Below are 72089 nucleotides of genomic sequence, written 5' to 3' on the forward strand. Positions count from 1 at the left end.
TAGATGGTGGAGGGGTAGATGAATAGTAGCCCGTGGAGGGGTGGTTGAACAGGAGCTCGTGGAGAGGGCTGGTTGAACAGTAGCCGGTGGAGTAGCGCGCGATGGAGGCTGGATGAACAGGAGCCCGTGGATGAACAGTCGCAGGTGGAGGTTGGAGGAGGTCGACGGTGGAGATGAACAGTATCCCGTGGAGTCCCGTTTTGTGGTACGCCACACCCTCCCGATGAACAGGACCCCTGTTTCAACTGTAGCGCTCCAGCACAAGTCCGTTTCCTCTGTTTTGCGGTGCACCACACTGCTCCCGATCAACAGGACCCCATTTCGACCATAGGAGGTCCAATACAAGTCCTTTTCCTCCATTTTGCGGTACGCAGACCCCTCCCGATGAACAGGATCCCGTTTTGAACGTGGCCGGTCGAACACAAGGCCGTTTCCTCCATTCTGTGGTACGCCAGGCCTCATTTCCATGGCTGTTCCGTCCAAGCCGGTTGGCTCCCACACTTTCGTTGCCTCCCGATTAACACGACCAATTCCGTTGCCTCTCGATGAACACGACGCATTCCGTTGCCTCCCCATGAACACGACGACGACGCAGTTTCTCCGTTCCAACCCAACCGTGTACACGAGCCATGGCCGTACGTATGCGCGAGTAGGCGTTTGAGACCCCGCCCGTATGTACGTACATGGTCGTATTTTATTTCTTGCACACTGGCCGCTGTACCTACGTGTACATGATACGTGCGCGCCTCTACTACGACACGTGTGCACCTCTACTACGACACGTGCGCGCCTCTACATCGACCAGTATGTACGTATACGTTCGCGACCAGAATGACAACACTACGTACGCTTCGACCAGGTGGGTCCCGACTGTCAGGCACTTCTTTGCGTGCGAAGATGTAGATGGTGGGTCCCAGCAGCCAGGGGGGTGAATCATGTTTTTTTTGCCCGGACGCACTTCCTTGCGTACGAAGATGTAGCTGGTGGGTCCTAGCAGTCAGGGGGAAATGTTTTTTTCGCGAAATACGGTGGCCCGTCCGATGGGTCCCTACTGTCAGGTGGAGGAATAATTATTTTTGCGCGTAATAAGGAGGCACTTCCTTGCGGCCGCCGTGGACCCAGCTGTCAGCCTCTCCACATACAGTACTCTTCCGATGAAAGCCATTCCTTGACCACGTTGACCACGCCGCGCCGAGATCACTAGGGCGATGGACGACGGTGAGGCCTAGGAAGGGGACGACGCGGAGCCGGGGAAGATGCGGTAGTGGAAGCCCGCGCAGAGAGGAGTATGAGGGTTCACTGGTTCAGCTGCAGTGTGAGGCTGTCGTCGCCGCAGGGCCTGGCCAGCGGTGGGAATAGTAGGGGGCGGTGAGGCCTCCGCGGCAGCATAGCCGGCCACGAGAGGCGGGAGCATGCAGCACGACCTGTGCTGCTTTGGGCGGCTGGAGCAAGAAGACCAGAGATTTTGCGGGGGACAGAGATGATAGAAAATCCACGTCAGGTTACATATTCACTCTCGCAGGGGGAGCTATTTCGTCGAAAAGCTCCAAACAGTCGATAGTTGCATCATCCACGATGTATGCAGAATTTATAGTATGCTTCGAGGCCACGAGGCAGACGATATGGCTAAAGAAATTTATACCCGACTTGAAAGTGGTAGATTGTATTCACAAACCACTAAAGACGTTCTGTGACAACCAGCCCGCAGTATTCTATGCTCACAACAACAAGTTGAGTAATGCCGCCAAAACAATAGAGATAAAGTATTATTTTGTGAAAGATAAAAATCCAGGATCACACTATAAGTCTAGAGCAATAAGGACAAAGGGTATGCTTGCGGATCCCCTTACGAAAGGCTTACCACCCAATGTGTTCAAGGAACACTTAGCCGGCATGGGTTTAAGGGAAAACCTTATGATTCCTGGATCATAAGAGGCCAAAAGGGAACAAAATTTGTTTCTAAACAAAACGTATGTCATAACTGTATTATTCTATCAGCGATTAAGATGTGAACATGAAACATGCTCTATGTATCAATATGTGATGAAACAAATAAACTAAAAAGTATAAGGTTAAAAGTAAAGTTGAGATCAAGAGGGAGAATGTTAGATTGATCTCCTCCCATTCGAACCCAACGGGTCAAATGGGCCGCTGACAGGTGCCCTGATCGGGACTAGAAGCGATGAAAACGTGATATAAAGTAAAAAAAGGCCCCAAGAGCTTCTCATGCATTTTCTCCGGTGCTCTCTTCCTGACATCAGTCCTTATGACACAAGTGTCCTCTCTCGCCAGTTAACACCAAAACCATGCACGTACGTAGTGGACAACACAAAACAACACTATTAACAACGCAGGGAGACGAAGACGAGGAGAAGCTTCACATTATGTTTATTATGTCTTCGTCTCGTCTTTGTCTCCATGCATCACTATTAACAACAGGGAGACGAAGACTAGGAGTTTCTTTAGACCCATTTTAGCATCCTTTCCTTGGACTGCATCACCAAGCAATTTGTACTTTTCAATCATAGAACCCTGATGGCACAAGTAATTTGACACACGTTGTCTAGCTAATATCATTGGGCGTCACTGATTACACTTGATAGCTTTTCTAATCACTCAACCATGCTAAACATCCGACCCCTCTGTTCCTCACCTACCCTCAGTATGTTCGGAGACTCATGTTATTCTCGAAAATATTTAGTATTCACACATATGTTAGAATTAACCGCAATATGTACACGGAGCCGATGTCTGAGTTGTGTATATTTTTTTACGCTATGGTTTATAAGGGAAGAAACTTCGTTAACCTGAACACTTTGTCAAAAAAATTAATCTATTTCTAGAATTGCAGGGAAAATTTGATCATGTATAATTCAAAGATAACTTCACATCGCAGCCCTGCTGCCAGTTTGTTTATGTTCTCACGTACGTATATTTGTCAATGGTAAACTGCCTCTTGGAATCATTATGTTTAAATGGGGTTTGGTTTCGTTTGCACTGAAGATTTCAAATTGTCACATGCCTACTTTAGTTTCCTTTGAATTGATTTACTACATTGCCAGATTTGTCGGCAAAAGTCCAAATTACAAGCCGGTACATTAATTGTCCAGCTGAAGGTGACATTAGCAGGTAACCATGTAATTCATGAATGATTAATTCATGCTCTGCCTTTTTTACAGCCCTATGCTTCCAAGTTGACAGAAATAGTTTCCTATGAACTAAGAGATTAAATGAACTACAAGGAGCAGCAATAGAGTGACAAATGGAGGTGATGCCTGTCTTGTCCAGTTCTTGGGGTCAATTTTTTCTCTGCCAACTAGTCAACATTGTATCCTAGAAGGAAAAATCCGCAAGCAATGGGAGGATTTGTTTCATCTAGCCGCGTGATAATCTTAGTTGGTGTTCATTGCTTTGCAAGGAGAGGTGACCGAGACTGTATATCCTGCTGTACACCAACCGCTGCCAAAAATTTATTGAGTGAATTAAGAGACGTATGTGTTTGGTCATGTAGTCTACGTTGTAACTACTAACTAGGAGCAGAAGCCAGAGGTGGGTGCACACCATTATAACATTGTCCATGGTCCATACGTGTACAATCATATCAAAGACATGTGAGCATATGACACAGTAAAGATATAAATCTACCGTAAAATGCAAGATAGCGAATCAAAGTGGTGCATGTGGTAAATTTGGAGATGACTGCAGTTGCACAATCTGATATATACATCACGGTGCGCTGCCAAAGCACCTTCACATAAGCAATTCCTAAAGGATGAACATAGTTCATTCCAAGCCTCTTAGTGATATACCTCTAGTGGCCATATATTCAAGAATTAGTGATCACATATGACCTAATGAGTTGGGTAGGCCTGAGAGGCATCAGGGATTAAGGCTAGTTTGGTGGGTGTCCTCATGCCATCCGGCCAGTCCTGCAGCGTGCTTTGAAATTTCCAGCGACTCGTTTGGTTACAGTTTAACCCAACACGAGCCTCTACCAAAGTGGCACAACAGCAGACCCAGGTTACATATGGAACTTGTGCAGGTTGGACTGAGTAGGGTTGTACGTGATTAATTGCGGCATGGGTTGGATTGGCATGTTGCCTAGTCCGTACGTGGAGTGAATGGAGTACACACTACTAGGGAAAAATCTAGCAGTAACACGGGTTTTGGGTGTATCAACAGCGCGGGCACCCCCGCTACTGATACGGCGCCATAGCTAACTTGTAGCAGTAGCGCGTGTATAATCCTCGCTACTGCTACTTCTAATAGTAGTAGCGTGGTTGACGCCCGCGCTACTTTAGGTGTAGCACGGGTCAAGGCCCCGCGCTACTACTAACTAATTGGAAATTAAAAAAAATAAATTCCATCCATGGTTGCTCCTGCTGGGCGTCGTCGTCCTCTCCAACCATGGTTGTTGCTGGTCCTGGAGGGGATGAAGTTGTCATGGTGATGGTGGCTCCCGACCCAACTCGTTCCCGCACCTCTCATCTACTGCTGCTACAAAAAAGAGAAAATTATTTGAATGAGGAAGTGAGAGATAGAGAGGAGTAGGAGGAGGAACTCACTGGTGGCCGCCGAAGTTGGAGCCAACGCTCAAAACCTAGATGAAGCTGCTCGTGCTCATTCTCCTCCTGCTGCTACTTCTTCTACCGCATCGCGTGGTGGGAGATGAGTCGGCGGCGTGCGTCGCTGGAAGCAGAGCTCTCACCGCCACCGTCCTTGGCCAGCTCCGCGGAGCCCTGTTGGCCGCCCTCCATGCCGGACCCGGCAGCCCCGGCAGCGGCAGCCTCCTCCTCCTGGACTTGGCCGTCGTCCGCATCGGGAGACGCCGAGGGAGAGGAGGTCACCGAATTTGGGGATGGGTTGGAGAAGGGGAATGGGAGATAGGGGGGAGAGTGAGGGAGAGAGGAGGGATTCGGTCGAGGATATGGGAAGTTCACCTACCTCGTACTTAGTAGTAGCGAGGGGTATAAAACCACGCTACCACTATCAACTTAGTAGTAGCGCGGGTTTATACCCCTCGCTACTACTATGGCAGTCCGGGGGGAAGGGGGGCACGGTAGAGACCGCTTAGTAGTAACGAGCGGTAAAAACCCGCGCTACTACTATCAACTTAGTAGTAGCAAGGGATAAAAACACACGCTACTAGTAAGTAGCAGTAGCGAGGGGTATAAACCCTCGCTATTAGACCACCCTAGGATGGTTAAGGGAAGCAACACCAATCGGTGGTCTGAGGCATGCAGGTAGCACAAAGCGGCTAGCCAATTCGTCGCTACCCGATAGATAATTGCATGGAGGGAGTGAAATATGATGCTTTGTCGGTTGCCGGTTGCCGCTACCCTGAGCCCCGTTTCCATGGCCTGTCTCGAGCTAGGCCTACAAAATGGAAGGCCAGGATAAAGCGCATGCACAGTCACCTTCGTAATCGTCCATTTATTCGCCGCACTGTTACAATCCGAATACCCTGCAAACTATTTTATAAGCTTCCCATGCAGGCACGAAACCAAACTACGTGCTCTCAAACTTTGTTAGGCAGAAATTAATGACTGCTCCGACCACTGTCAGGCAAACATGTGAAGTCACCAACGAAACAACCCCAACTTTTTTAGGTCACCATCTAAATTTCCCACCACCAAAACCGAAGTAGACACCAAGTGGACCCACGTAGATATAAATTACTGAGGATAAAGGAGGGAAATACTCAATGGTTACTGGGGACATCTGTCCCCGGAATCTCATCGGTCATCCGCACCTGCCTATTAGTATAAGGGAAACGTTTGGGGCCGGGGCACCGGCCGAAGCTTCGGCCGGTCCAGTCCACGCGCGCAGGCCGCGACCCAGTCGCGAGCAACCATGTGGCGCTGCGGATCTCGCGAATCTCGCCTCATTTCTGTCTTGCAGCTCCGCGGATATCGCCCCCATCCTCATCTCCTGTAGTGCGCGCGCACATATCTCGCCGTCGGCCATGGAAGGTCGAATCCCTCGCGCGTCCATGGATGTAGATCTCACCCCGCCATGCTTTACAGCCCGTTTCGCCATTGGATGCAGCCTGTTGACCAATCCCCATCCCCAGCGGTTGCAACTCCCACACGTCTCGTGCTTCTGCCTCGCCGCCGACGAGCCGGACGGCGATGGTCGACACCGGAGGCTTCTGCAGAATCGTCGCACCCCCTCATGTTGCAACCGTTTAAAAAAAGCTTCATCCCCTAGATGAAAAGCTTCAACCGGATGTAGAGAAAGCTACAAGCGGTCAGCGCCATCGCCGGAAAACTACAACCGTTGACATGAAATGCTACATCCTTCGATTAAAAAAGCTTCAACCGAAATGACACAAAAAGCCTTGACCAAGTGTTGCTAAAAAAAATAGCTACAACTTTTGGTAAAAAAGCTTCAACGGTTGTTGGAAAAAGCTCCAACCATTGAGAGAGAAAGCTACAACTAGACACTATAAAAATAAGAAAGCTTCAACCAGCGACGGCTGGAGGTGGAAGAAGATGATAAAATGCTGCAATTTTGCTACATGCTTCAACCGGCATAGATTTTTGCTACAACTGGCATAGCATTTTGCTACAACTAGCGTCACGTTTTGCTACAAAACACATCCGACGTCGCGGTTTTGCTACAACTAGCATCGTTTTTTGCTACAACCGGCATAATGTTTTGCTACATTCATCACGGCCGAGCTGTGACCCAACACGGGTTTCCGTGAATTCTGGCGGCGAGATCCAGCACGGGGGGCAGGGGCGGATGCTGCAACCGGTCGCCGGCGAGCTGCTACGGGCTCGCGGCGAGCTGCAACCTCGACCGGCCGTAACGGAGCTCGAGCCCAAATCCATGGCGGTAAGGAGGTCATGACGTATATAAGACATGATTAAAGCAATCCCAAGGCGACTTGATAGGTGGGGGAGCCCCTCGTCGACGTGATTCGGCCGCGGGGAACGAATAACAGGCGGATCTAGCCGCCGCCGCGGATTGGGGACGGGCAGTCACGGGGGGATCCAGCTCGCCTGTTTTCCTTGCTGTGGTTGTTCGTACACGGTCGCAACAAAACTGTTCTTTTTTGCTGCAACGGTTGCTTCAGTCCGTGTATGCGCGCAGATCTAGCGGTCCATGCAAACCGCATCGGATGGCTGGGCCTCGACCGGCCCAACTGTTGGGCCGGTGCGCCGGCGCAGATCGCTGCCCTTAGTATAATTATGTCTTCTCGTTTGGTATTGCAACGTTCTCTACAGCTGCCGTTCAGGTATTTGATTCCTCCAGATCTGTTGCACACCCTGTCCCACACTCATCTACCCATTTACTTCCTCCCCAACTGTCCCTGACGTTGCGTGCAGTGCAAAAAGCTACTGTCCATCTTTGTCTACTGTTGCTTTATCACAAAGGTTTGTCTGTACTGCTAATTAGGTCAATGGCCATCACGCAGATTAGGTACTTACTCTTCTCGCGAAGTTTAGTCGGCGACTCGGGGGATTTGATTAAGCAGTGATGTTTTATCTGGTTCATGTGCTGCTTTAGCCGACTCTACCACATCTACTACATCCTGAGAGTTTATTCGAAGCAGTTAGTGAAGAAAGCGAACTACAGTTCTACTCCTGTATACTTGCGAAATGAGAAAGATTGATGTTTCTTACCTTAGATGCAGACAGATCCGCCATTGCAGCCACCACCTTGAGTTGTCTTCCTCGCCCTGAGACAGAGGGCGGCGGCTGTTTGCTTGACTTTGGAGGGACGACCCTGTAGAGCTTATGGGATGGACTGCCACCGTGCTGTAGCTTACCCTCCACAATGCCAGTGACGCTTCAATTAAAGGATGGCCAACCAACAACCACAGAATTAACTGCACTCCACTTGTTTTACTGCGAGCGAACTAAACACTTGGCGATTATCTTAGACTAAAGTCTTAGTGATTACACTGCATGAAAACAGGACTAATGTCTGTTTTTACTACCATGAATGTCCCAGGAACGTTGCTGTTATAAATATATAATTTAAGTTATTTGCATTCCGATAGTGTAGGAAACATTACAAAAAAACATTCTGGTCTCTTATATAATTACATTTTCCTCCATGCTAACACAACATAATCACATCTCCTTTCCATAAGTCCGTGCCGATATGTTTTTTCACTTGCTTCATAATGTGATTATATTTCTTTCGAAGTTATTTGTACTGACTTTTAGTTAGTATCTTTTTGTCTACAAATAAATATATCTGATCGACGAATTACCTAATCATAAACCCAGGAAGAAGTCAGTCGTCTCTTTTAACAAAGTTGTGATATCTATCTACTCTGACAAGCGCATCGGGCGTGCAAAAAGGTCCTATCAGACCAATAGTATACCGTTGGATGGAAACTTGTACGGTCGTTGGATTTGCATGGTGATGGTGGCGTAGTGCGCACTTTTCGTGGACAGTTTCCAAACTTGAAACCAGAGGAAACGGATTACGTGGGATTTTATAATAACTACTCCAGACATTTTGGAAACTACCGCTACTTTTTCACATGTTCAGGAAACTAATTTCGGATGATAAAGAGAGTAATAAATCTTTTTTTTGCATGGAAGAGAGTAATAAATCTGGAAAATGAACCACAATTTACTGCCCCACCACCCCACCACCTAGCCACTGTTAGCCAACTGGTTATTTTATCACGACACACTACAGAAAACATTTCTCTTACTGTTCCCTCAACGGGTGGACACAACCGGATTGCGATTTTGTCCGTTTCTTTTTCAAACACGACACACACGCCTACTTGACATTCTGGTTCGGCGCATGCCCACAATGCTGTCCCGAAATTATTTAACTGCGCGACATGAATAAGTATATAACACTTTAGCACGCGTCTAAACAACGTCCGGTTCCGCACATCCGACAAAAGTGCCCTAACCTACCGCCCCCTCAACGCCCCCGCGATACGATCCGGCCCCATGTGCGATTTATGCGCCCTATGTGTCGTTTTGGTACCGTCGAGGGATTGTTTGGTCTAGGTGTAACTCCGCGGAGTTGCAATATCATATAGACGCGATGCCTTCGCTGGCCATCCGGCACCTCCGCAGACTCCCGGAGAACGCACGAAACATAACATAGGGGGTCTTAGAACTTCGACTTGCGTCTAAAGTTGCGATATAAGGCCACTATCTGCCATCGCTAGGGTTAATATGGAATCCCTGCCCCGGGGAGTGAAGATTTCCGAATATGGAGGGTGGCTATCTAACAGTATGTGAGGGTGGCCTTCGCGCCAACGTATCAAATACGATAACTTGGGCCGAAAATGTTTTGCCGATAAGGGAATCATTCGGCCTGTTCTACTAACTCCTCGTTAGTCCGCGTGTAACGAAACCGACGACTGTGGGTGTTATTTTTGGTCTCTCCGTTGTACTTATTCTAATAATATCATATGCGCTCCCTTCAATTCATTCACTGCTAGAAGATAAGCAACGTTCTGACATTTAACTAATAAAAACATGTACAAATAATTGACAAAACTATCATTTGTAAGGAACGTTAGCTATTTTTTATGCTGTAACTAGATAACAAACTAGATTAGATAGTACATTCTTTTGTACCACTTCAAGCCAGTCATTAAACTTATTTTAATAATCTATAATGCTGTACGTTGCACAAAAGGAACACAAGTGTATTTCCCCTCAATCCATTATTTTATCAGTGACATGTTTAAGATTTTTTATGCACAAACATATACTCATTTCCATTCTCCAAACAAACGTTGCAAGAGTTGGCGATTTTACTTAATTACTTCCACAAGCTGTTACATATTAATCGCGCAGTGAGAAAGAAATTTTCACGAAAGCACTCTGACAGAAAACTCTTTTTGGCAAACAGCAGGTGCCGTGTTGCAGCTGTACTGCATTTATTCATCATCGATACAAGAAGCTTCGTCTGTTCAAAAAGATCCTGTCCGAACCTGTTCCAATACTAGTACAGCACTATTCCTGTCATGTATACTGCACTTTACCAGTTTCCCATCGAAACGTATATGAGGCAGCACTACATTACCTGTCAATCGCGAGGCAGGAACTGACGCATTAGATAACGGGGACACATGTCCCCATAGACCAAACGTCCGCGCCCGGATAAAGGACCACTAGTTCTCCTAGAGAATGCTTGGCAGCCCAGACCTACCAACGATTCATGGCGGTGGCTTCTTGCTTCGAGCTAGTTCTAGGTGATTCTTAGACTGCTCGGAGACCTCCTCAACACGTCTCCCGTGTCACTCCCCCGGTGGGCGACCCGGGAGCCTAGCCCGCCGCCGGCCAAGGGCCGCTCCTCCCGCCCCTCCTGCCTCGCTGCCGCCGGTGGGCATTGGCGGCAGGAGGGTCGTTTTCTCCTCCGTGGCAGGGGTGGTGCGGCGTGGGGCTCGCCCTCCTTGCCATGGCGCGGTGTGGCTCTCCTTCCGTGGCTTCGAACTTCTCTCCGACATTTGGGGGGTCTCTCCTGCCGCAGCCTCACTCCTGTCGCACGATGGCTCGCCGCTATGAGGCGGGGTGTGTAGTCGGTGGATCTGCGGTTCACTTCCCAGATCCAGTCGATGGTGGTTGGTGGCATCTTGGGGGCTGGCCGGCGGCGCTAGAGGGTGGTGGTGGTGGTGGCGCGTCGGGGATGGGTGTCCTTGGGTTGCGTTTGGTCGAGTGCCGGTAGCGTGCAGACATGGCTCCGGCCTTCTGGTAGTGCGGGGGTGGCATGCAGGGAGAAATCCCGATGGGGTATTGGACACCTCCGCTGATCTCTGGTAGAATCCACTAGGATCCTGCCCCTTGGTCGACGGCGGGTGGCTCAGGGGGATAGCAGCAACCTGCTAGGTTGCAGCAACGATGAAGTGGCAGTCCAGAGTGGTGGTGCCGGGGTCGTTCATGGCAGCAGCGGAATAAGCTCCAGCGTCTGACTGTTGGCGAGCTGCTTGTGTCGATGCCCCTGGGTCCACTTGCGGTGGCAGGTTGTGGAAATTCCAGCACCTCTCAACGTCGGGCGCGTGTCCGGTACCTACCAGATGCAGATATAGGCCGGGAGCCGAGGTTGGGCGTTGCAAGGGCGATGTTGGGAGAGGTGGCGGTGATATGGTCGGGCCGCCCGTCACCGGCAGTGGTCCGCTCTCGCTTCACCTCTTCTCGACTTGCTGGCTCCCCAATAGATCTGGTCTTTTCGGTCGCTGTGGCCTTGTTGGCGGTTGGAGGATGCCGCTCGATGCATCGCTTGCAGCCGTGGAGGGCTTATGGTGTGTCTTGTTCCTTGGGAGGCGTCCGAGTTATGAGAGCTGCGGCTCTCCTGATTAAGAAATTTTAGTTTAAGAAATCTACTTTATATTGTATTAGTTCTTGATAAACTTGATGACCTGTATTGTAGCGGGTCCCATGATGTGGGGGCAGATTGTTATAGCAAAAGGGAAAAATAGATTCATGTCACAGAAGTTCATTTTCTTATGTATAGTGCGTAACGAAGAAACTGGAAATTGTTCCATTACAAGTCCAAACACCTAATTAAAGTTGTGTAGAGAAGAACACTCATAATTACTTATACTGTAGTGTTTCACCTTAAAATATATTCTTGAATAGGCAATCACTATCTTACTATTTTTGCTCGCACTTACATTTAGCGACAGAATAATATTATTTTTTTATGGACACCATTGCAGAGCTTTGCTTCAACCTTGCAAACTTAGCATTTGTTTGCGTGCTTCAGTCTACAATGATTCTCGTCGGTTTTTTAATCGTAATGATTAACTGGTGCATGCTTCTCCTTGTTTGTTCTGTTATTTCTGGACAGTAACAGACTATATGATTCAACTATAGATAAAATGTAGCTGACAGAAATTCATTGTTGCTATTTCCTTGATTGTAGATGGTTAATAAAACTCTGCCATACGTTCCTTGCATATTTCAATACACTGGAAATGTAGCATTGCTTGATCATACCTCCCCACTTGCGGACCAACTTATAGTTATTCTACTGTGATTCCTCTTTCTGCCATGAACTAGACTTAATCCATGGGGAGGGGGCGTTTCTAAAGGACATAAAAAGAACACTATCACTTGAAACTGAATGTCTACAAGGATCTAGGAATATAGGACCATAGATTGTGCCGAATTCTACAAACTGAGCTGCATTATGGTAGACTACAAGCTAACTATCGGAGTACAAGAACTGGCCACATATTGCAATTCATCCAGACGTCTGTGGCCGAAGCCTAAGAGATTCGGGTAAGGCAAAAAACCACCACCGGCTGTGCAGATGTCGACCTCCTTTTCATTTTGGAGGGTTCGGTCAAAGGTGCAATAAAGGATCACCTAACTCTATTTGAGTTTGCATGTGTTAGAGAGATTTAGTTGATAAACTTATTTTCTTATGTTTGGTTGATGTAAAACCAAGCAAGCAGTTTATCACAACGTGGGATTTTGTATCCATCTGGCACGGATTTATGGTTGGTTGAAATTGTTTTAACTTCTATTCTAAATTTTGATGAATACACATCAATTCTATTTTTTGATGATTTTTCAGCAAATTTCAAAGGAGCGCAAGCTAGGACCAAAGACTGTGGATTGTGTTTTCCTGGGATATACTTCTCATAGCATTGGTTATAGATTTTTGGTTGTAAAATCTGAGATACCTTACATGCATGTCGGGACGATCATGAAGTCGAATGGTGCGACTTTCTTTGAAGATATCTTGCCCATGAAGGATATGTCTACCTCATCTAACCAGAAGATGCCTAGCTCATCGAAACAGGAACCAGTTATAATTATTTAACCTGTCATTTCGATGGAACACTTTGAAAATCCCGTGGAGGACAACAATGAAGTTCCTACTAGGAGCAAGAGACAGAGGACTGCAAAGTCCTTTGGTGATGATTTTCTTGTCTATCTAATAGATGACACTCTCAGTTCTATTTCAGAGGCCTATGCATGTGAAGATGCTAACTACTGAAAGGAAGCGGTCCGTAGTGAGATGGATTCCATCTTGGCAAATGAAACTTGGGAGATAACTGATCGTCCTTATGGGTGCAAACCTATAGGGTGCAAATGGGTATTCAAGAAGAAAATTAAGCCTAATGGTACTATTGAGAAGTACAAGGCACGGCTCGTGGCTAAGGGTTATACCCAAAAAGGACGGTGTAGACTTCTTTGATACTTACTCACATGTGGCTCGACTGACCACTATTCGAGTTCTACTTTCACTAGCTGCCTCACATGGTCTTCTCGTTTATCAAATGGATATTAAGACTGCTTTTCTAAATGGATAGTTGGACGAGGAAATTTACATGGAACAACTAGATGGGTTTGTAGTAGATGGTCGGGAAGGGAAAGTGTGCATGTTGCTGAAGTCTTTGTATGGACTTAAGCAAGCACCCAAGCAGTGGACTGAGAAGTTTGAAAGAACTTTAACGGCTTCAGGCTTTGTTGTAAATGAAGCTGATAAATGTGTGTACTATCATCATGGTGGGAGCGAGGGAGTTATCCTTTGCTTGTATGTTGATGACATACTGATTTTCGGAACAAATCTGAATGTTATTAAGAAGGTCAAGGATTTCCTATCTCGTTGTTTTGATATAAGGATTTAGGAGTGGTTGATGTCATTTCTGAATATCAAGTTTTTGAGAGACGATGATGGTGGGATTATTGCTTCAATCTCACTATGAAGAAACGATCTTGAGTCGCTTTGGTTATAGTGAATGCTAGCCCTCTCCAACACCATATGATGCCTGCGTAATTCTTTGAAAGAATCGAAGAATTGCTAGAGATCAATTGAAATATTCTCAGATTATTGGCTCGCTTATGTACCTAGCCAGTTCTACAAGACCTGGCATCTTTTTTGTTGTTAGCAAATTGAGCCGGTTTGTCTCAAAACCAGGAGATATGCATTGGAAAGCTCTATAGAGAGTTTTGCGTTATTTGAAAGGCACTGCGAATTATGGAATTCACTACACTGGGCACCCAAAGGTGCTTGAAGGGTATAGTGACTCAAACTGGATCTGAGATGCTGATGAGATAAAGGCCACGAGCGGATATGTATTCACTCATGAAGGTGGCGCTGTTTCTTGGAAGCCTTGCAAGCAGACTATCTTAACGAGGTCAACAGTCGAAGCAGAACTAACAGCACTAGATACAACTATGGTTGAAGCAGATTGGCTTCACCGGCTCTTGAATGGCTTGCCAGTTGTTGAGAAACCTGTACCGGGTATCCTTATGAACTGCGGCAACCAAATGGTGATCACGAAAGTTAGCAGCTCAAAGGATAACACGAAGTCATTAAGACACGTTCAGAGAAGGTTAAAGTCTGTCAGAAAAATGAAAAACTCCGGAGTTTTTGCATTGGATTACATCCAAACGTCTGAAAATCTGGCAGATCTTTTTACTAAGGGTCTATCACGTAATGTGATAGATAATGCATCGAAGGAGATGTGTATGAGACCCACAATATGAGTTGTTCACTGTGGTAACCTAGTCTATGTGATCGAAGATCATATTAATTAGATGTGGAAGACAAGCTGTTGGTCAACTGAGAGGAGAGTATCCTTACTATAAACAATATATTACTCCATGAAGAAGCAATACTCTCGTAATCTGCATGCAGGGCCGGTCCTGAGACTTCGGGAGCCCGGGGCGGAACTAAATCTTGGGGCCCTTAGAAATTTTCTTCTAGCATTTGACAATGCACAATCATTTACACATTGTCCTGCTGGTTATGCGACGGTGAACTTATATGTTGCGCTGAGCTGCGCAAGCAAGCAACACAACAAAGCTGCAGTGGTAGCGGTCTCAAGGAGATTCAGACAATGGAAGCATTGGTTGTCACAGGAAGCGCTTTTGATGGCGATTGCTCGTTCGTGAAGCGAAAATCGCTAGAGCTGTATCTACATTTTCAATACCCTCAATAATGGTTCATGGTGTCATTATTGGGAGACCTTGGAGGATATTATGGCGGCAAACAACGAGTTCGAAGATATCCTTTTTCTTTGCGAGAGAAAACCTTCTAACTAAGATGCACACATCTTAGCGCGCCGAGAGATGAAATTGGTCGTCGTGTGTGATTTACAGTTCCGCGTAGTGTCCTTTGTATCACACACTATTACTTAAATAAAGAGGACATGATTCTCACAAAATCATGTCTATCTCATCCAACTTTTTCAAATAAGATGATACAAAACCGAAGTATGTATATGCAAGTCAATTTTAGTAAGTACTCTTCCTGTATTTCTTTACAGTGGGAGTACTAGATATTAGTAGTACTATAATTTTGCCATCCGTGATCGAGTGATCACCAACTCTTTCCCTAGCATGAATTTATGAGATACATAAATAGAATCACATATCAGACCACATATGAGACCGAACGGATACGTAACTGTACCATGCATACACACCTGAAGATGATTATATGTTTCTTGAGATGTTGATTGTGAGGCCCTTGACTACCATAATCCTAATAATAATATTTGCCTGTTCAAAGTTTCAAATTATAGTGAGACCCTTGACTCCCATGAATTAACTGAAAACGCAATAAATTATCGACATCTAGACGGAAACAAGCATGCATGGATCAATCTCCGCAATGTCTGGATTACAACCTGCTTGACAGCACGGACGAATCGGTCCTAGAGCTCAACAGTACACCGGAGGCAGGGCATGGGGTCGATGGTTAGGGGCATGGGGTCGATGGTCAGGACGACCTGGACGAGGCGCGGAATCGCTGGCTTGCGATTCACGATCGGGGCGAAAAGGAATCTGTCGAAATCATGGCGAACCAGATCCGGAAGAAAACATGACGACGTGGCCATGGGCTACGTGCGTCCGTGTCCTTTTTCTCATTGGGCCTGGGCTATGCGCTAGCTGTGTACGTGGGAGAGGGCCCCATGGATTCGGGGGCCCGGAGCGGCTGCCCCTGCTGCCCCCCCTTAGGGCCGACGCTGTCTGCATGCCAGGTTGATGTATTTCTTAATGTGTTCTAAATGGCTCATTGAAGCAGAAATTTTGTCCTGCAGAACATATTTTGAAGAACGCATCTATATGAGTCTGATTGTTAAACATCACAGTCTATGAGAGTAAGGCGCTCTCTAATAAACTCATGAAAGGTCTCGGATGACGCATAAGCTCCACCCGCGAGGAAGACCTACAGTATCCATGTATCTGTCAAGGCTTTGTGTGAAGCTAGATTCGCAGAAAACTTGCAGTTCAAGGACTAATCCACTATTCAAGTTGCTTACTAGTGTAGCATAGAGTTCTAGGTGGAAGTTTAAGGCTTTGTGTGAAGCTAGATTCGCAGAAAACTTGCAGTTCAAGGACTAGTCCACTATTCAAGCTGCTTACTAGTGTAGCATAGAGTTCTAGGTGGAAGTTCAACTAAACAGTCTCCACTATAGTAACGAAATATGAAACAGTGTTTTGAAACTAAATGCAAATTCTATGTGCCTCTAGGATCTGGTGGGGGATTGCTGGAATTTATTTTATTTCTGGGCCAGCCCAATAACAATTTCAGCAATTCCTAATAAATCCTAGAGGCCCACTCAGCCCATTTGTGCAAGGCAAGAGGTGGAACCAAAGTTTAATTCCACGTTGCTAGTTTGGTGGGAGTTGGATCTCCTTATAAGGGAGGATGTTTCCTCACATGTATGAGCATGAGAACAAGAGAGAAATTCACACGCGCTCCTCCTTCGCCGTCCGCCTCGCCACCCCACGCTTCATCACAACGTGTCACGGGTTGCGGGAATGAGCCAATCATAGGTCTAAATTTTTGCCACGCATGACGGGTATACGAACGGACACACGGGAGTTGAAACATTTTTGCTATAGTGGAGATTGAATCCAAACGGCGCACCTCTTCGCCTGCTGCCTGTTCGCTTCGTCTCCCCCTGTTGCTTCACCTCCTGTCGCAACATGTTCGCCTCTTTCTCGTGTGCCTATATAAGAGAGGTCGCTCCTCTTAAGAGACACATAAGAAAGACCATCTCCTTCTCGCCACCAAGTTTCTAAGCACTGTGATGCTGCTACATTCTTCGTCATCCTGGCTTGCGACATGCACCGCAGGTCGGCAAAGTAGGCCTCAGAAACCACACCTCTTTGAGTCCTGTAAGGGAGAAGGGTGATAAGGTTTTTGGGGAACGCTCTACGCGACTACCGACCGATTCGTCACGGACACCGACGACCACTTCCCCAACGACGACTTCTTCCCCGATGTCGACAACCTCTTCGACGACATGGCTGGCGAGGATGTCGACCCCAAGTCCAGTGCTTCTGCTCCTGCTGTTGTGCCGTAAGTGTTCTTACTTTTTCTGTTATGGGTCCTGCTGCTGTCCAGTGCTTCCTCATCCCGGCTTCTGCTCCTGCTGCTGCTGTCCCGTAAGTGTTCTTCCTCATCCCGGCTTGCGGCATGCACCGCAGGTCGGCATAGTAGGCCTCAGAAACCACACCTCTTTGAGTCATGTAAGGGAGAAGGGTAATAAGGTTTTTGGGGAGCGCTCTACGCGACTACCGACCGATTCGTCACGGACACCGACGACCACTTCCCCAACGACGACTTCTTCCCCGTCGTCGACAACCTCTTCGACGACATGGCTGGCGAGGATGTCGACCCCCAGTCCAGTGCTTCTGCTCCTGCTGCTGTCCCGTAAGTGTTCTTACTTTTTCTGTTATAGGTCCTGCCACAGTTCCTTGTTCTAGTGTTTGCCCTAGATATATTTGGTTAGAATTCATATATGCAAATGCTATTTACCTTCTCTCTGTTAGTTCGCATGACTTGTTTTATCTCTGCTATATTAGTCATGCTTTATCAAGTATTTATGTTAATAAACTCATTCAGTAAATTGCTCATATTTCCAACATCTTCTCGTCCTTGTCCTTGCGATCCGCTATCATCTCCAGGTACGGCTCCAGCTGCGTTTGTACCAGATTAGAGTTAGTCCCATGAATGGCGTGGCAATTATTAACTGCATCTTGCAGCTTTGCAAAGGGAGGTACCATGTTGGGTGTGTTAGTTAAGCATAATTAAGATAAATCCCATGTTGCCGTGTTGGCTTTAGTTAATCATCAAGCTTAACTAAGCCTGGTTCGTTGGTTGGTTAACGAAAGAAAGGAAGCAAGAAAGAAAAGAGCGGCACCTTGTGCAGGAATGCTTCGTGGGCGCCGATCTTGTAGAAGACACCGATGACGGCGGCCTTGCCCTGGGCGCTCTTGTGGAACATGTGGAGCTTCATGTCGTACCGGCGGCCGTTCACGCTGTGCTCGGTGGGCGAGTGCCAGTGCAGCTGCCGGAGGTATTAGGGCGTGTCATCGATGGAGATGCTGTCGGCGTCGCCCTCAAACGTGAGCATGATGTCGTGGCCGCGGTTGACGATGCTGGCGTTGGCGGGGGCGTAGGAGCGGTTGAGTTAGCCGAGGCCGCTCACCAGCAAGACGTGTCGGCTGGCGAGATTGATGGGCGACTGCATGTTGCCCTTGCCGCACGAGGACCACTCCCCCTTGATGTCGCCCCAGTGCGCCGGCCCGTTCTCCACTCCTCCTTAACGGGCTGCTTAGCATTGATTGGGTGAGATTTCGCTTAATGAGGCGGGTCCACCCAATGAAAATCGGGGGTGGGGGGAAATTAGTGGAGGGCACGCGGGGGGTCCGTAAAAGTCGGTTGTTTCGTTCCCTGCGTGTAGTATTATCGCGTCGCCGCCCTACAATGATTTCACTGGCGACGAGGACGACTACGGCGACCCGTGAGGAGACGGCGACGGGCACGGCATCGACGGGCACGGCAGCAGCGCGTGGGTGGCACTTTTCTTTTGTTTTTATGTTAATTATGTTTATTTAATAACTGTGGAACGGGGCCGTTCTAGGGCCGTGAAGATTTTTTATATGTTTTTATGTTTTTACGTTTGCGTTTATTTTAATGTTTTTGACATTTTTTTGAGTTTTTGCGATTTTTTATATCACGTCCATCCCGGACATGATATGATGTGCGGCTGCGCGTTGGGCGCACCGACACGGCAACCGCCCCAAGCGGACATGGGCGAACCAATTGTCGCCCCAAACGGACGAAATCAGGTTAAAACGGACGTCCGTTTGGGGTCGTGCGCTGGAGTTGGCCTGAGAGAATAAGGCTGCAACTAAATTTATCGACTAAGAATTGTTGATGTCAAGGTGGCCGGGCAGCTTCATTACATTTATTGGCATGTATGGATGTACGCATCTATTGTTGATGTGAAGGTGGTTCGGCGGCTCACACTACTAGAAAAGGGGGCAAAGGTCCAGCCGGGTCAGCCCATTAGTCCCGGTTAAGTCCAGAACCGGGACTCATGGGGGCATTGGACCCAGTTCGTGAGCCCTGGGGGCCGGCCGGGCCACGTGGGCCATTGGTCCCGGTTCGTCTGGACCTTTTGGTGCCGGTTGGTGGGACGAACCGGGACCAATGGGCCTCGCTCCTGGCCCACCACCATTGGTCTCGGTTGGTGACTTGACCCGGGACCAAAGGTTGCCCTTTAGTCCCGGTTCATGCCACCAACCGGGACCAATGAGGTGCCTATATATACCCCCTCGCGTAAGAGCATAGCACACTGCTCTATTTTTTCTGGCCGCCGAGGGGGAGCACTACTAGGAAAAGGCCTACTAGTGGCGCACCGGTTTTGCCTACTAATGGCGCACTATTGGTGCGCCACTAGTACCACGCCACTAGTATTTTTTACTAATGGCGCACCACTGGTCAAACTTCCCGAAAGATCACCCATCTTCACACTACTCCAGCCCGAGCACGCTTAACTTCAGAATTCTATCCAACCACAACACTAGCTCACTTCACAGGCACTTGTTGATATATCTAGCATATCAATCCTATTACCCCTTGTTGATGTTTAGGACTTTGTTCATGTTCATGAGTGTGATGAAATTTTGAAAAATTATTTCAAACTTCCGTTCAGATTACGTATCTTATTTTGGTAAAAAATTCCCGAAAAAAATTCAAAACTATTTTTTTTCCTGTTACTAGTGGCGCACCTATCAAACGGTGCGCCACTAGTAAGTTTGAAAATTTTTGAATTTTTTTGCCTCTAGATCTTGAAAGCCCCGTAACTTTTTTCTGTTAGGTTTTTGAGGATTTTGAAAAATTTAACGGGGTTCCCCAAGTAAAATTTGGATGTAACTTTTCGAGTAGATGATTTTTCATATAAAAAACTTTTTCATCCGAGTTAGTATGCAAAAGTTATGCCCATTTTACAAATTCTAAAGAGATTTTGCAAATAAAGTCAAAATTCATATTTGTAAATTTTCCCAAGAACTAGACCACATATCACATGGAAAATTTATTTTCTTTTATTTTTTTGACATTTCCATCATTTTCTTTTATTTTTTTAAAAACTGAAAAGGCGGTCCACAGGGGGTGTGCATTCGGGGGAATTTTGGGTCAAAATTAGTAATGGTGCACCATGGGTGTGGTGCACCGTTACTAGTTAAACTAGTAATGGCGCACCATACCCACGATGCGCCATTACTAACTTTGAAAAAAATAAAGAAAATAAAGAAAAATAAAAATAAAATTGCTAGTAATGGTGCAATATGGGTGTGGTGCGCCATTACTAGTTTTAACTACTAATGGCGCACCGCGCACCGGACCCACGGTGCGCCATTACTAACTTTGAAAAAAAATAAAAAAAGTTTGAAAAAAATTACTAGTGACGCACTGTGGATGTGGTGCGCCATTACTAGTTTAACTAGTAATGACGCACTATCCCCTAGTGCGCCATTACTAGTTTTGAAAAAAAAATGTTACTAATGGCGCACCGTGGATGTGGTGCGCCATTAGTATTTGGACACTAGTGGCGTACCAACACATGGTGCGCCATTAGTATATACTAATGGCGCACCACATGTCTGGTGCGCCATTAGTGTCCATATCATCTATAGCCCTTTTCCTAGTAGTGGAGAGGGTTTGGTGGTGCTTTAGTTCACCTCTTATGCACACAAGGTGTTCGATGGAATGCCCGAGCCACACTACTTAAGCTTTCTCCTCTCCAAGCTCCATTTTCCTCAATATTTATCTAGGTTTAGTGGTCCGTCACGCCTCGTCCGCATCTTCACCGCCATCGATCACCCGTGCCGATCTCATCGCCGGCATCACCGTGGTGAGCCTCTTGTTCTTATCTTCTTTCTGAAAGGAAAAATATTCTTACTTGTATGTTTAGATAGATACTTGTATTATTTTCTTACATTTATTATTGCATCTTATATAGTGCGATGGTTTTGGTATCCGCCCCCGTCGGCCCTCGTCACGTCTATAATTTGGATGTGGTATATATTACTCCCTCCTTCCATCTATATAAGGCCTAATGCGTTTTTCGAGGCTAACTTTGACCAAATATTAGAGCAATAATATATGACATGCAACTTACACAAAGCATACCGTTAAATTCGTGTGTGAAAGGAGCTTTCAATGATATAATTTTTACATTATGCATGTCATGTACTATTAATCTTGTCAATAGTCAAAGGCGGTCTTAAAAAACGAATTAGGCCCTATATAGATGGAAGGAGGGAGTATTTTTTCATAACTATTGGTTCATTTATTGTTTATGAAAATTATGCTGACCAACGTGACATAGATTTTATTTATCTAGGAGGTTGTTGAACCGGAAATTCCAACCGACCCTATTGTCGAGAGGTTAAATTTAGTTGAAGAAGAAAACAATTTCTTGAAGGAAAAATAAGAAAAATTGAGGAGGAGAAGATGATATTGGAGTTGCTTGTTGTGGATGTCGTCGATGATCACAAGATCAAGATGGATGCAATGCGCTTGAAGATTAGAAAGATTAGAAAATATTCCATTCATACCGAGGCTTGGTATCATTATGTCGTTGGATCAGTTGTTACCTTGGTTGCGATTATGATCGCATTTGTTTTTGCATTGAAATGTTTTACATAGTTTCAATGTATGCTTTAATTAATTTAGATGCTCTGCAGAGCTTTATGTTGTTCTGTAATGATTTTCGCTTGAAGATGAGAACTATGTATGTACTTTGGTTTTAATGTGATGATGAATATCTATTAATTTGGTCACTTAATTATCTATTCATGATGTTATGTAATGATTTTTGACACACTTAATTATATATAATGCATGCAGATGAACCGGCAATGGATGTACGGTGACAGACACACCTCCGAGTACATTAAGGGCGTGCATGATTTTCTCGAAGTGGCTGAGGCAAACAAGCAGAATGATTTTATGTGTTGTCCATGCCCTATATGTGGGAATACGAAGTCTTACTCTGACCAGAAAATCCTTCACACCAAACTGCTTTACAAGGGTTTCATGCCACACTATAATGTTTGGACCAGGCACGGAGAAATAGGGGTTATGATGGAAGACGGTGAAGAAGAATAGTACGATGACAACTATGTGCCCCCTGAATACGGTGATGCTACTGAACATCAAGAGGAACCAGACGATGTGCATGATGGTGTTACAACGGGCAAAGCTGCTGAAGATCAAGAGCAACCAGACGATGTGCCCAATGATGATGATCTCCGCCGGGTCATTGTCAATGCAAGGACGCAATGCGAAAGTCAAAAGGAGAAGCTGAAGTTCGATCACATGTTAGAGGATCACGAAAAAGGGTTGTACCCCAATCGCGAAGATGGCAACACAAAGCTCGGTACCGTACTGGACTTGCTGCAGTGGAAGGCAGAGAATAATGTGCCTGACAAAGGATTTGAGAAGCTATTGAAAATATTGAAGAAGAAGCTTTCAAAGGATAACGAATTGCCCGACAGTACATACGCAACAAAGAAGGTCATATGCCCTCTAGGATTGGAGGTGCAGAAGATACATGCATGCCCTAATGACTGCATCCTCTACCCGGTGCATACAAGGATCTGAACGCATGCCCGATATATGGTTCATTACGGTATAAGATCAGACGAGATGACCCTGGTGATGTTGATGGCGAGCCCCCCCAGGAAGAGGGTTCCTGCGAAGGTGATGTGGTATGCTCCTATAATACCACGGTTGAAACGTCTGTTCAGAAACAGAGAGCATGCCAAGTTGATGCGATGGCACAGTGAGGACCGTAAGAAAGATGGGAAGTTGAGAGAACCCGCTGACGGGTCGCAGTGGAGAAAAATCGAGAGAAAGTACTGGGATGAGTTTACAAGTGACCCAAGGAACGTATGGTTTGCTTTAAGCACGGATGGCATTAATCCTTTCCGGGAGCAGAGCAGCAATCACAGCACCTGGCCCGTGACTCTATGTATGTATAACCTTCCTCCTTGGATGTGCATGAAGCGAAAGTTCATTATGATGCCAGTTCTCATCCAAGGCCCTAAGCAACCCGGTAACGACATTGATGTGTACTAAGGCCATTAGTTGAAGAACTTTTACAGTTGTGGAATGGAAACGGTGTATGTACGTGGGGTGAGCACAAACAGGAGGAATTTGACCTAAAGGCATTGCTGTTCGTGACCATCAATGATTTGCCCGCGCTGAGTAACCTTTCAGGACAGACAAACAAGGGATACCACGCGTGCACGCACTGTTTACTTGACACCGATAGTATATACCTGGGAAGCTGCAGGAAAAATGTGTACCTGGGCCATCGTCGTTTTCTTCCGACCAACCATCAATGTCGAAAGAAAGGCAAGCATTTCAAAGGCGAGGAAGATCACCGGAAGAAGCCTGCCATGCGTACCGGTGATCACGTACTTGCTATGGTCAATGATTTACACGTAATCTTTGGAAAGGGTCCCGGTGCACTAGCTGTTCTGAATGACGCTGAGGGACATGCACCCATGTGGAAGAAGAAATCTATATTTTGGGACCTACCCTACTGAAAATACCTAGAGGTCCGCTCTTCAATCGACGTGATGCACGTGACGAAGAACCTTTGCATGAACCTGCTAGGCTTCTTGGGCGTATATGGAAAGACAAAAGATACACCTTAGGCATGGGAGGACCTGCAATGTTTGCACGAAAAAGACGGCATGCCTCCGAAGTAGTATGAAGGTCCTGCCAGCTACGCTCTTACGAAAGAAGAGAAATAAATCTTCTTTGAATGCCTGCTCAGTATGAAGGTCCCGACTGGCTTCTCGTCGAATATAAAGGGAATAATAAATATGCCAGAGAAAAAGTTCCAGAACCTAAAGTCTCATGACTGCCACGTGATTATGACGCAACTACTTCCGGTTGCATTGAGGGGGCTTCTACCAGAAAATGTCCGATTAGCCATTGTGAAGCTATGTGCATTCCTCAATGCAATCTCTCATAAGGTGATCGATCCAAAAATTGTACCAAGGCTAAGGAGTGATGTGGCGCAATGTCTTGTCAGTTTCGAGCTGGTGTTCACGCCATCCTTCTTCAATATCATGACGCACGTCCTAGTTCATCTAGTCGACGAGATTGTCATTCTGGGGCCCATATTTCTACATAATATGTTCCCCTTTGAGAGGTTCATGGGAGTCCTAAAGAAATATGTCCGTAACCGCGCTAGGCTAGAAGGAAGCATCTCCATGGGCCATCAAACAGAGGATGTCATCGGGTTTTGTGTTGACTTCATTCCTGGCCTTAAGAAGATAGGTCTCCCTAAATCACGGTATGAGGGGAGACTGACTGGAAAAGGCATGCTTGGAAGGGACTCAATAATATGCAGGGACGGATATTTTTGGTCTCAAGCACACTACATAGTTCTACAGAACTCTACCTTGATGACCCCGTATGTCGATGAACACAAGAACAGTCTGTGCTCCAAACACCCGGAGCAGTGCGACGACTAGATTACATGTGAACACATCAGGACTTTCAACAGTTGGTTGGAAACACGTCTCAGAGGTGACAACACTGTTTGTGATGAGCTGTAGTTGTTGTCCAGGGGACCATCTTCGACTGTTACGATTTGGAAAGGATAAGAGATAAATGGGAATACATTTTACACGATTGACCAAGATCAAAAGAGCACCAACCAAAACAGCGGTGTCCGCTTTGATGCAACAATCGAGAGGGGAAAGGACACATATTATGGTTACATAGTGGACATATGGGAACTTGACTACGGACATGATTTTAAGGTCCCTTTGTTTAAGTGCAAATGGGTCAATCTGTCAGGAGGCGTGGTACAGGTAGACCCACAGTACAGAATGACAACAGTGGATCTGAAAAATCTTGGGTACACTGATGAACCGTTCTTCCTAGCCAATGATGTGGCACAGGTTATCTATGTGAAGGACATGTCTACCAGACTGAGAAAAAGAAAAGATAAGGAAGCGAATACATCATACGATGAGCCAAAGTGCCACATAGTTCTTTCAGGAAAAAGGGACATCGTGGGAGTGGAGGGCAAGACAGACATGTTTGAAGATTATGAAAAGTTTCATGAAATTCCTCCCTTCAAAGTCAAGGCTGACCCAAGCATCCTGATAAACGGTGAAGATTATCCATGTTACGGTGCAATAAGCAAATGACACAAGCGAAGAAAAAAGTGAAGACTTTATCCCGCAACTATTATGATGATACCATGCCAACTTTGTAACAGACGAGTATGATACAATTGTCCGTTTTGTACATGCACATGCTATGTGGGTGAAATTATGATACCATGCCAACTTTCAACTTTTTCAGAGTTCATTTGAATGCTTTAATGTCTTATGGTTCGGTCCTCGTAATACCATTAATCCTGGTTCACTCCTTGTCAACTATGTTCTCACCAAGAACACTCTCAAGAGGGCAGCCACGTGGGCCATTGGTCCCGGTTCGTCTGGACCTTTTGGTCCCGGTTCCACGCACGAACCGGGACCAATGCGCCTCGCCCCTGGCCCATGACCATTAGTCCCGGTTTGTGCCACAAACCGGGACTAAAGGGTTGGTCCTGGTTGCGCTCAGAATTTAGTCCCACCTCGCCAACCGAAGGGCGCTCACACCGGTATATAAGCCCATCCCTCTCTGCCTTGTTGAGCTCCTCTCAAAGTGAAAATAGATGCCCCTATACAAGGAATTTGACCTAAATTCATAGTGAATTTCTCTGGAATTCATAGAAATTTATTATGAATTTAGGTTGAATTTTCTCTATAGGCGCATATATGTTCATTTTTTTAGTAAAGTTAATCACAAACTTGTGATTCACGCAAATTTCAAAGAATTCAAATTTAACTATTCAAATTTGAAAATTATGGCACTAATAGAAAGTTTATAATTTTTCTAAAACTAATGGCACTAACAAAAAGTTCATAATTTTGCTGACCTAAAAGCAAAAAAAAAGCAAAAAACAAAATAAAATAAATAATGCAGAAAACAAAACAAAAAACTGGAAACAAAATAAAAATAGCAACAATAAGTATTTTGTTGTAAGTAGAAACAAAATAAAATAAATAAAGCAACAAAAAAAACAAAAAAAACAAAAAAAGTGTTTTCAAATTTGAAAACTAATGGCACTAACACAAAGTTTATTATTTTTCCAAAACTAAAAGCAAAAAAGAATTAAAAAATAAAGCAAATAACAAAAGAAAATAAATAATGCAGAAAACAAAATAAAAAAACTGGAAAAAAATAAAAATAACAACAATAAGTATTTTGTTGTAAGAAGAAATAAAATAAAATAAATAGAGCAAGAAAGAAAACAAAAAAGTGTTTTCAAATTTGAAAACTAATGGCACTAACAGAAAGTTTATAATTTTTCTAAAACTAAAAGCAAAAAGAAGTAAAAAAATAAAGCAAAAAACAAAAGAAAATAAATAATGCAGAAAGCAAAACAAAAAATCTGAAAAAAAAAATAAAGCAACAATAAGTAAAGAAAACAAAAAAAACAAAAAAAGTGCCTCCTACTCGGCCCCCACGGCCTGAATACGACTAGAAACGCAACAATGGGCCAGGATTCAGGCCCGTAGTAAGCCCAGTAGGCCCACAGGCACACAGAGACAGATTAGGTCCGAAAGCCGGCTTTAGAGAGGAGCTTGAGAGGGTTGGCGCATCGCACCTGATAAACAGGTGCGGCTCTCTCTCAGCTAGCGAGTTGGGACTAAACTCCCACCACCACGCCGTTGTGCAAGGCCCATTGGTCCCGGTTGGTGGTACCAACCGGGACTAAAGGGGTGCGTTGGTCCCGGTTGGTGCTACGAACAGGGACCAATGCCCCCCCTTTAGTCCCGGTTGGTGGCACCAACCGGGACTAAAGGGTGCATTAGTCCGGGTTGGTTTCACGAACCGGGACCAATGGCTTTGCTATATAAGCAAAGACTTAGCGTTTTTCATTTCATCTCTGAAGTTTCACGCGCCGATGACGCCGCCAGGCTGCCCGATTCACACCCCGCCGACGCCGTCGCCGCCCCTGTCGCCGCCTGCGCCCCGCGCCGTCACCACCCCGCGCCGTCCCGACGCCGTCGCCGAGCGCCACCCCGCGCCGTTGCGGTCACCTCCCCGCGCTACCCCAACGATGTCGCCGCCACTCCACGCGCCCCTGCTCGTCCCGACGTCGCCCGCCGCTCGCCCCTGCCCGCCCGGACGCCGCCGCCCTTATGAGCATCGCGCGCCCCTGCCAGCCCCCCCGCCGCCGCCGTTGTTTTAAGTTATATATATATATGCTATTTTTTACATGTTTTTATATTTTCATATATGTATGTATGTATTTTGTTTAGATATATGTATTTCTTATGTATGTTCATATATGTATGTATGTATTTTTTTACATGTTTTTTATATGAATGTATGTATTTTGTCAATTGTAATATGCATGGTGTTTTAAAAATACATTAATTTTAGTACATTAATGTTCTCTGATTTAGTACATTAATTTTAGGTTAGTTTCATTTTTAGAAAAGTTTTATATATTTAGGAAGAAGGAAGAGAAGGAAGAAGGAAGAAGAAGAAAAAGTTTTATATATGCAAAAGTTATATTTTTAGAAAAGTTTTATATATCTAGCTAGAAAGAAGGAAGAAGAAGAAAAAGAAGGAGAGGAAAAAGGAAACTAAGAAGAGGAAGAAAGGAGAGGAGAGGAAGAAAGGAGAGGAGAGGAAGAAAGGAGAGGAGAGGAAGAAGAGGAGAAATAAATAAGAAGAGGAAAAAAGAAGAAAAAGAAGAAGAGAAGAAGAAAGGAGAAGAGGAGAAGAAGAAAAAATAGAAAATATTATATTTTTTCTTCTTCTCCTCTATTTCTTTCTTCTTCTCCTTTTTTTTCTTCTTTTTTTTCTTCGATCTTCTCCTCTGTCGTCGTCGATATACCCCTCCTGATAACTTCAACACGAAGGGGGGGTCGATATACCCCCTCCCCGATAATATTATTTTCCCATGTACGTATGTCGTGTCGATATAAACTCCCGATAACTTCAATACGTGTGGGGGGGGTCGATATACCCCCTCCCCCATAATATTATTTTTCCATGTACGTATGTCGTTGTTGTCGATATAAACCCCTCCCGATAACTTCAACATGTGGGGGGTCGATATACCCCCTCCCCATAACTTCAACACGTGGGGGTGGGTTGATATACCCTCTCCCCGATAACATTATTTTCCCGTGTATGTATCTCGTCGTTGTCGATATTACCCCCTTGAAGCGTTGTCGAGGCCACCCCAAACCCTAGAGAAGCAGCGTCGAGGCCACTAATTAATATGATTCCTTACTGTGATTAGCTAGCTAGTTCTATGTTTGCCACTAATATATCCATATCTGTCGTGTTTGAATAATAATTTCCATGTTGTAAATATTTGTAGAAACTATGGACACCCCCCGAGACGAAGCAACAGAAGCGATGTTGGGGGAGATAATCACAGAAGGAAGTGATGTCGTCTTATCGTTTCTAAACGACACCGTTGGTCTGGAAGGACAGCCTGAAGAAGCAGGCTATGAATATGATGGCTCCTTTAACCCAATGCTGGTGCAAGAAGGAGACCATGAGGACGGCTCTGGTGACCCAATGACGGTGCAGGAAGGAGACCGTGATGACGACTCCGGTGACCGAACCGAGTCTAGCCAGGTATATATATTAGTTAAGCCTGTGCTGACTAGCTAATTGATGCATTCATTGTTTTGGTATATGTACACATATTAATTAACTCTCGTCTTTCTTCTTTTTTCTATCCCTCCGGATCGAGCACAACTTCGGTAAGGAGACGAGGCCCGAAGAAAAAGTTGAGCTCGGATGAAAGGTTTGAGATCACAGCAATCGCGCACGACGGCGAACCGATTGAACCCATCCGGACAAAGAACGCATTTGCTGCTCGGTGTTGGGTTCTTGTTAGGGACAAGATCCCGATCAGCATCCACCAATGGTATAAGCCTAAGGAGGAAGACCCTGAGGTGTCTTATATCAATGATATGCAGAAAGATGATCTTTGGACTGAGCTGAAGGCAAATTTCACCCTACCGCCAGAGGAGGATCCGAAGAAGCCAGTTAAAGAGCAATTAATCAAGTATTGTGCTCTTAAGAAGATGGCAGGCCTATTCAGGAGGTGGAGGAAAGAGCTGAACAAGTTTGTCGACAAAGAAGAGACACCATAATTCATTGGCAAATATGAGAAGATCGGAGATCACTGGCCCGCATTTGTGGCCTACAAGACATCGAAAAAGAGTAAGAAGATGTCGGCGACAAACAAGCAAAATGCTGCGAAGAAGAAGTTTCACCATCACACGGGGTCAGGTGGCTACCTTAAAGCCCGGCCTAAGTGGTCCAAGGCTAAGAATGATCTGTTTGATAAAGGGATCAAACCAGAGACAATGAACTGGCCAAACCGTTGCCGGACTTGGTTCTTCGGGGCTGGCGGAACCTTGGACCCTGTATCAGGGAAGTGCCGTTGGACGGACGAGCAACTGAAAATACCAGTCAACAGGCTTCGGCACAATATCGATGCAGCGCAGCAAGGGACGTTCGTTCCACGCAGGGAGAAGGATGAGGTCACAATGGCCCTCGGGAATCCTGAGCACCCTGGACGGACACGAGGCACGCCAGGCTCCATTCCATGGAAGGTTGGTTTTCTGGACGCAGGGGGTTACAAAACCCTGGGGAGGAGGAAGAAACTGGAGCAGAGCCAATTGCAGGCGCTGCATGAAAGGGTACAAGGGCTAGAGGAACGAGAAGCAAATCGCAGCAAACGACCTGCCGAAGCTTCCCCCGAAGCTACCCCGCCATCTCAGCGGAGAAGCAGCGTGGCTTCCACCGAGCTGCTTCAGCTGGAGCATGTCTTGACGGCTCCTGCTAGCTACCCCGTGGATTTTATCACGGAGGCTCAAAATTGCCACCTTATGACGCAATGGCAGAACTTAAAAGTCAAGGCGGCTGTCGGCCAAGTTCGAACTTCTAAACCCGGCGCAACTTTTCACTGTCGTCCGATTCCAGAAGGATATGCTAGGGTGACGGTGGATGAAATAACGGAGGGATTTGAGGACCTCCAGCTTGACCACCCTACCGGTGAAGGGGAGACTCGGCTGGGTTCTGCTCTGAAGACTCCATGCCTATGGCAGAAGGAGTTCATCAAGCTTCCGAACTGGACGCCTCCTCCTCCTCCTCCGGTGAGTCAGGGCACTCCGCCTCCTCCACTGCCTCCTCCACCGGTGAGTGACGATCAGGGCATTCGGCCTCCTTCTCCGGCGCGTCGTAGTCCTTCTCGTCCGCCTCGTAAGCAAGCACGAAAGAAGACAGATGCCGCAGTCGCTCCGTCTGCTCCGGCGTCTAGCAGTACAGCCAGTAGAGGCGGGAGGCAATACAGATATGGTCCTTCTCTCAAGCCTCTAGAGAAGTTACCGTGTGAGAGGACCGAGGAGGAAAACGCGAAGATCGTGCAGATCGAAGTGAACGACTTCTTTGAAGGGGTGAAAGCAAAGAGACATCCACCTCCGGAGGAGAAGGTAGATCCGGTGAAAGCAAAACGCACTATCGATGCCCTGAGGAAACCACCAAAGTCTCCGCCGAAAAACAACTATGAGTGCATTACTGCAAAGACATATCTCGAAGCTAACCGGTTAAAAGAACAAGCAGCTGGGAAAAAAATTGCCCATCTCGGCGAACAAGCAAAGCAATCACGCCCCCCGCTCAATGTGTCTAGTGACATCGTCGCTAATGCTCCGGGGACGGTGCCCGTTTATAAAAATCTTGGAGATCACCTGCCTGATGATGTACATTTTGATTTCTTGGAGGTGGATGAACACAGATACGAGTACGGGAAGCCTCTCGTCAAAGATGAAAAATCTCTAACAACGATGATGCGAAGATTTCATAATTGGTACACGAAAACCTGCAGAGAGTCTGGGGGGACGAATACTTTGTATCTGAGTATTAAAGAGTAGCAAGACCTCGTTGGAACTGATCTGTTGACTGTTCCATTTGACGAGTTCTTCGAGTTCTTCAATCAAAAGGCCCTCGATAAATTAACGGTCTTTTGCTACTGTCTGTAAGTACTATTTCTGTCATTAAGTCTCTATATATAGCTTGGCTCTTTCATTGCATGTATTTATAATTAATTATCCTCACTATATTATGCAGATTGAAGATCGTCGAGTGCAAAAAACAAGAAATTTATGATATTGGGTTCATTAACACAAATATCATAGATGAAATTCAGGTTAAAAAGCACGCCGAAGAGGCCGAGGCCAACTTGCTACAATCGTTGATCAAAAAACAAAACAAAGATTTAATACTTTTTCCCTTATTACTCGAGCGAGGTTATAGTAATGTAATTGATGAGTTATGCATGCTTGCGCAGCTTTCACTATGTTCTTCTGGAGATTAAGCTTGAGCGGAGAGTAGTAACCGTCTTAGACTCGAGACGAAAAGATCCCGAAACCTATGCGGACATGACTAAATTGCTCAACAAGTAAGTTCAATAATTATTATCGCACCATATCGGTAACTTTTTGTTCATTTCCTGATATGTCAAGTAATTATAATTATTTTCTTTGTCTTGCAGGGTTTGCAAACATTTCACCGCAGAAGTTCTGGGACTGCCGAAGGAGCTGCGATATACATACCCAAAAGTAAGTACTACTAGCTAGCTAGTTGCGCGCATCTCCCATTGATTCTATAGCTGTACTTTCATCAATGCCATTTATAATGCTTCATTATCAGTTTGATTGACCTCTATTTCTCGTAAAATGCTTGTGGCAGGAAAAAGGGAATAATTTCTGTGGATACTACGTGTGTGAGTTCATCTACAACGCAACTTTCAAAAATAAGCGGGGCTACTCTAAAAGACAATATGAAGTGTGTAACCAATAATATTCATAATTTCATTTTATTACACCATCATTTCTGTTGAGTTTCATTCATATATGTATTAACCCCCTTCTTCAAATTAGACGTGGTAGATGCGGAATGAACTCCTATAACAAGATCGCATGAAAGCAATTCAAGAGAAATTGGCAGGATTCTTTCTTGACCACGTCATCAATAAAGCCGGAGAATATCATGTGGAAGTTGATTTCAATTGCTAGGGGATTGTAAGAGATCTTACATATTGTATATGTATGTAGCCAGTAGCGTCGGATAGATAATACAAAAACTTGTTGTTCGATCAATCTCTCGGAGAAGGAGAGGTCGATCGATCTCTTCTCTCGGTATGCATGACGACCTTCTGTACTTAATGGTTCCCTTCATTTTCTTACTAGCTAGCGTGTCGAGGGCCTCCCTATGTACAGTACGTAGCGTCGACCAAGCACGGACATAAGAGAGAACACTTCTCTTTATTAATTAGCTAGCTAACACAATATATGAAACACCTAAATTAAACCCCAAAAACCCCAACCCCCCCCCCCCCCCCCCCAAAAAAAAAACCCCGACCACTGAAATGTTGACGCGTGGATGCCTTTTGGTCCCGGTTGGTGCCACCAACCGGGACCAAAGGCCCTCCTGCCTGGGCTCGGCGCACCGGCCACATGGAGGCTCATCTGTCACGATTCGTGTTAGAACCGGGACTAAAGGGGGAGGCATTAGTAACGACCCTTTAGTCCCGGTTCAAGAACCGGGACAAAAGGCCCTCACCAACCGGGACAAATACCATGTTTTCTACTAGTGTCACTTCATTGAATTTACACTTATATGACTGCACACATCTATTGTGTATTTTTTTCAGCACTGAATTTAGGGCTTATATGATTGCACACATCTATTGTTGATTTGAATGTACTCCGGTAACTCACTGCATTGTATTTATCGGCTTGTATGACTGCATGTGTCTCCAGTTTTAGCACAGAAGATACTTCTTTAGTCTTCGATCAACAAGACTCGCATGCCATGGCTGCGACCTCAATTCTCTTTGTGGTCACACCGTTACTCTCGGCGCTGGCCATGGCGATACCTTTGATTCCATTCCTCTCCGGGGCATGGTCTTGCAGAAAACATAACTTTTTCCGCATTGTCTGCCTTACAAGACTGCTTGTGTATATAAACTGGAAAAATGCTGGTCGAACCAACAAGAATGGTTAGCGAGTAAAGCTACACGTCCGGGGGATTTACAGGGCTTTTACGTGTTCATTGAACGTGGCACTTTTTGACTGGTTTTAGTTGGGGAATCGCCCCACACCCCCTCAGACTAGCCACAATGGGTAGTAATATAGACTAGTAACATGCACATGTAACTAGTCTATGTTACTACCTCTATAATGGGGAGTAACATATGTGTGGTAACATGTACACTTTATTTATTAGGCTATAGACTCATTTTGCCTTAATATGTGTGATATTACTCATACTACTAGTAACTAGCTATGTTACCACTTTCCTCCATTTCTTCATTTATTGCCTGCTACATTATCTATTTTATCTAGATATGTGTGATGTTACTACCTATGTTACTCGCACTGTGGTAGTCTCAAGGGGGTCAGGGTTATTAGTTTGGAAGGAGCCATAGAAGCCTATAGAATCCTGTAGGTCTAGCATATTTTTATAGTTTGCGGTCAACAGCAAAGGCAAGCACATAGTAGTCGGACAAGACACAATCATTACAACTACTATGCTCCAAGGATTGTGATGCTTCTGGTGAATCGGTGGTGTGAAAGCTGTGTGGTCCAACATTTGACAAGGTGTGAATCTGTTTGGATGGCAGTTGGGTCCATGTGTTTGTATTGCGCGCATTGGCTGTGTGTGGACTATGGACACGTATCTTAGTCGGTTTGACTTTTTTGTCAGTTCGAGGTGGATAGCTAGGGCCGACGAGAGGTGTCTAGCGGCTCGTCCTCATCGCATTCATCAGTGCTGCTCCGCAAGGCCTCGGGCGTTCGCCCTCGGCTTCCCTGTGACTCAGGCATCTGGCACACCGGCCGAGCCGTTAAGGAGGCAAGCGGCGGTGGCGACTCAAGGAGGCGAGACGGACCAAGTCCACGCCACAGCGAAGGATTCCATGGAGGAAGATGCATGGGAGGACGATGCTGAGGCCCTGGTGACACAGATCGGCTTCGTCTTCGTGATCTTCGCCTGGCTCTCCGGCGGCGGCTACGGCATTCGGCATGTGGTGTCGCTGCCAGGGGTGAATCTTCTGCATGTGGCGTTCTTTGTTTCCTTTTACTGCTGGGTGGCGATGACTTTCTTTTCCTCTTCCAATTTGGGTTAGGCGAGTACCGACGCTGGTTCCCTTTCAGAGAAAGCAAGTGGGGTGTTGTTTCCTGCTCTCAGAAGGTATGGTGTCATCGATCTCTTCAGCGGGCGGGGAGTGCGGTGCTCTTCGGCTGCGTGCTTCGGTGCCTGCTTGGCCGCTTCTTTGTCAGGGTCGGACCTTCTGCTGCCGATTTCTTCTTTGTCTACATCGATTTCTTCGGAGGGAGGCTGTGAGCTGCGTCGGCTGGTGGGTTTTTGCATCCTTTTCGTCCTTCAGCCTGCTAAGAGGTTTTTGATTGATTTGAAGCTTCCCTCGTATGAATCAACCAAGCTAGCATATACTACAATTTCAGTATGCACACAAGAGTTCACATGTTTTTGTTTTTATTTGAGTAGTTAAATAGTTAAAACATTCCCCTCTAGATCGATAGTTTGTTACTCCTGAGTGGTTGAGTCTTTTCATAAATTACCACAAAATTTTAATAAGCGAAATCAGGGTGTCTTTCTTTATATAGTTTGGTGGCGAGTTTATTCATAAAATTTGTACAAGTGTTGAATTTTACAGACGGTACCTCAGCCCAGCCTAAGAAGATTGAATATACAAGAGATGATTGCCGACAAGAGCTTGACAGCATCGCTGGTTAAAAATACAACTGGCATCTTAAGTCTGTTTCAATTGGTATGAAACTATGAATACATGGGTAAGCAGATTTATTTATTATCCTACTTGCTCAACCATAATAATTTTATTTCCAGGTATATCAGTCTGCAGTTTATGTAATACAAGCATATGGGGTTCCATGCGGACATAAGGAATTCACGACGGTTCTCACTGATTTAACATCATTTAGTGGATAGGCCACCAGTCAAGATAATGCTGAATTTATGAGTTAGAAGTGATACTGAAGAAATTAAGCCACTCATGCTACCATCGGTCCAGTGTCCTTTTGAGCAACACATGTTGTCTTCTAATGTAGGACACCTAAATGGTAGTGTAATATCTCTCCAGCATAGAAGTTACTTTTAATCGATCATCTATTTGTTTGGAGTGGTTTCTTTGCCATTTGGTAATGTCAAACATATCCTGCATCACCACTTAAAACACAAAATATGCATTACAGAGCCGTGTCCACAGTCAATGGCTAGCTTTTTCTGTATTTTTTCTCATCCAGTCCTTGAGTCATTAAAGAAGTGATTTTAATGGTTATAGCACGCTCATGAATGTTTTTTTGAAGGTCATAAAACTTACTCATTGGTTATGGTTGTCTATTATATATATATTTAGCTTAATTATAAGTGAAATGGTGATAATTGCCCTCTGTCTAAACAAAAGGATGATTTAAAGCTGCAGAGTGGTTTCCTTTTTGGCTAATTCAGTTTTGGCTCTGTACATGATGCTTCTGACGACCATGTTGAACTGTTTCCAAAATCATATAATTGATTCTGATGTCGCCCCATTGAGAGCAGCAGATGTGTGATGCCGCCAAAGGCTGATCTCCAAGTCTCCACCAAATGGATGGATGGTAACCTGACGATACGAGGCCAGAGCTACTAACATGATGTCATGCTACAGTTTGCAGTTTGCTTTATGTTCCTTTTGTTCAACTAAGTGACATTGAAAAAACTGATTCCACCGTATCTCTTTATGATGGCATGTTGTCCTTTTGCTTTCACTTCCTGTAATTCCTGTAAGGTCAGTTTAAAGAGACGGAGGATTCTGTTCACTTTTAAAAAGAACAAACAATTGTTAAAGAGTTCCCGTTACTACTGATTCTAATATCTAGAGGGATGACATTTGTTCATTTGATTGTTAAAGTCGACATCTAAACAGTGAAGGACATAACTAATGGGTCATCACAACAACTCCCGGTGCAGCAAAGTGCGCATGATCAACTAGTACTATCAATGGCATGACGGAGACGAGAAAAGTTGGTAACTTCCCGGTATATTTACCTTGGTTGTTCACACTCATTTTAACTCACTTTTCATGCAGGGGATACACCCGGTTTCACCTAACCTTTTGTACTTTTCAATCATAGACGCCTAAACCTCCATGTACGAGTAATTTGACGCACATTGTGTTGCCTGAGTAAAGCCATTCAACGTCACTGATGATTACCCCACCCTAGGCAGGCCTGTCAATCAGAATCACCATTGGTCGCTCACCAACCCCATAACCCCATTATTCTCCAAAAATGGTCAGTATTCACATACAGTTTTCAGATCGCCTGCTTCTGAAAAGGGCCAGCAATAATTACATTGGATGCTCATGTTCTTTGTCAAGAGATTGAAGTGTTGAGCAAGTTGCCAAGTCTGATCTCGCATCATCATCGTACCAGTGATATGATTCCACTAGTGTAGCGAGGTCGACCGCCCTCCTGATTGTTTTATGAGCCACGCTCAACTTGACCGGATACTTAGAAAAACAATAGCCAAATGGATTCAGGAATAAAAATCTTGTTGGTAACATTCAGGAATATTCGAATTTAGCCTTAATTTCTTGAGCTAAACTATTCCTGGCATAATTCTTCGAGGAGACAACACCAGATGGCTAGCAGCAGCTGGATGGTCCTAGATATATTTCGGCCCCGGTACTCAACCATAATCAAAATCCTTGCCGGCTCTTTCATTTTTAATAGCAGTGGTAGCTGGATGAGTTATGGGTAGTACCCAACAACAATCATGTTCACGATATATATCTAAATCAGAACATCAACACACATGCATGGACGTGAACGGGACGTACTCCTTTATTATTCAGTGGCCGGATACAAGGCATTTAATATGAGTAGAAAGAATTACAAAAAAAGGTACAACCATGTACATAAACGATAGCTGTAACAGCAAACTAATTAAGAGGATAATCGACCCTAGCGAATAATCAATGTCTATTCTGCTCAAAAGGCCGGAACATGCTGATATCTCTGTTGTTCACCTCCTGACGGGGCCTCGCGTTCTTCTCCATGTCCTGCATGTAGGGTTGAAGGAAAATCAGTCCAAAAAACGTCTAGTCCACAGTTGGAGATCGACCAAATTAAAGGCGACTTTCATGTCGCTGTGGAATTTCTAGATGTCCATGGTTAAGGTCTACCGCCTGACACGAGTCTAAAGACTGTAAAGTGCTGAAAGACAAGAGTTGAATGCACGTGGAAAATACCAAGATTTGGAGAGGATTAGAGAAATGTAAGAGGAAAAAAGAACTTACGTCGTGGACGGCCTCCCGGAGAAGCTCCAGCTGGTGCCTCGACACGGTGCGGACCTGCAAAATTGAACGAGATAGAAAACAAGAGATAAGATTCAGAAAATTTATATATCAATTCCCACACCATTCACCAACCATGCACATGGTATAATAGGACTTGTGCATGCTGGCGTGCGTTCCACTGATCTAAATTCCGATCAAACAAAAGTACAGGAAAGACGAAATGGGTGGGAAGATTCTTCACGAACAACAAATGAAAGGATCTGTACATAGATTGAACTGGCAGCTCCATGCCAACTGCTAAGTTCCAGAAATGGATTCTTTTATTTCACAGTTGCATGTTGTGTGTCATGTGATGGTCCAGAAATGAAATATTTTACTGATAGTTGTTAGTTGGTAGTTGTGTATGATGCAAGGTGAGGTGAGTGAATGAGACGGGACGTACCCTCTTGACGATGGTCCAGATGACCCCTTCCGAGCAGGGTGGGGTGGTGAGCGAGCCCACGTAGCGGTAGTACACGCTGGCCTTTCGCCGGGCGCCCCTCGGGTCCATCATCCCCATCTTCTCCTCCCTGTCCTTCCGATCCGCTATCATCTCCAGATATGGCTCCAGCTGCGTTCGTACAAGATTAGAGTTAGCCCCATGCATGGCGTTCCAATTATTAATTGCATCTTGCAGCTTTGCATGTTGCCGTTAGTTAAGCTTAATTAAGCTTAAATCATCAAAGCCTAACCAAGCCTCGTTCGTTGGTTGGTTAACTAAAGAAAGGAAGCAAGAAAGAAAAGAGCAGCACCTTGTGCAGGAAGGCGTCGTGGGCGCCGATCTCGTAGAAGACGCCGATGACGGCGGCCTTGCCCTGGGCGCTCTCGTGGAACATGTGGAGCTCCATGTCGTACCGACGGCCGTTGACGCTGTGCTCGGTGGGCGAGTGCCAGTGCAGCTGCCGGAGGAAGTAGGGCGTGCCGCCGATGGAGACGCTCCCGGCGTCGCCCTCGAACTTGAGCATGATGTCGTGGCCGCGGTTGACGATGGTGGCGTTGGCGGGGGCGTAGGTGTGGTTGAGGTAGCCGAGGCCGCGCACCAGCGAGACGCGTGGGCTGGCGAGATCGATGGGGGACTGCATGTTGCCTTTGCCGCACGCTGACCACTCCTCCTTGATCTCGCCCCAGTTCGCCGGCCCGTTCTCCGCGTCCAGCGAGTAGCTGAACTCTTCCTCCTCCTCGGTCTCCTGCTGGGCTCTGGCTGCCGGGAGGAGGACGGAGGCCGAGAAGAGGAGGAGCACGGCCAGCCGGAGGTCCCGAGATGGACGCATGTTGGCTTGGTCGCTGGTCTTATGCCCGGCGTGCGTTGGTGCTTGGGAGTCGGCTCCTCTGCTTGTGGAGCTGGTGAGTTCCTCTTGTGTGTGTTGGACCGGAGACAGAGCTGGTGGGTTATATATAGTGGAGAGCCAGAGAGAATGAGATGGGTCTGGCCGTCTGCTACGGCCGAGTTAATTAGGTTGGAACGTTTCAAACCTGTGTCTAACTTGCTACGGCACGGTACGGTAGTGAGAGCATCTCCAGCCGTTCGCCCCTCAGGGGCTAGAAAAAGGCGCCGCTTGGGGGCGAAACGGCGATATTTTTTGTGTGGGGGCCATGGATTCCGAGTCGCCGCCCCAGGAGGCCCCTAGACGTACTTTTGTAAAAAAAAATCAAAGACATAATCGGCCAAAATTCGGCAAACACGACATAGATTCGGAAATATTTAGGCGTTCCACAGTTTTTTTTTGCATATTGAAAATGTAAATCTACTAAAAGGAAGGAAATAACTGTTGCTGCCGCACCTACAGGCCGAAGAGCTTGCTGAAGGCCTCGAAGTCGCTGTCGTCGTTGTCCTCCTTCTTCTTCACACCGCGGCCATCCCTGTTGGACCCCTGCCCGGGGTCGCCCTGGTGGACTGTTTTGGCTGGTGGCGGCGCGTTGTCATTGTTGTCCTTGAGGACGATGACTCCTCCCTCGTCACGGCCACGGCGGCGAGCGGCGATCACCACCAGGGGGCTGCGCTGGCGCTCCATCTCTAGCCGGGCCTAATCCTCCCGCGCCCACTACATGGCGGCCTCGACGTCGAGCGCGTCATCATGCTCGCTCTTCATGGCGGCGAGCCCCGGCTCCGTCTTCGGCTTAACGAGGCGGGAGTTAGGAGCCGAGGAGTAGGCACCGCCACCCTCGTTGATGACGAGGGCGGCGCCGCGGGTGCGCCGGCCGAGCGGCGTTTCCACGGGCTCGGCCTTGACGCTGACGAGCGCCGGTGACCCGGAGGAGTGGGAGGAGAAACGGGAAGATGAGGAGGAGGAGGACGAACCGCCCAGCATGCGCCTCGGCAACCACAAGTTGCCACTCCGGTGGGGGGCCGGGGCCGGGGTAGCCTGGTACTAGAACGGCGGATCATTGCCGCCCTCGAGGTACTCGAGGACGGCGTGGAGAGTGCGGCCGGGGGCGCTCCACCACAGGCGGCGGTCGTCGCTGTTGTTGCGCCCCCTTACCACCGGCACGTTGTTGGTGTAGGCGAGCCGCTCCTCCTGCCAGCGTTGGAAGTACGCCACCCAGTGCGCGTGGTCATCTGGGGCGTACTCCGGGAGGTCCCGCTCCTCCTCCGTCAGCGAGGCCCGAACCCGGCGCTGAGCCTTCAACGCCCCGGCACGCGCATGTCGGGCGGCGCGGGGTAGTTCGCCTCGTGGAGGAGGTTGGCTTCCCACTCGTGTAGGTGGCGGCGGCCGAAGCCGTTAGCCGCCGCTCCATCGCCGGGCAACTGCTCTCCCATCGGAGGGGCTTGCGCGCGGTGGCTAGACGGGGAGAGACGGGAAGAGGGAGCGTCGGCGGCGAGAGAGAGGGGCTGCGGGGGCGAGTGCGTCCACCGGCGAGGGAGGGGCGACTCTTATAGCGGCCGGGGGCGGCAAACGTGTGTACGCGTGGCGGCAGAGGGCACGTCGCCGCACTATGCCGCCCATGAGGAACCAATGAAAGGCCGACCGGCGGCAGCCTTGGTATTGATTCCTCGCAGAAACCGAGGCGATGTGGAGGACAATGCGCGGGGGTCGCTGACTCGGCAGGCCCGCCGTTCTTTCGCGCAAAAAATGATTCTCCGGCGCCCACGGGCACCCCAAGCATGCCATGTTCGGTCTGGGTCCGCCGGCGCCAGTTTTCGCCCAAACTGACAAAAATTGGGATCCTAGGATGCAACTGAGCCGTTTTTTCAGCGCACGCGCTAAAAAATGGCTTGGGGGCTGTTGGGAGCGCGGCTGAAGATGCTCCGATGCACACAACACAATCAAAGTAAACTTCGCCGGCGTCGTCCCATTCCGTTACGTTGCACGAAAAGGGAGCCTGTATGGTGCAGACCCCGTGGGATAGACAGGGACGCTCGCTCTCAAAAAGTCGGGGTTTGGTGGGAAGCGGCACAGCCGGTTATTTCCCCCCTTCGTTTTCATTGTAAACAAAACAACACTGGCCGGACCATTTGCCAAATTGGAACGCTTTATTGTTGGACTTGGATGGGACCCCAACGGAGAATGGAGAAAACGCACGAGTCCCACGGCCGACCATCATCGTGAATCTGCTTCTTCCACAACGATCCTCCTCTATAGTATTAACCTGCTTCCACCATCGTGGTTGGTAGCACAAGCAAAATTAGTGGAAACGTTTGAGACCCCTTCGTGTCACCGACGCATATGGAAGCTTTCTGGTCATTTTCTCCAGTTGCTCACAGTAGCTTTTTTTTAGAACGAAAGCTCAAGAAGAGCCCTGCTTTGAATTAACAAAGCCATCAACCAACCAGGATTACAAAAACAACCGCTTACAACGAAAAGCAAAGAAAAACAAAGCGAAAGGTACAAGGAGCTCGAGCAAAACAACTCAAAGGCAGCAGCAGAAGGGAGCCAAAGCATCACCACGCTGCTGCCAAACACCCTACAGGACAACCAACACCAGCATAACTAAACTAGGGTCTTCGAAGGAAAGCACCGCCGCGCAAGCTTCGTGATCACAGCCACCCTCGAAGATAGACATGGACCAGTCCACCATTTGTTACTGCCTCTGCAAAGGGTCCCTACCCCTTCAACCTGGCTCGAAGGACGGCGCACCGGCAGTCGGCAGCTCGGTTCACCCTAGAACCCAAATGGATGGCATCCAAGCTGCAGGGAGAAGAAACTAGAGCATTTCCGCAAGCCCAGGACACACTACTCACGAGCACCGTCGAAGTTTGCGGTGTAGCCACACCAAAGGGCGAGAGCTGCCGGCCATAGTTGCAGAAACAAAGGAAACAACGATAAGCATATCAAAGGCCAGAGCTGGATTCATCGGAGCGCAGGGCTCCCACCAAATGGTATATCGTTGTCGCCGTAGAGGGGAACCCGACCCCCTCTCGCCCAGGATCGTGGGCGTCGACCCTCCGGCAACCACGTCAGGGACCCTCTAGCCAACAGCCTATGAAGAAACAATGAAGAACCTATACCAATCGGTCTCCCGCCACCATCACATCCACAACCAAACTCTCTCGCCGCCCCTGCAATCCCCGGGCGGTGCCTGTCGTGGTTCTAATTCTGACAGTAGTGTAGGGGGGTAGGAATGGAGAGGCAAGATCCTAACTATGGAGTAGTTGTATATGCAAGAGATTTACGAGTTCAGGCCCTTCTCGGAGGAAGTAACAGCCCTACGCCTCGGAGCCCGGAGGCGGTCGACTGGATTATGTGTGTATGAGTTACAGGGGTGCGAACCCTTTACACTGAGGAGGGGGTGGCTTATATAGAGTTCGCCAGACCCCTCCAGCCCTCAGTTATGTAGGGTTTAAGGTACATTAAGATCGGGCGTTACTGGTAACGCCACAAATAAAGTACTATGATGACCATAAAGGCTACTTAATGACCGGCCGATTGTGTGCAGAGCGACTTTAGATCTCCTGGCTGTCGAGTGGTTGGCTTCATAGTCGAGTGTCTTCGAGTCCGTCGAGTGGAACACTTCTGAGTCGATTGAAAGGTGGTTTCTTCTAGAGATGTCCTTGGAGAGGGTAGTTTGGACAGGTCCATGACCCTACCATAGGTACATAGCTTCATCATTAGCCCCCGAATGGATCGAGGTTCGAGTGGGGAAGGAGTTGAGAACTCTTCCGACCCATTTTTCGTGCTATGAGTGTATCTTGTTCTGGATCCATGAACTTAAGTAACGACACCAACTTCTTTTTTGGTTGAGTGAATTTCTTTACTTGAAAAGCTCCGAGTGACGGTGTGGAGGAGATCCTCTGTCTGACAAGTTGTTCTGCTGTTCACGGATTTTGCGGGATTCGAATTTTGGGAACCGCGTGGGGCGGAGGAGGCCGCAGTAATCGGACGGGATAGGGCGGAGATGCCTCGATCTCTACACCACCTTTTTTGCCACGTATCGCGCGCGCGACTGTTGTGGGATTTGACTGGATCGTCTGGGCCTACAGGTCAGTCACTCGGAAGCAACTCCATATAAGCCGCTGGCCCAGGGCTTTTGAACAGTGCGCCTTCATTTTTCCTCTTTCTTCTCGAATTCCTCCGCCATCTCTGCTCTCGTCCGGGTGCCGTCGGTCCGTTCGAGCTTCGTCTGCGGCGATGGTGAAGGAGAAGACGGTGGCCCTGGAGCGCGCGAAGAAGGCGATGGCGCAGGCGAAGGCGAAGAAGTCCGGCCGGGGCGGATCTTCCTCGAGGTCTGCCTTGCCGCGGGGCTGAATCCAGGGCGATTGGATGCCCTCGGCGATTCGTCAAGAAGACATTGATGACATGGTCGAGGGGGGACTCATTCCTCACGAATTTGCGCGCCTCCCGGGGAATGAGATCAAGCCGCAGCCTCTCGAGGGTGAGTGTATCCTTATCGCCACTCACGTCGACCGCGGATTCTCCCTGTCCCCTCATCCTTTTTTTCGGAATTTCTTGTACTTTTTCGGAGTGCAACTCCATCACTAGTAGAAAAAGGACCTAATATGAGACACATTAGTGCCGGTTTGATTTTGAGCCGGCACTAATGTGTCCATTAGTGCCAGTTCCAATGGCTAGCCGGCCGTTCTCATTAGTACCGGTTCGTGGAGAACCTTTAGCACCGGTTCGTGCCACGAACCGGTACTAAAGAGAGAGGTGGCAGGGTATTGTCAGTCTGAGGCCCCTCCAGCACCTTTACTACCGGTTCGTGACACGAACCGGTACTAAAGGTCGACGTACATAAACCCTTCATCCACCCGAGCCACTCTGTTCTTCCCCTTTCCCCTCACTTCCTATGTTCTTCCCCTCTCTTCCTCTAGCTCCTCACAAATTTTGCCCAAAATTTGTCAAGATTTGAAGGCCCCCATCCATTCAAATGATCACGAAGGTTAGCAACTTTGTCCTTTCAACTCTCATTGCTAGATTAGCTCTTGCAATGCTTTGTATAGTGATTAGTTTGGGAGGGATTATATTTGCTAGTATTTGATTTATATGCAATTTGAGGTCAAAAATAACACTTAGTTTGCATATGTAGGTGTGGTTTACTTAGTGCCTTCTAAATCTCCGTCGTAACCACCGTCGATCGCCCGCACCGTCCCGTCGCCGGCACCACCTTGTGGTGAGGCTCTTGTTCATGAATGTTTTACATTACCAAATTGATGTTTGTGTGATTTGGATATATAGTTACTCGTATAATTATCTTACCCGTACGTTGTTTGTTATACATAGTGCCATGGTTTTGATATCCGTCCCCGTCGGCCCTCATCCTTGTTATGATTCGGATGTGGTATATTCTCTTTTAAAACTAGTTGTTGCATTTCGTGTTTATGACAAATTATGCCCATCAAGTTGACATAGATGTTTTTATCTAGGAGGTATGTGAACCGGAAATTCCAACCGACCCTATTGTCGAGAGGTTAAATTTAGTTGAAAGAGAAAACAAGTATTTGAAAGAAAAATTGAAAAGAATTGAGGGGGAGAAGATGGAATTGGAGTTGCATGTTGCCGATGTCGTCGATGATCACAAGATCAAGATGGAGAAAATGATGTTCAAGATTAGAAAGATTAGAAAATATGCCATTGATAGTGTGGCTTGGTATCATTATGTTGTTGGATCAATTGTTACCTTAGTTGCGGTCTTCATCGCATTTGTTGTTGCATTTAAATTCTTTAGCTAGAGAGTTATTTGTATGTTGCATTTAATTAAGTGCTGTATATGAACTTTATGTATGAACTTGTATTAATTTGGTCTATTCGGTGTTGTGTAATGAAGATGGGCCGACAATGGACGTATGATGACCGATGCTCTCCCGAGTTCATTAATGGCGTGCATACTTTTCTGCGGTCCGCTGATGCAAACAAGCGGGCGGATGGTTTTATGCCTTGTCCATGTGCTGGCTGTAAGAATGGTCACAGTTACTCTACGTTAAAAGACCATTCACGTCCACCTATTTAAGTCCGGTTTCATGCCCCACTATAATGTTTGGACCAAGCACGGAGAAATAGGGGTTATGATGGAAGACAATGAAGAAGAAGAGGACGACGATGGCTATCCTGGGCATGGGTTCCCTGAATAGGATGATACAACAATGGAGGAAGAAGCTGAGCTGGCAATGCGGGAAGAAGCTGAAGAAGAGGCATCAGATGAGCCCACTGATGATCTAGGTCAGGCCATTGCCGATGCAAAGAGAAACTGCGCAAGTGATCCGGAGAGGACGAAGTTGCAGTTGCAGCGCATGTTAGAGGATCACAAGAAATTGTTGTACCCGAATTGCGAAGCTGACAAAAAAAAGTTGGGCACCACACTTGAATTGCTACAATGGAAGACAGAGAATGGTGTATCTGACAAGGAATTTGGAAAGTTACTGGTAATGATAAAGAATATGCTTCCAAAGGACAATGAATTGCCCGAGAGTACGTATGAAGCAAAGAAGGCTGTCTGCCCTCTAGGGTTAGAGGTGCAAAATATACATGCATGCCCTAATGACTACATCCTCTACCGCGGCGAGTACGAGGATTTGAACGCTTGCCCGGTATGCGGTGCATTGCGTTATAAGATCAGTCGCGATGACCCTGGTGATGTCGAGGGCGAGCGCCCCAGGAAGAAGATTCCTGCCAAGGTGATGTGGTATGCTCCTATAATACCACGGTTGAAACGTTTGTTCCAAAACAAATAGCATGCGAAGGCGATGCGGTGGCACACAGAAGACCGTAAGAAAGACGGAAAGTTGAGAGTACTCGCTGACAGTTCGCAGTGGAGAAAAATCAAGAGAAAGTACTAGGAGGAGTTTGCAGGTGACCCAAGGAACGTATGGTTTGGTCTAAGCGCAGATGGCATTAATCCTTTTGGGGAGCAGAACAGCAACCATAGCACGTGGCATGTGACTCTATGTTTGTATAACCTTCCTCCTTGGTTGTGCATGAAGCGGAAGTTCATTATGATGTCAGTGCTCATCCAAGGCCCTAAGCAACCCGGCAACGACATTGATGTGTACCTAAGGCCATTAGTTGAAGAACTATTATAGCTGTGGAATGGAACATGTGTACGTGCGTGGGATGAGCACGGATAGGAAGAATTTGACCTAAAGGCGTTGCTGTTCGTGACCATCAATGATTGGCCTGCTCTCAGTAACCTTTCAGGACAGACAAACAAGGGATACCGCGGATGCACGCACTGTTTGGATGATATCGGCAGTGTATATTTGGATAGTTGTAGGAAGAATGTGTACCTGGGACAACGTCGATTTCTTCCGACAAGGCATCCCGTAAGAAAGAAAGGCAAGCATTTCAAAGGTGAGGCGGATCACCGGACGAAGCCTCTCCACCGTACTGGTGCTGATGTACATGATATGGTCAAGGATTTGAAGGTAATCTTTGATAAGGGTCCTGGCGGACAACCTGTTCCAAAGGACGCTGACGGACGCGCACCCATGTGGAAGAAGAAATCTATATTTTGGGACGTGCCATATTGGAAAGACCTAGAGGCCCGCTCCGCGATCGACATGATGCACGCGACGAAGAATCTTTGCGTGACCCTGCTTGGCTTTTTGGGCGTGTATGGGAAGACAAAAGATACACCAGAGGCACGGGAGGACCAGCAACGTATGCACAGAAAAAACGGCATACATCAGGATCAGGCCAGCTACGCTCTTACCAAAGAAGAGAAGGAAATCTTCTTCGAATGCCTGCTCAGCATGAAGGTACCGTCTGGCTTCTTGTCGAATATAAAGGGAATAATAAATATGGCAGAGAAAAAGTTCCAGAACCTAAAGTCTCATGACTGCCACGTGATTATGACGCAACTCCTTCCAGTTGCATTGAGGGGGCTTCTACCGGAAAACGTTCGATTAGCCATTGTGAAGCTATGTGCATTCCTCAATGCAATCTCTCAGAAGGTAATCGATCCAGAAATCATACCAAGGTTACAGAATGATTTGGTGCAATGTCTTGTCAGTTTCGAGTTGGTGTTCCCACCATCCTTCTTCAACATCATGATGCACGTCCTAGTTCACCTTTGCGAAGAGATTAACATTTTGGGTCCTGTATTTCTACACAATATGTTCCCCTTTGAAAGGTTCATGGGAGTCTTGAAGAAATATGTTCATAACCGTGCTAGGCCAGAAGGAAGCATCTCGAAGGGCCATGAAAATGAGGAGGTCATTGAGTTTTGTATTGACTTTATTCCTGACCTTAAGCCGATTGGTATTCCTGAATCGCGGCATAAGGGCAGACTGGAAGGAAAATGCACGCTAGGAGGACATCAAATAATATGTATGGACGGGCATTCTTTCACTGAAGCACACTACACAGTTCTACAGAATTCTGCCTTGGTGGCTCCGTATATGGAGGAACACAAGAATTTTCTACAATCCAAACACCCGGAGAAGTCTGACGACTGGATTACACGCGAACAAACGAGGACTTTTTCCGGTTGGTTGCGGAAATGTGCCCTGAATGATGGCGATATTCAAAATAACCTGTACTCGCTGTCCCAGTTACCATCTTCGAATATAATGACTTTCAAAGGGTACCAGATAAATGGGAATACATTTTACACAATCGCCCAAGATAAGAAGAGCACCAACCAAAACAGTGGTGTCCGCTTTGATGCAACAACCAACACGGGAAAGGAAACATATTATGGTTACATAGAGGACATATGGGAACTTAACTATGGATCAGGTGATTTGAAGGTCCCTTTGTTTCGGTGCAAATGGGTCAATATGACACGAGGCGGGGTAACGGAAGACCCGCGGTACGGAATGACAACAGTGGATCTCAACAATCTTGCGTATGCAGATGAACCATTCGTCCTAGCCTATGATGTGGCGCAGGTTTTTTATGTGAAAAACATGTCTACCAGGCCGAGAAAAAGAAAAGATAAGGAAGCGAATGGATCATACGACGAGCCAAAGCACCACATAGTTCTTTCAGGAAAAAGAAACATCGTGGGAGTGGATGACAAGACAGACATGTCAGAAGATTATGAAAAGTTTGATGAAATTACTCCATTCACAGTGAATATTGACCCGAGCATCCAGTTAAATGATGAAGATTTTCCATGGCTACGGCGCAAAAGGACACACGCGAAGAAAAAGTTTCACACCCAAACATCTGGGATGTGATCGGCTTCACTATCATCACTTTCTTCTGTATTTCACACCCAGGAGGGAATGTCTGTAATAGTTAGGGTAGTTAATTATGTGTTTTGGCATTTGAAACGCGAAGAAATTTTCTATGCAAACAAATTCTTTTCATGCATTTACTAATTTTTTCCAGCTAAATGACCCTGAAATTGAAAAGCATTTCAAATGAACTCAGAAAAGGTTGAAAGTTGGCATGGTATCATAATTTCATACAAATAGCATGTGCAAAAAGATAGAGAGGGTTACGGCAAAAACTGGATACACTTCGTGTACAAAATGAACAATCTCTTTCGAAGTACCAGGGTTTCCGACAAAAACTAAACTGTTACAAAGGCATTTCATTTTTTAAATAATCTAAGCATTACCAAATTGAATATAATGATAAAACACACTAATATTAAACATAAGAAAAAAGAATCACTCAAAAAACTTTTTTCAAAGTTAAGTTATTCACAAACTAGTGATTCACACAAATTTCAAATAATTCAAAATTTAAACTATTCAAATTTGAAAACTACCGGCACTAACAGAAAGTTTGTAATTTTTTGTACCTAAAGCAAAAATATTCACAAAGAAACTCTACAGCAAAAAACAACTCAAAAGTAAATAAAACAAAAATAAATAAAGCGAAAAAAATAAAGAAAATAAAAAAGCCCGCATACTGGGCCAAAGCGTCCTGCATATGACTAGGAACACAACCATTAGTTGGGCCAGGATGAAGGCCCGCAAAGGCCCAGTAGGCCCACAGGGCAGAAGAGGACAGGTAGGCCCAGTAGGCCTGCTTAGGAGAGGAGCTCGAGAGAGCTACCGCACTGGGGCTTATAAACCAGTGCGGTAGCCCCTCGGGTAGCGAGGTGGGATTAAATTTGCGCACCGCCTGGAGCCAGCGCACCCCCTTTAGTACCGGGTCATGGTTCCAACCGGTACTAAAGACCCACCCCCCTTTAGTACCGGTTGGAGCCACCACCCGGTACTAAAGGGAGGGCGCTTCCCGCTGCTTGGCCTGGCCAAAACAGACCTTTAGTACCGGTTGGTGGCTCCAACCGGTACTAAAGGTCCATCATATATATACAACACTTGAAAAAAAATCCAGTTTCCCTCTGTTTCTTCCCTCTGTTTCCTCCCTCTGTTTCCTCCCTCCATCGCGCCGTCCTGCCCCGATCGACGCCGTCCCCGTCGACGTCGCCGCCCCCGCCCCTCCTCGCCGACCCCGGCCGTCCCCGCCCCTCGTCGTCGCCCCCGTCGATGTCGCCGCCCCGGCCGTCCCTGTCCCCGTCGTCCCCGTCGTCCCCGTCGCCGCGCCCCGGCCGCCCTGTCGCCGCGTCCCGCCCCGCCCTGTCGTCGCCGCCCCGTCCCGTCGCCCCGGCCACCCGCCCCGTCGTCGCCGCCCCGTCCCGCCACCCCGCCGTCGCCTCGCCGGTGAGCTCGCCCCGGCCGCCATGTCCACACACACACACACTAGACACACACACACACACACACACATTAGTTTGTTTGTTATAATTTTTTCCTATTTTTTAGTTATAGAAATGTTAGAAATTATTCTGTTTTTTAGTTATATAAATATTAGAAATGTTAGTTATATAGAAATGTTATAAATGTTTTCTGCTTTTTAGTTATAGAAATATTTATAGAAATGTTAGCAATTTTTCTATTTTTTAGTTATATAAATATTAGAATTGTTATAGAAATGTTAGTTATATAATCAGGAAATTTTAGAATTAGTTTTAGTTAGATGAATTAGATTAATGTCAAATTGTTAGAATTTGCACATATATAGAATTTTAGTTATCACAATCCAATCATTTAGAAAATGTTACTTTTTGCGGGCATATAGTATTTGTTCTCGACGATATGCCCGGCCCGCATCCTCGCCGTCGACCCGTTCGCGGCGACGTCCTGCTTCAGAGGACCCATGTCCGGGACTGGGCTCCGCCGGGCTGGCACTGGGAGGTGCTACCTGGAGGGGGGCGCCGCTTGGTGAGGAACCCGACCTCGGGTCCCGTCGTCGACCCTGATCTTCTTTGGTGGCGTTCGCGTGGGCCACATTCGGTGCCGGAGGTGGTGCGTCGCCGTGTCAGGGAGGAAGATGAGCACGTCCATCGCTACATGGCTGCTATGGACGACGTCAGGTTCTCCACTACTTGGCGGGTTCTTTGGGCATATGACCGAAGATATGATCCTGTGATGGTTCCTTCTCTTTGGGTGTGCACTGCCCGCGCCCCAGGAACCGCGAGTGGCGCCCTAGATTCTTCTGTAGTACTCGGTCTTTATTAGGTACCTAGCCAGTGATGTATTCGATATATAATATTCGAGACGATGTATTCGAGATTATATATTTGAGACGATGTATTCGAGATTTAGTTTTTCCTTATTGATTAATTGCATCCATGCATTGTAATTTGAATACTAAATTGTTTTATATTTCTTCTGTATTAATTAGTAAAGTAAAAGCTATGGTGGGCAATACCGGCAGAGAGAGAGAAGAGGAATTGTTCGACATCATACGCAGCCCTCACAGGCTAGATGATCTGAATGAAGATGACGGCTCCCAATATCTGAACAATACCGGAGAGGGTGATGAAAAGATATTCGATCTCGACGACCGAGCTGATGAAGTCATGAACTATGATTATGATGACACAGACAATGTTTGTGATGACATAGACAATGCTGATCTTCAAATAACAAAGACTACCGGCGAGGTATATTTATATAAGCATGCATCCTGGTGATCATCACATTTTTTATTGAAGATATATTAACGAATTGATCTTTCTTCTTTCAGCCCTCCGGATCGAGCAAATCTGCTTCTACAGACAGCAAGAAAAAGCGAGGCCCGGGAAGATTGTTGAAGGATGGTGTAAAGTACCACATCGAATCCACCAAACTTAGTGGCGAACCCCTCACGCCTAAGAACGTTGCGGACAAGTGGACAAGTGCGGAGTTGTTGTGAAGGACAAACTCCCGATCTCCATTCAAGAATGGAAAGAGCCAAAGACTAAACGTCCAGGTGTTACTTGAGTCGACGACAGAGCCAAAAAAGACCTGGTGAAATCTCTGATGGAACATTTCACCCTACCAGATCATTTCACTAAAGCAGATGTGGAGAAAGTCAAGGCCGCTGCTCTTAAGAAGATGGCAATTGATTCAACACCCACAAGAAAACTGTATGGGCCAACTACCTCGCTAATGAAAGGAAGACTCCAGATTTCAAGGGAACACTGGAGAAGCAAAGAGAACACTGGGACGATTTCGTGACCTTCAAGGATTCAGAATTATCTAAGGAACGGTCGATGAAAAACAAGGCAAATGCCGCAAGAAATACGCAGTTCCATAGGCTGGGTCCAGGTGGCTACGCGGTGGGAATGCCTAAGTGGGATAAGTTTGAGAAAGAGATGGAGGGTGCAGGGGTCACTCCGATTACTAGGAGCTGGACCCCTAGGTGCAGAACTTGGTTCTATGCGCATGGGGGGGCATTGGACCCGAAGACAGGCCTGGTTTCGAAGAAGGTAAGTCTAAAAGGAGCCGAACAAAAGATACTTGACGCAATAGAAGAAGGTCGAGCGGGGGTGTTCACGCCCAACAGAGAGAACGACGAGCTTACGCGCGCCCTGGGAAATCCTGAACACCTGGGAAGAACACGAGGCATGGGCGTTATTCCCTGGTATGAGGGCTTTTCGGACTGGAATGATGACTACACGTCTCGTGCAAGAAAGAAGATGGAGGAGGAGAAGAAGAGGAAGCTGGAGGAGGAGCAGAGGAAGCAGGACGCAGAACGCCTTCAAGGCCTAGAAGCAAGGCACGCGGACCTGGCACTCAAATTCCAGCAGCAGCAGCAGCAGCAGATCGACTCACTTAGCCAGGAAAGGGGGTCTCAACAGCGGCAGCAGGAAAGCGTATGATCGTCCAGCATTGGATAGCACCGTCTCATCCATGCCGAGAAGCAGCGTTGGTTCTGCCCCGGGCGACACACTGCTGGATACATACCCTGTGGATGACATCATAGAGAACACTAACTGTGAGCTACACTCCAAAATGAAGAACATATCCATGAAGGTGGCGGACGGCGTTGCTTTTCCAGTTACCCCCGAAGCAACCTACCATTGCATCCCGATTCCAAAGGGCTATGCTGGTGTCATGGTTGATGAAGTGGTGCACCCATATTCGGGGCTAACGCTTGACATTCCTGGAGGTGAAGACGAGCGCACACTGGGAGAGGCCATACATCGTATCATCCTATGGAGAAAGGATTGTATCATCTTTCGAAGTCCACCGACACCGCATCATCTGCCGACTCCTCCTCGAAGTCCGCCACCGAGTCAGCAGACTCCCGCTCCTCCAAGTCCACGAACGCGTGAGACGACTCCTCCTCGAAGTCCGCCACCTCCTCCAAGTCCCCGAACGCGTGAGCTGACTCCTCCGGTTTCAAGTCCGGCACAGCGTCATGCCACTTCTCCGGTTTCAAGTCTGACACCGTGTCAGGCCACACCTCCTGCTTCAAGTCCGGCACATTGTCAGGCCAGTTCTCCTGGTCCAACTCCATGTCAGCCGTCTCCGTCGTCTCAGCAATCACAGAAGAGACATGCCGCAGCTTTGGTGCATAGCGGTACGAGTCGAGGTAGTTCAGGAAGTACACTCGGAGACAAGCGATATAAATATGGTCCAAGCCTCGCTCCTCTTCCTTAGAGGCCTTACGACATGACTAAGGAGCAAAATGCAGCCATAGTGCAAGCCCAAGTGAATGCCCATTTTGGACCGAAACTGGCACCGCCGCCAAAGGAGAAAGTGCCTGAGAAAGTAATTGACCACTTCATTCGTATGGCTAGAGAACTAGCTCCCAAGCCTGTTGACTCGGACTATGAGCGCCAAATCAGGAAACTACATCGAGAACGGCTAAAGAAGGAAGCGAGCTCGAGCTCGAGCCAACAAGCAGCTGGCAAAAAATGCGGGAAAACCGTTCTCCAGTTGGAAGAACAGGCGGTGCAATTGATCCCCCCGCTTGTTGTGCCAACAACACATGAGAGGAGTAGTACGCGCGCCAAATATTATTGTGAGCAAACCGTTAGCATTCCCCAGCATGGCGATGTGGTAATAACGGAGGATCATATAATGTAGGCTCAAATGCTCAATATCTCTGTTGGACAACTCCTCGAAATCGAGCCCATGCCTACGCTTAGAGAATCGGAAATAGCATGGAAATATGTCCGGGGCCAACCTTTGGTCCATCCAGACAAGGTCAAGGACCGTCCAACGAGAATATATCAATTGCATCAATGGTACATGAACATTACCAAGATTTCCAATCGAGAGTCCCTCATGGTGAATGTCAAGCATGAGCATTATTACCATGAGAAAGCTCTGGCCATTGAGTATCCAGAACTATTTCAGTTATACAATGAAGACGCACTCAACAACTCTATCGTTAGTTGCTATTGTCTGTAAGTGATTTCTTTCTGTAATTTAAGTCTCAAGCTAGTTATGTAGTGATAATTTTGAGCAATCATTACATGTAATTATCCTCACTATATTATTTTTTTGTGGTATTATATGCAGGATGAAGATGTATGAAATGAAAAAAGCTGGACGCTATGGCGTTGGGTTCATTGACCCAAATACCATTAATGAGGACATATGGCAGATTGAATATTTTCAAGATGCTGTAGAGCAAAGCATGCTAGAGTTCTTGAAGCGCCTCAATAGCAATGAAGATATACTACTTCCTTACAACTTCACGTGAGTCACACTGTCTTGTACTACAAATTCTGTTTTTTTTTGCTTACTAGCAAGCTAGATGTTAATAATTAAGTGTATACGGTTTACAGTAGTTGATTAATTTTATGCACATGCCCGCTTAATTAAGACATGCAAACGTGTGCGTATGCAGTTGGCACTGGGTCTTGTTAGACATTAAAGTTGAGGAAGGAAAAGTTGAATTACTGCACTCACTAACTAAAGAAGATAAAGACTACACCATCGTGAAGGGGATAGTCAACAGGTAATTTCAATCATTATTAACTATATCTTGGCCTATTAATTATTAGTTCGTCATTTCCTGATATGAACTATTTAATAACCCCTTTATTAATTTTCTTTGCCGGCGGGCAGGGCATGGGCAAAGTTCATCAAGGTGACTCCAGGCAAGTGGGCAAAAAAGTTGTTTTGGCATCGACCCAAGGTAAGTAATTAAGTAGCAGTAGCTAGCTACCATCTCTTTAATTCTTGTTTCAATATCATTAATTAATTATCATGCTTGATTAATCATTATCTGATTCAATTCCATTCTCGTAAAGGCCCTGAAGCAGGCGTCGGGGAATAATCTGTGTGCATTCTACGTTTGCGAGAACATTCGCATGATGACGTGCGAAAGGAGCAGATCTGATAGACAGGACTGGGTACGTTTGTCAGAACACTATTCACACCATTATCGATATCTAGTCACACAACTAACACACATGCATATTGATCTCCTTCTTAACAGTTCAGATCGGTGCGGGATAAGCTCCTACCATCGGACCGCATACTAGCACTTCAAGAGGAAATAGCCGGATTTTTGCTCGACCAGGTCATAGATCCCAAAGGAGAATACTATTACCCGCTACCGCCCCCATGAACCACTTGTCATCGTGCTCCGGAGGCACCAAAGGCAACATATGTAGGAGAAATTGTATATGTATATACATGTGCATGTGTGAATAATTAATGGTGTTGGTTTGTGAGACATTCGATGATATATATATATATATATATATATAGGGTGGGTCTATTATGATAACACCCCTTAAGACCTTATTCTGCACACCGAACCCTTATTCTGCTAACACCCCCACTGAAACGAAGTGGATACAGTGAAAACGATAAAAGAGAGAAGCACCCCCACCGCCCACCCGCACAGCCAACCTCCCCCCGGCCCGACCCACCCGCACAGCCTCACCCACGACCACCCGACCCACCCGCCTCCTCCTCCAACTTCCTCCTCCCCGCCGGCCGCACCTCCACCACATCCCACTGGCCACCTAGAAGCGATGCCCCGCCGGCCGCCCCGCGCCGTTACGGATCCACCAACACCGGATCGGCCGCAGCGCCCGCTCGCCTCCCCGCCGACCGGCCTCCTCTCTCCCTCCGACCGATGCCGCCTCCTCTCATCCACCAAGCCCCCGGGCGGAGCCCCACCCCGCCACGGCTCGCCGGATCCCGCCCGCCATGCGACCATCATGCACTGCCCCGCGCCTGAACCCAGCGGCTTGCCCCACCAACCTTCCCCCGGCGAGGGCGGGGTACTGCACCGACGTGGCGGCCGCCAAGGCTTCCCCTTCTCCGGATCTGGCGGCCATGGCATTGGGGATGTGTGGGATGAGGTTCGGCAGCGCTCCTGTGTTGACGATGAGGGTGGTGAGTGCTACTGTGCAGCTCACTACACCCGCTCATGTGAGTTTTTTTGTTCAAGCTACAGCTCACTCCGCCCCCATGTCATGCGGGCGCCCCATCCGGCGACTACGGTAGTTGCTCTCCAAATCCTGACACCCGCATATGTGCTGCAGGGAAGTAGCGGGCGAGTTGCATCCTCGTCCTAGTGTGGGCTCATAGATGACCGCCGCTTCACCTGCCCCCATGCCGATGATCTCTAAGATGGGCCGCCCCTTCCCCTCGCTGTCTCTTTCTTTGAGAGGGGATCCAGAGCGCGGCAAGCCTGCCGGATCGTATCGTCTCCAGAGACACCATGTGAATCGCACGAGCACACACGTACATGTAGTAAGCACTGAAAACTTTCACTCATTAGCTGTGGGGAGGTTCACTACACCACTCGCCATATGATTCGGTTTGGTTTTGTTGTTTGCAGAAAGTTTTCTTGTCTACAAGGAAATTGGCAGTACCCGGATTTCACGTGTGACTGCAGTCCACAGTATGGGAACCTGCAGCTCTCTCTCCGTCCCGTGGAAGTACATCACGAGCAAAAGGTCTTGGAGCATGCGGTTCTGTTCTTCGTCAGGGAGCCACGCCTCCAGCCGTGCTACTCGCTGGGATTTTTTGCCTGAGAGGACAACGATAGCCGCACGACAAGCTGTGATTGTGCAGGTCTGCTGCCTCCGGCCAAGGTGTTGTGGCCACACGGCGAGGCGCGCTCGCACCTGTCGGCGCTCCTCTATGTGTGGTTAATCGGAGCACCAGTTCCACCGCCGTAGCTTTTGTTGCAGTTTTGTTGCCATTTTTTGCAGTTCCTGTAATTTGGACAGCGAGCCTCCCTCCGTGCGGTTTGCCAGCGCATCCATGCAGTACGGCGTGTGTGTTTCTACAGTACTGTTAGAACCTGACTATTCACTTTGTAGAAAAGGATGGAGCAGTCCACTTGGCTGTAGTGGATAAAAATGAAAGACAAAAATTTATACAAATTAAAAAATGCAGTTCACTAGAGTCGACACAGCGGCCCAACTCCTCGTGTAGTGCAGTCCGTTGGCGCACAGCTTGTAGAGGCCAGAAGTTTGGTCAACGCATGTTTACATAAAAAAAGTTAAAAAAACAAAATCGTAATGATGTGGTTCACTTATGCCCGACATGAAGCGCACTTCACTTACTCTCCTAAAAAAATGGTGTTGTTTCGTGTGTCTAAAAAATTAGTTGATTGCGTCAACACATGCAGTGCGTTTGGTCCTCGGATGTGGTTCACTTTTGAGAGTGATGCTGTTCACTTGCGCCCAACATGAAAAGTGCGATTTTTTAAACGAAACAATAATATAGCAATGAGGTTCACTTTGACATATGCCGCGGTTCATTTGCCTCGTCTCTGTGGTCCACTCTCGTTCATAAAAAACTTGGAAAAAAAGAAAACAAAAAGTCGTTTGAGAAAATGTACGTCCGACAACAGAAATCATGAAGTTCACTTGACTGTCTAATGCAGTGCGGTTTTCATCCGATGCAGTGCGGTTTTCTCGCGGATGACGTTCACTCGCTGATTTGGGTGTCGCAAAAAACAAAGTGTCCGCACTTTTATAATTTTAAAATTGCTCTTAAACCGTAAAAAATTAGAGAGAGTGTTCTACATGAAAAAGTTGCGTCTCGTTGATATCTTTCCAACGGCATATCATTTGAATCATTTCAACAACCGGTTTGTAAAAATTTCAAGAAAAATGGTCGCTGCCACTTGTCATCCGCCGCACGATTTTCAAAATTAACTTAAAATTGTAAGGAATCTCAAAACCATTCCTATATATGAAAGTTGCGCCTTGTCCACAGCTTCCCAACGACATATTAGACGCCTCGTTTTGACAAACGGTTCAAAAACTAGAGCGAAAATAGTACCGAAAATTGCAAAAAATTCAAAAAAACAGAATTCCGCGATTTAGTAAATTTGAAAGTGCTCTTAAAACGTAACGAATTAAAGAAAATGATAGTTATAAATAAGATGCACCTCGACGATAGCTATCCAACGGCGTATCATTTGCTTCATTCCGACGAGCGGTTTAGAAGAAATCGCAAAAAAACACTCGCTGCCACTCGTCATGGGCCGCACCATTTTCAAAACTGCTCTTAAACCGTGTGAAATCTTAAAAAGTTTTCAACATATCGAAGTTGTGTCTAATCCATAGCTTTTCAACGGTATATTACACACCTTATTCCCATAAACGGTTAAAAAACTAGAGCGAAAACAGCACCGAAAAAACAAGACGTGCAGTTTCTTCCGATGAGAAGTTCACTAGTCTCTATTGCAGTGCTCATCGTCAAAATGATGCAGCGCGCTTCTGTTGAGCGTGCAGTGCCGAAGTGGTGTGCAGAATAGTTATTCTGCTAATATTAGCAGAATAGACCGTCTGTATATATATATATATATATATATACGGTTCTACGTACGAGAAAATCTATTTATATATATGCATAACGTGTACAATTTGTAGTATCGTGAAATACCAGCAAACAAAAAAAATTGAATGGAAAATAAATCAAACCCCCCCCCCAAATATTTAGTACCGGTTGGTGTTACCAACCGATACTAATGCCCTACGCGCACCCGGGCCTGGCTCGTGCGACGTGGTGGCACTTTAGCGCCGGTTCGTGACGAACCGGTACTAAAGGGGGGTCCTTTAGTCCCCACTCTTTAGTGCCGGTTGGCGAACCGACACTAAAGGCCGGTTCTGCACTAGTGCATCACTTTATTCCAAATTTCAACGTGTACCTTGCTGCCTTCGTGTCTTTGTGCGAGAATTTCTTGGGTTGCCGTCCTCATTGAGGCCTCTTCAAGCACATTTTCACTTGTCGTTCTCAGTCGGTTAAGAAAGCCAAGTCAAGTGACGATAAGACGCAAGTGATTCAGATGTGCGGGGGTCTTGGGATCCAGATGAGAAGCAAAAGTTCTTTTCCAGCTATGACTCTTCCTGACTTAGTCCACGGGTGGCAGTCGACCTGGTTCTACTGCAGAGACCAGCCGACCCCAGGACAGGTGACAGGTCTTCCCCCTTTCTCCCTGAACCGAGCAGAAAAACCTTCCTCTCTAAAAGTGACACCGGAAAAGAAGGCACAAGTCAAAGTGTTGGTTAGTCGAGTGGTTCAGCTTGTCCGCGACGGGGTGACTGGTACGGATTTACTAGAGGTCTTCCTCCGGAGACGTATCCAACCGCTCCAAGCTCGTGACCATCCGATGTGGATGTATTCGGGTCTCGATGACACCACTCGGATTCACCCAGAGGAGATCGACGAGGCTACGTTGGAGGGGTGGTTGTCGAGTATCACAGGGGACAAAGAGAACCCCCGAGGAGCCAGGAGGATTCCTCCTCTCGACCAATCGTATGAAGTAGAACAGGTCCAATTCTGCTTCTCTGACTATGGCCTTGCTTTCTTCATTTTGTTTGCTTAAAATCAGTCGACTGACTTTTGTCTTGTTTGTTGTCTTCTAGACCATTACTGAGATGTACTCGATGCCCAACGAAGCGCAAGAACCGACCGAGGAGGAGGAGGCGAGCGGAGGTGAAAGTGAGGAGGAGTGGAAATCTGATGGTGAGGGGGAAGAGGATGACGACGGCTCCAAGGGAGAGGAGGAGGAGGAAGTCGATCCTCCTCGCACGGAAAGGAGATCCAAGCTTACCCACGACCCCGCGAGCGAGCGTGGCAAAGAGGTTGCGCCTGTTGGGCAGTCATCAAAACGCCCTCGGACGGCTTCTCCGGTGCCGACTGAAAAAGCGCCGAAGCATCCGTGGGCGGCATCATCAAAACCGCCGAAAGCCTTGCCCAAGATGAGAATGACCATTCCCACCATTTCTGGGTAACAGCAGAACTTGTGTTTTCTCGTTTATCATGGATAGACTCTTGGTCGACTCATTGACTAACCGACTGGTTCCTGAAATCTGCAGTGCTGCTACCTCCGAGACCTCCGCCAAGAACGAAGACCAGGAAATGGAAGACGCTGTCACCTCCAACCTTGGTACGACTTCTGTAGTTTCACTTTTGGTCGATTGGATTTTCGTTTTTAACTTTGGATTGTTCCTGTAGCTCCTCCTCATGTCATTGATCTCCCTGATGATGACGATGAGGCGCCACCGAGGCCAAGGAGGAATAGAAAGGCGTCGGCTGGCAAGACTACTCAGATTGCATCAGTGCTTGAGACATCGGTTCAAGAGGGTGGCAATATCACTCGGAATTCCGTGTCCTTCGCTGTGCCGCTGACGAGTGTTTGGCCTTCGTCATCGACTGCTGACCCGCCCTCCCTTTTCGCCACACACCATGTCCCAGAGGAACGAGTGGGTGCTGCTAAGGAGGCTATACGCCAGGCGGGGATCATGATGGAGCAAGTGAAGGCAGTCCGAGACCATGGTCAACTGCTGTCAGTCGACTAAGGTCTGAGGAACCTGTGTTTTTTTGGTAGATCATGATGAGACCATGGCTGACTGCTGGCAGTTAGTTATGGTTTAGGATCATAACCTCTTTGACTCTTTCGGTCGACTGATCGGACCAAGTCGGTAGAACCAGTGGGGGCACGCTAAGTGCACCCACTGGGTGTAGTCCCCGAGACTACTATTGAATATTTTGATTCGGCTGTAGTCTTAGAAATGTTACGATTTTTTTCTTAGTCACTCGGAAGCAACCTATCTTTGATGTCTGTCGACTGACCCTTCACAGAAATCTTGCGAGCTTGTGGCTCACTATACTGAATTGGAAAACAAACAGATCCAGCTCGACCTTGACTTGAAGCTTGTTCAGGAGAACTTTCAGAAGGCGAAAGACGAAGGGAAAGGTACGGCTGGTGAGAACTTGACGACTGTCTTTATCTTTCTGCCCATTCCTGATTCTGATCTCATTGTCATTTTGCAGATAAAATGAAGGAGGCTCTGAAGGAGAAGGACCATGACCTTGCCGAGGCGCAGAAGGCGGTTTTGGACAAAATGAAGCTTGCGGAAGAAAAATTGGCTACAGTCGATAAACTTGAAGAGGAGAACGCCAATCTGAAAGCTGCTCTCGACGCGGCCAACAAGGAGGTCAACCGTCTGAAGAATGACAAGATAGCTCTGAGTGACAAGGCTAGTGAACTGGTGGGGAAGAGGAACGATCTGGAGGCTTATCTGGGGGGTGCTCGCCAAGAAGTTGTTCATCATGCTTGAGGGTGATCTCTCCTACCCGACTGACTTGTTATCATCGACTTATCGTAGAACTGCTGGTTTATCTTTGAATTGTGTTTACGGAATTCTGCCAAAACTTCGAGGAGGAGACCAGTCGAGTGGAAACAAGCTTGGACCCTATTAACTCTCCTGTCAAGTATGACCTGCTATGAACATGCTCCGACTGGAGTCTCGTGTTGCTGGTGTGGTTGACTACCTTGCTCGACTGAAGGTTGCGGTGTCGCGAATCGACACGACACTCTGGCTGGGAGCGACGCTTCAAAATGACCTCGAGTCTCTAATGAATCGACTGAATGAAGTTCCAGGTTGAGGGCAAGAATGGAAGAAGTCTTCTGCCAGGTGCGGCACTGACGTTGCCCTGTCCCTGGTCCGTGTTCACTGCAAGGATGCGCGAGAGGAAAAGCTGGCGTCCATCAAAGTTGCCAATAGCAAGAAGCACGACTTCCAATCTTTCATGGAGACCTTCATTGCTGCTGCCACTCGGATTGCTGACGGAATTGACTTGGACCAGTTTGTCGCGCCCTCCAGTCCTCCACCTGAGGAGTAAGAAAAACTTCTATGCTTCCCCTTAAATTTTCCTTGGAATGCCGAGTGGTTTTGTAACCGATAAACTTTTACAGGCTTGACGCCTGAGCACTTCTGAATCTGTAGGATGCTATCTGAACTTGGCTTATCGTTGAATATGCTTGCATTTGCCTTCGAGCGAACTTTGTTCTTCACTCGGAATATACTTTAGTGCTTGAGACGCAGCTCTGAGGTGGAAAATCCAGTCGACCTGCACTTCATCGCTCTTGCAGGTAGGGATGGAGCACATATTGCAGTCGACCTGCGTCCTTGCAGATCGGGATGGGGCACATGTTGTATTTTTGGCGTAGCTCCGAAGGAGAAGGTAGCAGTCGACCTGCACCTCGTCGTCCTCGCAGAGCGCATGTTGTATTTGTGGCGTAGCTTCGAAGGAGAAGGTAGCAGTCGACCTGCACCTCGTCGTCCTTGCAGAGCGCATGTTGTATTTGTGGCGTAGCTCCGAAGGAGAAGGTAGCAGTCGACCTGCACCTCGTCGTCCTTGCGGATCGGAATGGATTTCATACTTAGGCGAGTACTTGGATTGCAAATAAGACCCCGAGTGGGAGGATTGCTATCCACTCGGTAGGATTTTTAAATACTTAGGCGAGTACGGGACTGCAGCTAAGCCTCCGAGAGGGAGGTTTTCTCTCCACTCGGTAGGATTTTTAAATACTTAGGCGAGTACTGGACTGCAGCTAAGCCTCCGAGTGGGAGAGTTGTTCTCCACTTGGTAGGATTTTCAAATACTTAGGCGAGTACTGGACTGTAGCTAAGCCCCTGAGTGGGAGGGTTGCTCTCCACTTGGTAGGATTTTCAAATACTTAGGCGAGTACTGGACTGCAGCTAAGCCTTCGAGTGGGAGGATTGCTCTCCACTCGGTAGGATTTTTAAATACTTAGGCCAGTACGGGACTGCAGCTAAGCCCCCGAGTGGGAGGATTGCTCTCCACTCGGTAGGATTTTCAAATACTTAGGCGAGTACTGGACTGTAGCTAAGCCCCCGAGTGGGAGGGTTGCTCTCCACTTGGTAGGATTTTCAAATACTTAGGCGAGTACTGGACTGTAGCTAAGCCTTCGAGTGGGAGGTTTTCTCTCCACTCGGTAGGATTTTCAAATACTTAGGCGAGTACTGGACTGCAGCTAAGCCCCCGAGTGGGAGGGTTGCTCTCCACTCGGTAGGATCTTCAAATAATTAGGCGAGTATTCGAGTGCAGCCAAGCCCTGAGTGGGAGGTTTGCTCTCCACTAGGTAGGATTTTCAAATACTTAGGCGAGTACTGGACTGCAGCTAAGCCTCCGAGTGGGAGGGTTGCTCTCCACTCGATAGGATTTTCAAATACTTAGGCGTGTACTGTACTGCAGCTAAGCCTCCGAGGGGGAGGATTGCTCTCCACTCGGTAGGATTTTTAAATACTTAGGCGAGTACGGGACTGCAGCTAAGCCCCCGAGTGGGAGGTTTGCTCTCCATTCGGTACGATTTTTAAATACTTAGGCGAGTACTGGACTGCAGCTAAGCCTCCGAGTGGGAGGGTTGTTCTCCACTCGGTAGGATTTTCAAATACTTAGGCGAGTACTGGACTGCAGCTAAGCCCCCGAGTGGGAGGGTCGCTCTCCACTCGGTAGGATTTTTAAATACTTAGGCGAGTACTGGACTGCAGCTAAGCCTCCGAGTGGGAGGGTTGCTCTCCACTCGGTAGGATTTTTAAATACTTACGCGAGTACTGGACTACAGATAAGCCTCCGAGTGGGAGGATTGCTCTCCACTCGGTAGGATTTTTAAATACTTAGGCGAGTACGGGACTGCAGCTAAGCCCCCGAGTGGGAGGTTTTCTCTCCACACGATAGGATTTTTAAATAGTTAGGCAATTACTGGACTGCAGCTAAGCCTCCGAGTGGGAGAGTTGTTCTCCACTCGGTAGGATTTTCAAATACTTAGGCGAGTACTGGACTGCAGCTAAGCCCCCGAGTGGGAGGGTTGCTCTCCACTCAGTAGGATTTTCAAATACTTAGGCGAGTACTGGACTGCAGCTAAGCCTCCGAGTGGGAGGGTTGCTCTCCACTCGGTAGGATTTTCAAATACTTAGGCGAGTACTGGACTGCAGCTAAGCCCCCGAGTGGGAGGTTTTCTCTCCACTCGGTAGGATTTTCAAATACTTAGGCGAGTACTGGATTGCAGCTAAGCCTCCGTGTGGGAGGGTTGCTCTCCACTCGGTAGGATTTTCAAATACTTAGGCGAGTACAGGACTGCAGCTAAGCCCCCGAGTGGGAGGGTTGCTCTCCACTCGGTAGGATTTTCAAATACTTAGGCGAGTACTGGACTGCAGCTAAGCCTCCGAGTGGGAGGGTTGCTCTCCACTCGGTAGGATTTTCAAATACTTACGCGAGTACTGGACTACAGATAAGCCTCCGAGTGGGAGGATTGCTCTCCACTCGGTAGGATTTTTAAATACTTAGGCGAGTACGGGACTGCAGCTAAGCCCCCGAGTGGGAGGTTTTCTCTCCACACGGTAGGATTTTTAAATACTTAGGCAGTTACTGGACTGCAGCTAAGCCTCCGAGTGGGAGGGTTGTTCTCCACTCGGTAGGATTTTCAAATACTTAGGCGAGTACTGGACTGCAGCTAAGCCCCCGAGTGGGAGGGTTGCTCTCCACTCCGTAGGATTTTCAAATACTTAGGCGAGTACTGGACTGCAGCTAAGCCTCCGAGTGGGAGGGTTGCTCTCCACTCGGTAGGATTTTCAAATACTTAGGCGAGTACTGGACTGCAGCTAAGCCCCCGAGTGGGAGGTTTTCTCTCCACTCGGTAGGATTTTCAAATACTTAGGCGAGTGCTGGACTGCAGCTAAGCCTCCGTGTGGGAGGGTTGCTCTCCACTCGGTAGGATTTTCAAATACTTAGGCGAGTACTGGACTGCAGCTAAGCCTCCGAGTGGGAGGATTGCTCTCCACTCAGTAGGATTTTTAAATACTTAGGCGATTACGGGACTGCAGCTAACCCCCCGAGTGGGAGGTTTCTCTCCACTCGGTACGATTTTTAAATACTTAGGCGAGTACTGGACTGCAGCTAAGCCTCTGAGTGGGAGGGTTGTTCTCCACTCGGTAGGATTTTCAAATACTTAGGCGAGTACTGGACTGCAGCTAAGCCCCCGAGTGGGAGGGTTGATCTCCACTCGGTAGGATTTTCAAATACTTAGGCGAATACTGGACTGCAATTAAGCCTCCGAGTGGGAGGGTTGCTCTCCACTCGGTAGGATTTTTAAATACATAGACGAGTACTGGACTACAGCTAAGCCTCCGAGTGGGAGGTTTGCTCTCCACTCGGTAGGATTTTTAAATACTTAGGCGAGTACTGGACTGCAGCTAAGACTCCGAGTGGGAGGGTTGCTCTCCACTCGATAGGATTTTCAAATACTTAGGCGAGTACTGGACTGCAGCTAAGCCCCCGAGTGGGAGGGTCGCTCTCCACTCGGTAGGATTTTTAAATACTTAGGCGAGTACTGGACTGCAGCTAAGCCTCCGAGTGGGAGGGTTGCTCTCCACTCGGTAGGATTTTTAAATACTTAGGCCAGTACGGGACTGCAGCTAAGCCCCCGAGTGGGAGGATTGCTCTCCACTCGGTAGGATTTTCAAATACTTAGGCGAGTACTGGACTGTAGCTAAGCCCCCGAGTGGGAGGGTTGCTCTCCACTTGGTAGGATTTTCAAATACTTAGGCGAGTACTGGACTGTAGCTAAGCCTTCGAGTGGGAGGTTTTCTCTCCACTCGGTAGGATTTTCAAATACTTAGGCGAGTACTGGACTGCAGCTAAGCCCCCGAGTGGGAGGGTTGCTCTCCACTCGGTAGGATCTTCAAATAATTAGGCGAGTATTCGAGTGCAGCCAAGCCCTGAGTGGGAGGTTTGCTCTCCACTAGGTAGGATTTTCAAATACTTAGGCGAGTACTGGACTGCAGCTAAGCCTCCGAGTGGGAGGGTTGCTCTCCACTCGATAGGATTTTCAAATACTTAGGCGTGTACTGTACTGCAGCTAAGCCTCCGAGGGGGAGGATTGCTCTCCACTCGGTAGGATTTTTAAATACTTAGGCGAGTACGGGACTGCAGCTAAGCCCCCGAGTGGGAGGTTTGCTCTCCATTCGGTAGGATTTTTAAATACTTAGGCGAGTACTAGACTGCAGCTAAGCCTCCGAGTGGGAGGGTTGTTCTCCACTCGGTAGGATTTTCAAATACTTAGGCGAGTACTGGACTGCAGCTAAGCCCCCGAGTGGGAGGGTCGCTCTCCACTCGGTAGGATTTTTAAATACTTAGGCGAGTACTGGACTGCAGCTAAGCCTCTGAGTGGGAGGGTTGCTCTCCACTCGGTAGGATTTTTAAATACTTACGCGAGTACTGGACTACAGATAAGCCTTCGAGTGGGAGGATTGCTCTCCACTCGGTAGGATTTTTAAATACTTAGGCGAGTATGGGACTGCAGCTAAGCCCCCGAGTGGGAGGTTTTCTCTCCACACGATAGGATTTTTAAATAGTTAGGCAATTACTGGACTGCAGCTAAGCCTCCGAGTGGGAGAGTTGTTCTCCACTCAGTAGGATTTTCAAATACTTAGGCGAGTACTGGACTGCAGCTAAGCCCCCGAGTGGGAGGGTTGCTCTCCACTCAGTAGGATTTTCAAATACTTAGGCGAGTACTGGACTGCAGCTAAGCCTCCGAGTGGGAGGGTTGCTCTCCACTCGGTAGGATTTTCAAATACTTAGGCGAGTACTGGACTGCAGCTAAGCCCCCGAGTGGGAGGTTTTCTCTCCACTCGGTAGGATTTTCAAATACTTAGGCGAGTACTGGATTGCAGCTAAGCCTCCGTGTGGGAGGGTTGCTCTCCACTCGGTAGGATTTTCAAATACTTAGGCGAGTACAGGACTGCAGCTAAGCCCCCGAGTGGGAGGGTCGCTCTCCACTCGGTAGGATTTTCAAATACTTAGGCGAGTACTGGACTGCAGCTAAGCCTCCTAGTGGGAGGGTTGCTCTCCACTCGGTAGGATTTTCAAATACTTACGCGAGTACTGGACTACAGATAAGCCTCCGAGTGGGAGGATTGCTCTCCACTCGGTAGGATTTTTAAATACTTAGGCGAGTACGGGACTGCAGCTAAGCCCCCGAGTGGGAGGTTTTCTCTCCACACGGTAGGATTTTTAAATACTTAGGCAGTTACTGGACTGCAGCTAAGCCTCCGAGTGGGAGGGTTGTTCTCCACTCGGTAGGATTTTCAAATACTTAGGCGAGTACTGGACTGCAGCTAAGCCCCCGAGTGGGAGGGTTGCTCTCCACTCCGTAGGATTTTCAAATACTTAGGCGAGTACTGGACTGCAGCTAAGCCTCCGAGTGGGAGGGTTGCTCTCCACTCGGTAGGATTTTCAAATACTTAGGCGAGTACTGGACTGCAGCTAAGCCCCCGAGTGGGAGGTTTTCTCTCCACTCGGTAGGATTTTCAAATACTTAGGCGAGTGCTGGACTGCAGCTAAGCCTCCGTGTGGGAGGGTTGCTCTCCACTCGGTAGGATTTTCAAATACTTAGGCGAGTACTGGACTGCAGCTAAGCCTCCGAGTGGGAGGATTGCTCTCCACTCAGTAGGATTTTTAAATACTTAGGCGATTACGGGACTGCAGCTAACCCCCCGAGTGGGAGGTTTGCTCTCCACTCGGTACGATTTTTAAATACTTAGGCGAGTACTGGACTGCAGCTAAGCCTCTGAGTGGGAGGGTTGTTCTCCACTCGGTAGGATTTTCAAATACTTAGGCGAGTACTGGACTGCAGCTAAGCCCCCGAGTGGGAGGGTTGATCTCCACTCGGTAGGATTTTCAAATACTTAGGCGAATACTGGACTGCAATTAAGCCTCCGAGTGGGAGGGTTGCTCTCCACTCGGTAGGATTTTTAAATACATAGACGAGTACTGGACTACAGCTAAGCCTCCGAGTGGGAGGTTTGCTCTCCACTCGGTAGGATTTTTAAATACTTAGGCGAGTACTGGACTGCAGCTAAGACTCCGAGTGGGAGGGTTGCTCTCCACTCGATAGGATTTTCAAATACTTAGGCGAGTACTGGACTGCAGCTAAGCCCCCGAGTGGGAGGGTCGGTCTCCACTCGGTAGGATTTTTAAATACTTAGGCGAGTACTGGACTGCAGCTAAGCCTCCGAGTGGGAGGGTTGCTCTCCACTCGGTAGGATTTTTAAATACTTACGCGAGTACTGGACTACAGATAAGCCTCCGAGTGGGAGGATTGCTCTCCACTCGGTAGGATTTTTAAATACTTAGGCGAGTACGGGACTACAGCTAAGCCCCCGAGTGGGAGGTTTTCTCTCCACACGATAGGATTTTTAAATAGTTAGGCAATTACTGGACTGCAGCTAAGCCTCCGAGTGGGAGAGTTGTTCTCCACTCGGTAGGATTTTCAAATACTTAGGCGAGTACTGGACTGCAGCTAAGCCCCCGAGTGGGAGGGTTGCTCTCCACTCAGTAGGATTTTCAAATACTTAGGCGAGTACTGGACTGCAGCTAAGCCTCCGAGTGGGAGGGTTGCTCTCCACTCGGTAGGATTTTCAAATACTTAGGCGAGTACTGGACTGCAGCTAAGCCCCCGAGTGGGAGGTTTTCTCTCCACTCGGTAGGATTTTCAAATACTTAGGCGAGTACTAGATTGCAGCTAAGCCTCCGTGTGGGAGGGTTGCTCTCCACTCGGTAGGATTTTCAAATACTTAGGCGAGTACAGGACTGCAGCTAAGCCCCCGAGTGGGAGGGTTGCTCTCCACTCGGTAGGATTTTCAAATACTTAGGCGAGTACTGGACTGCAGCTAAGCCTCCGAGTGGGAGGGTTGCTCTCCACTCGGTAGGATTTTCAAATACTTACACGAGTACTGGACTACAAATAAGCCTCCGAGTGGGAGGATTGCTCTCCACTCTGTAGGATTTTTAAATACTTAGGCGAGTACGGGACTGCAGCTAAGCCCCCGAGTGGGAGGTTTTCTCTCCACACGGTAGGATTTTTAAATACTTAGGCAGTTACTGGACTGCAGCTAAGCCTCCGAGTGGGAGGGTTGTTCTCCACTCGGTAGGATTTTCAAATACTTAGGCGAGTACTGGACTGCAGCTAAGCCCCCGAGTGGGAGGGTTGCTCTCCACTCCGTAGGATTTTCAAATACTTAGGCGAGTACTGGACTGCAGCTAAGCCTCCGAGTGGGAGGGTTGCTCTCCACTCGGTAGGATTTTCAAATACTTAGGCGAGTACTGGACTGCAGCTAAGCCCCCGAGTGGGAGGTTTTCTCTCCACTCGGTAGGATTTTCAAATACTTAGGCGAGTGCTGGACTGCAGCTAAGCCTCCGCGTGGGAGGGTTGCTCTTCACTCGGTAGGATTTTCAAATACTTAGGCGAGTACTGGACTGCAGCTAAGCCTCCGAGTGGGAGGATTGCTCTCCACTCAGTAGGATTTTTAAATACTTAGGCGATTACGGGACTGCAGCTAACCCCCCGAGTGGGAGGTTTGCTCTCCACTCGGTACGATTTTTAAATACTTAGGCGAGTACTGGACTGCAGCTAAGCCTCTGAGTGGGAGGGTTGTTCTCCACTCGGTAGGATTTTCAAATACTTAGGCGAGTACTGGACTGCAGCTAAGCCCCCGAGTGGGAGGGTTGATCTCCACTCGGTAGGATTTTCAAATACTTAGGCGAATACTGGACTGCAATTAAGCCTCCGAGTGGGAGGGTTGCTCTCCACTCGGTAGGATTTTTAAATACATAGACGAGTACTGGACTACAGCTAAGCCTCCGAGTGGGAGGTTTGCTCTCCACTCGGTAGGATTTTTAAATACTTAGGCGAGTACTGGACTGCAGCTAAGACTCCGAGTGGGAGGGTTGCTCTCCACTCGATAGGATTTTCAAATACTTAGGCGAGTACTGGACTGCAGCTAAGCCTCCGTGTGATAGGCTTGCTCGTCACTCGGTAGGAATTTCAAATACTTAGGCGAAAGGGATTCGCAGCTAAGCCTCCGAGTGAGAGGCTTGCTTGTCACTCGGTAGGAATTTTTTTACAAACTTAGGCGAAACGGATTCACAGCTAAGCCACCCACTGGGGGATTTCTCACGTAAACAAAAGCAACAACAATCACTGGGAAAATTATAACACTCTTGTCTTTGATAAACAAACTACAGAGGTACTTTTTATTACATCTCATCCGAGTGAGTACTTAAGTATAAAAGGGGCGGAGCAGCTCCGCATTCCAAGCTCGTGGCTCATCAATCTGGTGATCGACATTGTAAATATGGTACGCTCCATTGTGGAGAACTTTGGTGACGATGAAGGGGCCTTCCCAAGTAGGGGCGAGTTTGTGTGGCTTCACGTTTCTGGCATGGAATCGATGCAAGTCTTGCTGATAGATAGTTGATCGGATCATGGCCATCTCTCTTTCTTCTTCTAGAAGGTCGACTGTGTCCTGCCGGGCTTGTTCTGCTTCATCTTTAGAGTAGAGCTTGACTCGGGGTGCATTGTGAAGCAGGTCACTCGGCAGAACTGCTTTAGCTCCATAGACCAGAAAGAATGGAGTTCGCCCAGTTGACCGATTAGGAGTATTCCTCAATCCCCAAAGAACTGATGGAAGTTCGTTGACCCACGCACCTGCTGCGTGTTTAAGATCAGCATCAATCGGGGTTTCAGTCCTTTGAGAATTAGGCTGTTTGCTCTTTCTGCTTTTCCATTCGACTGGGGGTGAGCGACGGAAGCATAGTCGACTCGCATGCCTTGAGAAGGGCAAAAGGCTCTGGATTTGTCAGAATCAAAGTTTGACCCATTATCAGTGATGATGCTGTGCGGAACTCCATATCTGAATATCAACCCTCTGATGAAGCTGATAGCATTGCAGGTATCAAGATTCTTGATAGGCTTGGCTTCAATCCACTTAGTGAACTTGTCGACTGCCACCAGTACGTGGGTGAAGCCGCTCCTGCCAGTTCTCAGTGGTCCAACCATATCCAATCTCCAAACGGTAAAGGGCCAGACGAGTGGAATGGTCTTCAAGGCTGAGGCGGGTTTGTGTGACATATTGGAATAAAACTGACATCCTTCACACTTGTCGACTATCTCCTTGGCCATTTCATTTGCTCTTTGCCAGTAAAACCCCGCTCGGTATGCTTTAGCCACAATGGTCTGAGAGGACGCATGATGACCACAGGTTCCCGAGTGGATATCGTCAAGAATTATCTGACCTTCTTCTGGTGTTATACATTTCTGATTGACTCCAGTCGCACTTTCTCTATACAACTGTCCCTTTATCACAGTAAAGGCCTTGGATCAACGGACGATCTGTCGAGCCTCTTCTTCATTCTCTGGGAGCTCTTTCCTTAGGATATACGTGATGTACAGCACTGTCCAGTCGGGAGTGATGACCAAAACTTCCATGATCAGGTCGACCACGGCTGGGACCTCAACTTCAGTCGGATCTGTGACACTTTTTGGCTGCGGGGCTTCTTCGGTGAAAGGATCCTCTTGAACTAATGGTGTGTGGATGTGTTCCAAAAACACATTACTGGGAATGGCTTCTCTCTTGGAACCTATTTTTGCCAAATCATCAGCCACTTGATTTTTCAGTCGGGGTATATGATGAAGCTCTAACCCCTCGAATTTCTTCTCAAGCTTTCTCACTGCATTGCAGTAACCAGTCATGGCCGGACTTATGACGTCCCACTCCTTCATCACTTGGTTAACCACCAAATCTGAGTCACCATAGACCATGAGGCGACGGACGCCGAGTGAAATGGCCATACGCAACCCATACAAAAGTGCTTCGTATTCTGCTTCATTATTGGAGGAATCAAAGTGAATCTGGAGCACATATCTAAGCTTATCTCCTCGGGGGGACACCAACACTACCCCAGCACCGGAACCATTCGGCATCTTAGAACCATCAAAGAACATGGTCCAGTGCTCCGAGTGAACTTGAGTTGGCAGTTGATGTTCAATCCACTCGGCGATGAAATCTGCTATTGCTTGGGACTTGATGGCTTTCTTTGCCTCAAACTTGATATCTAGGGGAAGGAGTTCAATCGCCCATTTTGCCACTCGATCAGTTGCATCTCTGTTGTGCAGAATCTCTGACAATGGAGCATCGCTGACGACTGTAATGGAATGGTCAGAGAAGTAATGAGCAACCTTCTTCGCAGTCATATAAATCCCATATACAAGCTTCTGATAATGAGGGTATCTTTGCTTTGATGGGGTCAGAACTTCAGAAACATAATATACTGGGCGCTGAACTTTAAATGCTTTTCCTTCTTCTTCCGGCTCGACCGTAAGTATTGTACTAACAACTTGTCCCGTGGCTGCAATGTAAAGCAGCAAAGGCTCTTTGCTGATCGGGGCAGCAAGCACCGGCTGGGTGGAGAGCAGGGCTTTTAGCTCTGCAAACGCTGCATCAACTTCAGGAGTCCACTCGAACTTGTCTGACTTCTTCATCAGTCGGTAAAGAGGCAAAGCCTTTTCACCGAGACGAGAGATGAATCGACTTAAAGCGGCCAAGCAACCAGTAAGATTTTGGACATGGTGCACACGCACAGGACGTTTCATTCGGAGTATAGTACCAACTT

General features: G+C 47.4%; 1 protein-coding gene and 1 pseudogene across 2 annotated transcripts; both read right to left on the reverse strand.

The window, feature by feature from the left end:
• Positions 1–17819: 17819 nt before the first annotated feature.
• On the reverse strand, positions 17820–33245 carry LOC123084233 (alpha carbonic anhydrase 7-like; annotated as a pseudogene).
• Positions 33246–37214: 3969 nt separating this feature from the next.
• LOC123087993 (alpha carbonic anhydrase 7) lies at positions 37215–39092 on the reverse strand. Of its 2 annotated transcripts, XM_044510128.1 has the most exons (4): positions 38485–39092; positions 38136–38303; positions 37694–37747; positions 37215–37456 (listed from the first exon to the last, which is right to left on the reverse strand). In XM_044510128.1, exons 1-4 carry the CDS (start codon positions 39001–39003, stop codon positions 37370–37372), a joined length of 828 nt encoding a protein of 275 aa, XP_044366063.1. In that variant the 5' UTR covers positions 39004–39092; the 3' UTR covers positions 37215–37369. The 2 variants fall into 2 exon arrangements, with proteins under 2 accessions (XP_044366063.1, XP_044366062.1); XM_044510127.1 differs by lacking the exon at positions 37215–37456 and having other exon boundaries at positions 37463–37747.
• Positions 39093–72089: the final 32997 nt, after the last annotated feature.

Source organism: Triticum aestivum, chromosome 4A (genome assembly GCF_018294505.1).
Source record: "Triticum aestivum cultivar Chinese Spring chromosome 4A, IWGSC CS RefSeq v2.1, whole genome shotgun sequence".
NCBI lineage: Eukaryota > Viridiplantae > Streptophyta > Magnoliopsida > Poales > Poaceae > Triticum > Triticum aestivum.

What these genes read in the sequence shown, in the direction of transcription:
- LOC123087993 (XM_044510127.1), bottom strand. Translation starts at nt 39,003, where the DNA reads ATGCGTCCATCTCGGGACCTCCGGCTGGCCGTGCTCCTCCTCTTCTCG. An exon ending in ACGACGCCTTCCTGCACAAG is followed by an intron (nt 38,304 to 38,484) that starts GTGCTGCTCTTT and finishes GTACGAACGCAG; the next exon opens with CTGGAGCCATATCTGGAGAT. An exon ending in TCTGGACCATCGTCAAGAGG is followed by an intron (nt 37,748 to 38,135) that starts GTACGTCCCGTC and finishes TCAATTTTGCAG; the next exon opens with GTCCGCACCGTGTCGAGGCA.